The sequence below is a fragment of the Anas platyrhynchos genome, chromosome Z (genome assembly GCF_047663525.1).
Source record: "Anas platyrhynchos isolate ZD024472 breed Pekin duck chromosome Z, IASCAAS_PekinDuck_T2T, whole genome shotgun sequence".
In the NCBI taxonomy this organism is placed as follows: domain Eukaryota; kingdom Metazoa; phylum Chordata; class Aves; order Anseriformes; family Anatidae; genus Anas; species Anas platyrhynchos.
This window is the reverse complement of record NC_092621.1, coordinates 75,176,589-75,247,831: the sequence shown is the minus strand read 5'-3', so window position 1 is coordinate 75,247,831 and position 71,243 is coordinate 75,176,589. Positions and strand designations below refer to the sequence as shown.

At 46.3% G+C, this 71,243-nt stretch overlaps 1 protein-coding gene and 2 long non-coding RNA genes across 3 annotated transcripts; all 3 read right to left on the bottom strand.

Annotated features, from left to right (window-relative positions):
* Positions 1 to 10,325: 10,325 nt before the first annotated feature.
* On the bottom strand, positions 10,326 to 18,334 carry LOC106015683 (uncharacterized). The gene is made up of 3 exons (XR_001187885.5): positions 18,202 to 18,334; positions 11,529 to 11,596; positions 10,326 to 11,403 (listed from the first exon to the last, which is right to left on the bottom strand). It is a non-coding gene; the product is annotated as an uncharacterized lncRNA (long non-coding RNA).
* Positions 18,335 to 34,984: 16,650 nt separating this feature from the next.
* LOC110351236 (uncharacterized) lies at positions 34,985 to 36,556 on the bottom strand. The gene is made up of 2 exons (XR_002398405.4): positions 35,900 to 36,556; positions 34,985 to 35,795 (listed from the first exon to the last, which is right to left on the bottom strand). It is a non-coding gene; the product is annotated as an uncharacterized lncRNA (long non-coding RNA).
* Positions 36,557 to 45,159: 8,603 nt separating this feature from the next.
* Positions 45,160 to 69,964, bottom strand: UGCG (UDP-glucose ceramide glucosyltransferase). Its single transcript, XM_038170717.2, has 9 exons — positions 69,734 to 69,964; positions 56,795 to 56,936; positions 53,585 to 53,687; positions 52,558 to 52,659; positions 52,076 to 52,188; positions 50,114 to 50,292; positions 49,631 to 49,717; positions 48,980 to 49,169; positions 45,160 to 47,599 (listed from the first exon to the last, which is right to left on the bottom strand). The coding sequence occupies exons 1-9, from the start codon at positions 69,829 to 69,831 to the stop codon at positions 47,429 to 47,431; spliced, it is 1,185 nt and encodes a 394-aa protein (XP_038026645.1). The 5' UTR covers positions 69,832 to 69,964; the 3' UTR covers positions 45,160 to 47,428.
* Between the last annotated feature and the right edge of the window lie 1,279 nt (positions 69,965 to 71,243).

Genomic DNA, 71,243 nt, shown 5'->3' with positions numbered 1-71,243 from the left:
AAAAAGTATTTGAGTTTATTGCAGAAATTATCCATGCTGATAACAGAAAAATGTTTCTGCATGACAGGATACTATAATCGCTGCCTGTACTAATGAGAACATCTAAAGGAGCTTTGATCCCGTGGAAATCATCTTCTAGGCTTTCTCACCCAATGTGAGACAGACAGCTTTTAAAGTCTAAACCTTTGTTAAACACGCTCTCACTAGTCAGAAATTCTATACTTCTTTGAAGTCCTCAAAAATATAAAATTAAAATAAAAGGGGGGGGGGGGGCGGGGGAGAGAAGAAAACATAAAACTGAGGATATTTGTCATGAGCAGAAATAAATATTCCAGCTACATTCCAGCCAAATGATGGATCAATTCAGGCACAGGACAGGAATATAAAGTGTAAAGGTGGGATATTAATTATTAGCTAATATAATGCTATGTGTGCTCCTCTTCCCAGATGGATTTATAAAGTAGATCATTAGAGACTTAAAAAGAGAAAGGCAATAATTGTACGTTACTCTCCAGGAAAATGCTACCAGTGAATTGTTGTGGTGGATTAACACCAGTGGGCAGCCGAGCAAATAAAAAGATGCTGGGAAAAGTCCTGGGCTGAACCAGAACTCTTTCTGGTGTTTCAGACTAAGAGTGCCCATATCATGTAAAACGGGAAAACATAAAGTTCCTGATCAGCAAGGAGGTACTAACAAAGTATCAGTTCTCATAGTTTTCAGGTACAGGAATATTAGTGCAAGAAATAAGTTTCTGTATTTGATATCTAAGTATTTGTTAAATAATGTAACAATAACCAGCATAAAATAAGTCAGTGGCTTGATTTTCTGTCTCTGGAGGTAAATTCTAGGGAACACGTTGCTGCATCTGCTCAGTTTCATGTTAGGGAGCAGCCTCTGCCCAAACACAGCTGACATCCAGAGACAGAGGCTCCAGGAGGTCGGCTGGAGCTGGGGCTGGAGTCAGGGACTGCAGCACTAACACATTTGTCAGCCGCGTGAGCTGCCGGCTGCCGAGGAGGCAGAAGCCCTTGCTCTGAAGTTAGCCTTTCTTTGCTGGGTATTTCCCACCAGAAGACCCCAAGGCAGCAGTCTGCTGGCGCTAGCAGTTCCCTTGCCATTCGTGGAGTCAAGTGACTCTGTTGTGAGTTCTCTGAGGATGATGAGAGAAACACACCCCAGAAAAGAGAAAATCTCTTGTGCTCCTGACAGCTTGAAATGTGTGGTTGCTAACCAGAAAGTGGCTCCTTACGCTAGAACAAGCTGTGAAGAATCCCAGAATGAATTTGTGCCAAGAAGCCCAGAAAAAAAAAAAAAAAAAAAAAAAAAAAAAAAAAAAAAAAAAAAAAAGGAGCTGCTCCCAGGCTGAGAGCTGCTATACTTAGATGCAGAACAGCAAAATCTAATAAGCAGGAAAAAAATATCCTCTCTTCTAAGAACTGGGCTTGTTACAGAGGAGATTAGGCAAAGCTCAAGGCACCCAGCAAGTAACTGAGATACAACTTTTAATTCCCCCTTTGCAGCAAGAGTGGAGATGTAAGGCATTTTGATGCTGTGTGTGGTGGCTTTGTGGTGCTGCTCATGGGAGAAGGCCAGCAGACCGGGCACCTGCAGCAGGCCAGGTGTTGGTGTAAAACACATGAAGCTCCTCACCTACCTTGCAGAGGATCTGTGAGAGCATTGGGGGCTCCTATTTCACTACAATTTTACTTCAACTTTTCTGCAGGGAAGAGTTGTGTGTGTAGGAGTGGATTGACAGCTAGATGGATTTTCTGCATGTGATCCTTAGGGAGACGAGGCAAAGGAAGTTTTAATTTCAGAACCAAAGGTGAAGGTGACATTATTATCTTGAAGAGAAGAACTAGTCGTAAAAGTTACAGAAGTCCAGATGCAGCTTTTGAAGACTTCCTCCAGGAAGAAGCACTTGGATCTTTATTTCTTTCGTGGGTAACTTTCTGCACACTTCTGGTTGTGGTGGTGGTAGGGGATGTGAGTTTGTGTTTCCCTTTGCTTCCAGCAGCTTCTGGACATCCGGAGAACCAGGAGCATTGGAATACTGTGGTGACAGTCAAAAGTAAAATCAGGCTTGAATGGTGACAGACATTGCATTGTGGAGGCGTTTTTCTCAGTTTATTGTTCGTTGCAAGCATCTGGCAAAGCACTAGGAAGAACAAGGTCTTTGAAAAAGATAAGGGTCCATGCCAGCCTCGAGATAAGGCTGGCATACCTTCCCTATGTACTTAATGATCCTCTCCAGGGACAGGCAGCTAAAACAAACAAAGTAAAACAAAACCAACAGGGAGGGGAATGGGCACTGGGAGGTCTTCAGATCACCTCCTGCTCAGAGAAGGGTGGGACAAGAGATAGATGAGGTTGCTCAGGGATTACCTGGATGGCAATTGGAAATCTCCAAACGTGGGGACACTACCATCCTCATGGGTGATCTTCAGCCTCCAGCTGACCTTCGTCCAGCCGCCCCAGCCCTGCTCACTCACTGCACAGCATACAGGGCCTTCTTCCCAGGGATGCCCCATTGGCATTACAGGTGGAGGTCTGCCTGCCCACTGCCACTGCAGGGGATCCCAATGGACCCTTCTTCCCCGTCCCATCACCCTGCAGTTATCCTGTATTTTCAAGGAGATGTTCTTTTTTTTTTTCTTTTTTTTTTTTTTTTTAAGTTTTCGTTGAAATATAAACAGTTGAGAAGACTAAGAAACTTCTTCTGAAATCTGAAAAAAAAAAAAGAAAAAAAAAAGAAAAAAAAAGGTAAAGCCTATCACTTCTTTAAATATCTTATTCAGAACCAGTTTCCTGACTTGTTGTAGGACCATTTGCAACTTGTGTGTTTCAGACAGAAACTTGACAGGCGACCTTGCAAAAAACATCACCACCACCACCAAAAAAAAACCAAAAAAAAACAAAAAAAACACAAACAAACAAACAAAAAAGTCCACTGGAGTATGCTGAGTCTGCAGATATTATGGAAAAGGACCTGAGAGCATTGTGAAATTTGGGGAAATCTCTTCAGTCTCATAAACAAGCAAATCTGCTGCAAACCAACATTTCCAGTTTAAAATCAACATTCTTAACTAGTCACCCTCCCAGTCCGAGAGATCTTCTGAGAGGAATTATTTCAGCTATTCAGAATTTTAGGTTAAAAAACAAAACAAAACAAAACAAAACAAAACAAAAAAAACCAACAACAACAAGCAGTCCTGAGGACTGGTCTGGGTGGAAAAGAAATGCTAGAAATGCCCAGGCCAGTTTTCTGTGCAAAGCTGGAGTATCTTCAGTGCTAGGTCAAGCTGCTCAGGGCTTTATTCATTCAGTTTTGAAAGCTCCCAAGGAGAGAAATTGCGCTCCTCTCTTGGCATTGTGCTCCACCACATGGGCCTCCTCACAGTGAATGGTTTTGCCTTTGTGTGTAGCCAGGATTTCATTTACTGTGACTTCTTACAGTTGCTTTTGTCCTTTTGCTGTGCGCTGTCTCTTTCTTCTCTGCAATCCTCCTCTTGGTCTCGGGGAGAAGGCAGTAATTGCTGCTCTTGACCTCCTGGCTGCATTGCTGCCTGCACTACCCTGCTTGTGGCCATAAAACTGTTGAAGGTGTTCAAGGGAAAACTCATTTGAAAGTGCAGATAACAGATAACAATTTTACACAATCTTGACTAGAAGTACCTATCTGTGCTACAATTTAGTAGTGTCCTTTCAGAGAGCTAAAGAAAGTGCCTGCAAGCCTAAGCAAAGCTGTTCCTCGCTGTGGACAAGGGCAGGTCACCTCTCCTTGATCTTTGTCAGTGCCATGTTGCCTAGGACATGCAAGAGTCTTTGAGTTTTCCAAAAGTTTCTCAAAGCCAAAGACAGAGACAACATTGAGGGGTAACATCTTCCGTCTGCCTCCCTGTGTCATCCTCTAATTGTGGCAAGCTGTCAAGCCCATAGCTACATGGTGGGATTGAGCATCCAAGATCTAGTATGTCTCCAGATCCCTCTCTGCGGGACTGCTCTCCAGTGTCTCATCACCCAGTCTGTATGTGTAGCCAGGGTTGCCCCATCCCAGGTGCAGGACCTGGCTCTTGCTCTTGTTAAACTTCATGCAGTTGGTGATCGCCCAGCTCTCCAATCTGCCCAGGTCTCTCTGCAAGGCCTTTCCACCCTCATCCGAGTCCACAGCTCCTCCAGGTTTGGTGTCGTCGGTAAATTTGCTCAAAACACCCTCTAGTCCTACATCCAAATCATTTATAAAAACATTGAAGAGGAATGGCCCTAAAATGGAGCCTTGAAGGACCCCACTAGTGACCATCGGCCAGCCAGATGTGGCCCCATTTACCACAACCCTTTGAGCACTGTCCGTCAGCCAATTGCTCACCCATCGTGTGATGTTTTTGTTAAGTTGTATGCTGGACATTTTGTCCAGTAGAATCCTATTGGAAACCGTGTCAGAAGCTTTTCTGAAGTCCAAAAAGATCAAATAGCTTGTCTTATAGCTTTGACCTTCCAGGCCTGCACATCCACTTGGCCACTGGGTTGACAGTCACAGGTGATGATTTTCCATAACCTTCCTGTGGTGATCACTGGTGTCTCACAGGCAGCATGGTTTCTGGATCACTTGGCAATATGGGTGGGAGAATGCAGGCTGTTGTGGAGAAACCCCTAATCACGGGCTTGTGACTGTGTGTGACCATGCAGTTAGGGAACCACATTCATTTGGGTTGGCACCAGGGCAGACCCACAGGGACCCTGAGACCAGGAGACATCTTCAGCTCTGCAGCGAGAAATGTCCCTCAGCCCAAGGCTTTTGTTTTGAAGGAGAAAGCCCCAAACTCAGATTTTGAGGTTTGTGGTTAGTGCTTCCAGCCTGCAGTGTGAGTCAGGGCATTTTTTTCTGCATGGCTGGGGCTCAGCGCCTCTGCAGAAGGACTTGGGCATGGATTTTGTGTCCTTTGCTGGTGAGTGGCCTCATATGTGCTCCATGGATAAGAGTTATGGCTTGGGCCTGGTCATGTTAAGAGAAAGATTTCAGCTCCCTGGGCATGACCCCATGTGATATTGCCACAGGAAATTGCAGAGATTTCCAGATTGCAGGTAACTTTAGACACAAGGCTGTCTTTCTTTGTGCTGACACATCAGGAGGAGAAGCAGGACCCATGGGGCCTGCACGAATTTTACAAGCACACACAGCAGCCTGTTAAGAGCTGAGCTCCTGGCCTCACACTTACTGCCAGCCTAGCATGTTAACTGTGCCCCTGGTATAAATATAATTCCTCAGGTCCTGCAGGCTGGCTCCTTCAGCTCCTCTACTTAGGCTCCTCATTATCGAATCCTCCATAGGGTTGCAAACATTTCTGCACCTCATTATTTGCTGCTTCTGGATAGAAGCCTGCTTGGAGCTTCATTAACAAAGATTATCATTGTGAACCATGACTAATTCCTCCCAAAGCACTTCCTTCTCTCATGATCATTTTTAAGTTTAAAAATAAATCCCAGCTGCCCCTCTTCGCTGGAGCTTGTGCAAAGTACAATGGCAGCCTGATAAGATTATTACTGCACTGATCACATGCTGGTCTCTATCAGAGGCTCCAGAAGAAGCTTATTTTGCTTTAAGGATCAGGGAAGAATTTCTCTAAGCTTTACAGGAAATAAAAAATAATAAGAAAAAAAAAAAAGTAAGGAAAAAAAAAAAAAAGCTTGTCCTTATGCTACCATACTGACTTGCTTACAGGAATGAACCTCATAAACTTGTAAAAATCGAGGGACCAAAATTTAAACAAATATTTACTTGAAACAAGGCAGAAGGAGCCGTGACTGGGACAACTGGCACTGCTCCTTCTGAAACTTCACTTTGCAGCTACCATTATCCAAACCAATCTTAACACAGATGGGAAAAGGGAGCCCTTTCACCTCTCCACCAGAAAACCCCCCACCGCTGGGCTGTTATCGCTAAGCTTTGTTTTAGGCTACCATTATTTCATACTGCCACCCACCCAGACAGTGCTGCTCACACAGGGATAAGCCAAGCAGACCTTAGAGTCCCATTTTATCCCCAGTTCTCCACGGGCTGTAATTAAGGGGTGCTCAGGCCAGGCAGATGGGGAGCCCTGCACTGCCTGCAGCAACAGCTCGGGTAGGATCAATTGCGATCATTTACAGCCACAGAGACCACACTGACAGACACCAAACAAGGGCAGCCAACATTTTCAGCTGCCCTTGAGGACACACTCCCAACAAGCCTTGTGGAAAGCTGTTGTTGCTCTAGGAGGTCTTTACTTTCAGCTCATGACTTTGAAAAGAAGCACCAAGTGATTCCTTGTTGGTGCCATGGGAAGGGATACTTCCCCTCCTGAAGCAGCTGGCATAATGCCTGAAATCAAGCCAGATATCTCCTCGGACCGTAATTTCACAGGGCAATGACATGGTAGCAACAGATCTGCAGAAGGAGTTTGAAGGAAGAAACAACAACAACAACAAAACAGGCTTGTGCTCTTCTCTTCAGAGCACAGATAACCTCTGCGCATGTTTGGTCATGCTGGGAGAACATGGAGGTATTGGGCACCGTTGTTATCGATCGTCCTCCTAAGTCTGAGATAAAAACTTGATGTAATAGAGGTCTCCTTCCATGCCGAGGCCAACGGAGTGTTTGCGCCTTTCAGCCGCGGAGGTAGGGGAACGAGACTCCTGGAGACATATTACATACAATCGATTCTTTCGAGGTATTTCAAAGCTTTCAGCAATTTCAGAGCACTATAAATAAACAAACACATAAATAAATAAATAAATAGTATATTTACCTATCCTATACCTAAGCAGCATATTTACCTATTTACCTTAAATAGTGTATTTACCTATCTTTACCTGTCTTTGCTGCTGATAGCCCTCCGGTTTCAGGAGGCTCTCAGACATCTTCTGCTCTCACGTACCTTGCAAAAAGCTCTTCACCAAGCTTTCCTGCCTTTATTTCAGCTTTCTTTCAGTGGGTTCATTTGCCCGGTTTTTCTGGCCTTTCTGCTGCAGTGTGGGAGGATGTCGCTGGAGGTTAACGAGATGCGCAGACACATTTGAAATGTTTGCTGGCTTGGACTTCTGCACCTGCTACCACTGCAAACTGTTCTCCGCTCTACAACATGATTCCCTTTTGACAAAAATAACCAAAAGAGAATTGTTTTCAACACAGCTCTTTCTGTTTATCTCCCCTTCTCTCTGCCAGATCCACCTCTTTTTGCACTTCTTTCCTGAAGAAGTTTTCTGAAATGTTTTCTCTCCTGGGAGGGCAGCTGGGAGGAAATGCCCTTTCAGCCCTTGGCCATCAGACTTGCATTTCTGTCTTGGTGTACTTAGAGATGGTCAGGGACTTCAGGAGAAATGCACCAAGTGGCTTTGCTTCTCTGCCTGACACTTGAGGCTGTGCCCTTGGCACCTCCCAGCCTGTCCAGTGCAGCAGACCCTCCGCACATACGCCACAGGAGGACCACACTTGTGGTGGGCAGATATCCAGCCCACTGGGGCTGCTGGGTGGGCGTGGAGATCTCCTCCAGCAGCAGGAGCAGAGCTGGGGAACCCATTTCCATCCCACGGCAGGGTGTGAGGAGTCCTTCACCAGGGCAGTGCCCCTGCTTCACCAAGCTGGCTGCTGACGGCCTGGCATGGAGGTGACACACTCCTCAGGCACCACGATGCACACATTAGGAGGGTCTTGAGGACTTTTGGTTTTGTGCAGCAGACTTGCAATACGCTGTTTTGTTGTGCTGCCTTGGAAATCGATCCTCGTGCTGCTTGTGCTCAGTGCAGGCAGCAGGGCACCCTGTGCTCCTGGCAGCTTTTGCTGCTCCTGTTTTGCTGTTTTAGCTATTTCTGTGGTCTGGGGAGTGAAAGGAAGACCCCGCTTCCTGAAGGGCATGGGAGGAGCCCTGGACAACCTCTGTGTGTCTGAACCCGAACAGGACGAGGAAACAGAGGCTTTTTCACCCGCTCACCCGAGCAGGAACAGCACGAGCACTGGCTTAGCTGGCTCCTTTTTAGCTTGCTTCCCACAGGAAAGCTCCACCACTCTGAAATGCCTGCTTTAGGGGAGACTCTCCCCCTCTCACGTGGAAACTCTTGGCACGTAGGGAAGTTGCTGTGCCTGTGCTCTTGCTGAGAGATACCGAAAGAGCTCCTGACACAGGGCTTTAGGATCAAACACCAGGAAGCTGTTCTTTGCTCTGCATCTGGCTGACTCATCCCTCACACGAGCAAAGAGCTCTGCAGCAGGTTCGGGCACGCAGAGCCATCCGTCTCTGTCTTCTGCATCAGTCAGCAGCCGAGAGGCAATAAATTCCCTCTCATGATAACACCTGGTGATAGTGGGCTTGAGGCTGGGCCCTTGGTGCCCCTGTACCCGCAGCAGCAGCATGGGCCACGCATCCCAGAAGTGCGGTATCCTGCCTCTGTCTGGCCCCGTAAATGGATGCTTATGGGGCCGTAAGTGGGTGTCTAGGAACCAGCATCATCTCTGCAAGAAGTTGTTTGGCATTTCCCCTCAGCTTTCTCCCAGTTTCAAACACTTCAGTCTCTGGCATTTCCTGTCATGGATGCAACTTCTGTCTCTTTCGTAACCTCCAAAGAATTTATTTCCCAGTCTGGACCGGTCTCCTCCTGTCACAGCAGGATTTTGGGTGGGTTTTTGAAGAATTGTGACTGTGGCAGCTACCCTGGCTCGCTGAAAGGGCATGAAGAACAAGTGACAGGCAGGCACGGCATGCTTTCATGGAATTGTCAAGATCATCAAGTGCAACCATCAGCCTGACCTGCTGCATCCCATCACCAACCCATGTCCCTCACTGCTATTCACTCACTGCAAAAATATCCCTATTTTTGTTTTATATTTTATTTACCCGTGTCCTTCACTGCAAAAATATCCCTATTTTTGTCTTTACGGGTAAGTGTGTGTGCTATAAAAATTGCTTCTTTCCCAAAAGTGCTTACTAGTGCTTGTAAATAAGCCAACCCCTCCCACAGGCTATTTTTTTTTTTTTGTCTTTTCTCCCTTAAAACACTCTGTGAAGGCCTGGGGCAGGGGCATCTCCCTGTTGCACCACACAACTTGGCTACTGACTGGGTAGGAGCTGCGAAGTGCTCACGTACCAGCGTGCTGCTGAGCCTCAGTTTTTTGTTCCAGTGGCACTGCTGGCTGTGGTTTTCCTTTACGTGTGCTGACGCTTTGCCTGCACACACAGATTCACAACAGGTCTCAGAAATCCTCTTCAGCATCTGTGCTAGCCGCCAGCTCCAGCTCTCTGTGCTGCTTTTCCTGCTCCACTGCTTGCCCTGCTATTGCTCGTGCCACAGATAACAGTTCCGCCTTTTATCTCCTGCTGCCATACTACCTTTGGCACTATCCACCCTCTTTTTTCTCCATTCTTTTTTTTTTTTTTCTATTCTTTTTTTTTTTTCTGCTCTGTGTCAGCTCCAGGTCAGGTATTCTGTAGGTTTCCCTCACCATGGGTTTCTCTGGTTGGGTCGTGGTTGTTCCCCATGCAACTGTGCTACATGTGCCATGCCTTTCTTTGCCTGCTGCCATGGCACAGTTATTCTATTAATGCTATAATTTTGAGCCTGATGAGGAGTAGCAGAGCAACCCGGAGGGGCACCAAGGTCCACAAGCTCCTTTTAGACCCAACGAGAATACTGATGGGCCTCCAAGGGCACATATAGCAATTACACATGTAACAGCAACCCTCCCAGCGTGTCCTGCAATTCAGAAGATGAGGAGGAACGTGGGCTTTTTTTTTCACTTGTCCCTTCATCTTTCTCTTTTCTTCTGCCAATCTTGCTTGCCAAAGGTTTGCCTGCTGACCTACAGTGCTTTCTGTCTGTAAAGAGCACAGATGCTTGTGCAAACAACCCAAGGGCTTTTTGCACCAGAGACTTCAGGAAATCATTCCCAAGTCCTATCCCCACCTTGTTTTCCAAACAGACCAGTGAATTTGTGTTTTGCATATGGTCACGTCAGCCCTTGGTGTCTGGACCTAACCAACAGAAACAAATGTGCTGCTTACATTGACAGTGCTCATCTTTAATGGGCAAGGGTTTCATATTGGATGCTAATTCCCCAGGAAAAAAATAGAATATTTGTTTGCAGATGGGCATTGCTCATGCTTGGTGCAAGAAGTGATGGTTGGTACTGATCAGGCAATCACAGGATGTGAACAGCTTAAATATTTACCAGGTTTGATCAATGTTACCTCTATGCTAGACATATGATTTATTTTTTTTCAGGGCTGTATGAGCTGTTTTTATGGAGAATTAAACTACCTTAGGTAAAAAAATATGAACACAGAGCAATATTCGAGTCCTACTTTGTGTCTATTTTTAATATGCTAAATAATACATGCTGTTTATTTCTTTCTGTTACTCAAGACATCTCAAACACGCAACTATCTCCTAGCAGAAGGTCCAGATGCAGAAAACTGCAGTAGAAATGCTTCTGGCTGTTTGAGAGTTTTGCCCTGTGAACAAATTTTGCCCAAGACACTATCCCCCCCCCCCCGAACCAGCAGCTTGATCTGTCTGACTGGCGATTCTGTAACAAGCTGCTCTGTGTGGGGGTCATTACAGGTGTGTTTAACAGTGGGGTGCTCAAGGTCCCACCCAAAGACACCCCACATCCCTGCCTCCACCCCAAGAACGTTGCTATACGTGTGGGTCCAGCTTCGAAGAGCCGGGAGGATGGAGAAAAGGGAGCAAAGTGACATGTCCAGGGACACCTGAGCCCGTGTGTCATGGCCACGTTCCCGTGGGGTGGAAATGAGACGGAGTGGGGCACCACATACAGGCACCATTTGTTGTAGTCAGGTCTGGTCTTAATAAATAGATGGTAGTACTGAAAGAGGTAATATGGGGCAATCAGAACCAGCCACAAAAATCATCTCATCTCAGCGGCAGCATTGAGCCTGCTCTCGGTTTCAATGTAAACAAGATCACTGGTGCTTCCAGTGAGCCACGTGAGGCCCAAAGTCATACCTGCAGTTCTTTCTGCTTTCACTGTCATGCCAGGACCAAAACGTCTCTTGGACAAGAGGGAAAGCAGTTACACTTGTGGTGTTTTGCAGCCTCAGTGCCCGATCCAGTCTCACCCCGTAAACAGCAAGGCTTTCACTCACTCCCATGTTGCTCCTGCTAAGCGGGTCAGAAGTGCTCGATTCATTCTCAGAAGAAGTAAGTCCATGCTCAGAGGGAAACTCTGACTCATGACCTTTCTGTTTCAATTGAAGTGTCAGTGCATTTTCAGATTAAATACCAGGCACTGGCATTTTCCTAGCAGGAGAGAGATGGGCTCACAGCTCCCACTTCCCTGAGCGCAGCCAGCACCTGGGCTCCACCGTCCCTGACGCAGGTCAAGACCTCCTCCTTTGCTCAGGAAAGTTATTCTGAAACAGCAAAAGACATTTGATGACTAGATTTCCATGGTTTAATCAGCCTCAGCTCCTTAGACTGGAGCTGAGATGTTCATTTTCCCTTGCTCAGAGTACCAGGGTATTCCTGTACCACTGACCTGCAGAGGTGGCATCAACACCGGTTTAGGGCTGCAGCAAAGTCCTGGTGGGAATTAGAAGGAGGCATCTGTGCAGTAAAAAAAAAAGGATGCCATAGGTGGGAAAGGTTCAAAGCCATGCTGATGCTTCTGGAAGGAGATTTATTACCCAGGTATAGTCCTGAGTATCAAGCTCCAGTTGCACAATGCCCATGGTCAGTCCCAGGCTGCAGTGGACAGCAGGGAAGGGGCTTTGGGCAGGTACCTCCTGCCCCCACCTCCAGCCTAAGGGGCTGGCTCCTGTGGGCAGAGCCTCTGTGCTTTGATACGGAGCTTTCAGGGTGGCGGGATGGCCTGGGGATGACCCACTGCCCTACCAGGTGTGCTCACTGGTGTAGGCTGCCAGCAGCCCCACCACCACCAGGCCATGCAGTGGAGCTGTCTGCACGTCTCTCTCCTCTCAGCAAACCCACGGGGGAACCTCATCTAGAGGGTGGCTGGCACGGGGGTGCCAGGGCAATGTGCTTGCAAATGGCTGTTCTGCAGCCATCAGGAAGTTGGGAGATCCTTTTTTTTATTTTATTTTATTTCCTTTTTTTTTTTCAGGTTTCCCAATATGAAGACATGTGGGCTGTCCAGGGTTCTGTTGGTTATTGGGCTTTCCTAGAAAAATGTGGTGTGCAGAGACCCTGGGGTGTAGCTTTTCTCCCTTTTGGTGGGGTTTTGAAGTATGAAGGAAAAAAAAAAAAAAAAGGCAGACTGGGATAAGATAAGCCCTGGGGTTTCTGGGGTTTGAGATCCTGCTGGGGCAGCAGACAAAGAAGCTCCTTCAGAGGAGAGCAAACAGGCTGACATCACGGAGGAGTGGCGACCTTGCAGTCATGGTCTGAAAGCTCTTGCTGTGCAGCCCCTCCTGCTCCTGGCACCTCCAACAAAGCAACGGGGTTTTCAGCAGTGAGCCTCTCTTGCCCCGTGAGCACTGTCACACGAAAGCATCCAACAGGAGCCTGTCTGATCTCTGTCACCTGCTCCCTAACCTCTGAAGTCAGGAGGAGAGCCAAGCAGAAAGCTGTGTCCCTCAGACCATCCCAGCCTTACTGGGGGCACCAGCTGTCGGTTTAAAGGGGATGAGAAGGAAAAAATGAAGGGGTTTGGAGAAAAAAAAATAACGCACCAAACATTATGATTGAGCTGCAGCTGCAGCCGGCATCAGCAGCAGAAAGAGAAGCAAAAGTGCCAGGTGTCAGGATGAGAGAGTGAGCAGAGGATTCGGATAGCAGCACAGCACCAATGGGCAGAAGGCAAGCGTCAGGTGCAGGGTGATGCTTCTGCAGGAAGGAATAAGTGTTGTGGGGTGGGTGACAGCAGGCAGGTCCCACTCAAGGAAGGTCATTTCCACGGTAGCACTGGGCAGGTGCCAGCTGCAGTGACATGCAAATGGGAAAGGCACAGGGCTTGGAGAGAGACCAAGCAGGAAGCAATGGACACTATACAGAAGCTTTAGGATTATACATGTAGCTGGGAGAAGGCCAAAAGAAGTCCTAACTTACAGCCTCATTAGGAAGCCTGGTCATTAACTGCACAGATTTTGCTTGGGCAGGAAAGGGAGGTGTCTTTCAGCGTCCATGAAAGGCATCCTCAGGTGACTGTGCCAGCGAGGATGTCAGGGAAAGCCAGCAGAAAAATAATTACCCCAAGCCTGCAATCCCCCAGAGATCCTTCCCTCCCAATTTAATGAGTCGCTGCTTTCTAAGGCCGGATCCCACTGCTCTCCTCAGCAGCAGGCAGAAAGGGAGGACGTGCTGCTCCCGAAGGGATGGCGCATAAATGTAATAAATATAAATTTATAAAAATATATTTATATATAAATAAAACCAGCATGCTGCAGAGAGCTAACCTCTGCAGGTCTGGGAGGAAAGCAGGTCCTATAACACGGTAACAGAGCTTCTCGAGCCCCCTTTATTGACCAGTTCTTGTCCTCCCTGCTGCCAAGCCACACCTCAGCTTACTCCTTACAACCTGTTAGGGCATCTCAAGAGCAATCCCATTTCTGCTGGCAGCACTGCTCTGGAGGTCAGACAGGTCTAAATGACAAATGGTCACCTTGCGTTGCTTGCTGTTAAACTAAGCTGCTAGTTTGGCTTTAATGTGCTGGATTATGGACTGTCCTCCAGTTATTTACTTATTCCTCAAGCCAGTAGCTAGACCTGTCTCTGATTTTGCATGCAGAAAACAGCAATGGGAAACATCGTCTTGAAATTCCCTCGCTCTTTTTGGGCCTGGATAATTATTTATTTTGATAATTATTTATTTTGTTCCAGACAATGCCATAAAAGAAGAGCGGGATTTAAAATATCACCCAAATGCATGTAGAAGGAGGCAAACCGGGATAGTGCAGGGGTCTGAGAGGCACACCAGAAGGTCTGGGAGGATGCAACCACCAAACCAGGGCAGGAGCCCGGAAAATCAAGTTGCAAATATCCCTTGGAGGTCAGGAGGAAGCCTCCAGGCCCCTGGTGGGGAGCAGGTGGGTGAGCAAATGTGAGTATCTTGGAGGAGGCTGCTGGACCCTGCTTCCACATGCGGTCCAGAAAGCCTCTGCTCGTCCTGGCCTGGCACCCAGTGCCCATCTGTGCCCACACATCCCACATGTATCTACACACTGCTGTATTTAGGTCACCATTTGCTGGTGAAATCCTTGCTTTTGCTTGCCTTCTGCTGTAGATACAAGCACTGGAAGCTGCAGCATCGGGTGTGCAGTGGACCAGGGTAGAACAAGCTCTGCATAAAGTGAAAAGGAGCCAAAATGCAAATTACCTTAAGGCAAAGAGCTAAATAAAAATAAAAAGAAAAGAAAAAAAAGGGGAGGGGTGCAGAGAGAATTGCATGTGTTCAGATCAGTGAGTTTCACATTCATAATGATCGATGCAGGTTGAGATCCATTTACATCTTAGCAAATTCTGCTTTGCTTAACCCCGGCTGTAATTACACATGATGTGTGATGATGCCTTCCTGCAGGGCTGTGCTAGTCTGCGCAAGGAAGCTGGTACACGCCTGCTTGAATCCTTCCTTTAGGCTTCCTAGCCTGAATTCCCAGACTTCGGATCTTCGGCAGAAGAAGACTCCCAGTTTTTGGCTTGTGATGGAGGTCGTCAAGAAATGTTGTAATCCTCAGGGGGAGAGGACAGGGCTGGGACATGGGCAATCCTGCCTGCTCACTGCAGATGCAGCCCAAGAGATTGACGTTGTCCCAGTTTTCCTCCTGATTGCTAATCACTTTCATGTACCGCTGAGCCGCGAGCTGGAAACTGCTTCTTGTGAAACCATTGATCCAGCTGTTGGGGTCGTTCTAACATTCGTTGGGAACGGAAAGTGCCAGCACCAGAAGCTGGCAGGAATTAATTCCTTAAACCATCAAGCTTTATCTTTGGCTAAAAAAATGTTGCAGTTTGTGGTGTAGCAGTTGGGGAACTGCTTGGGTTGTGTTGTCTGGACACAGTGCCGTTCCAAGGGGCTACTAGCTGAAGCCATTTCTGAGGACAGATTTATGAAGATGGGTGAAAAAAAAGAAAGTGTAGTCTGTGCTCTTTACAGAGGGGTAGTCAGGACTGTGTTTTTTCATTTGCTTCCTTTCTCGGCTCTGGTGCAATGATACCAGGTGAGGGTGTAAGAGGTCATTTCAGCAAAAAATAACGGAGCGGTGATAGCTCTGCAGAACACCTCCTGGACATCATTGTGACCCAGTCTGTATAATAATGTGGAAACAGGGCTCAGGGCACAACCAAACACCGGCTGAGGTCATCCGGGACACGGAGTGTTCAATGCAGCAGGAAGAAAAACACTCCCTGCACAGCTCTTGGGCCTTCCACTCTTCCTGCCCTGGGGCAAGCAGTCCTCTGGGGCTCTGGTGGGGCCAAGGCCAGCAGGGAAGCCCCGGCAGATCAAGGGGAACCAACCTGGAGGGAATTCATGCCACTGTTTCCAAGCTGTGTTTTCAAGGTGAGAAGGAGAGGAGGCTTGGGAAAGAGAAAAGCCAGCCCCACAAGGGCCCTGCAGGGCAAGATGACCTCTCATCTCGGCCCTGTGGGGACACAGCACGGGTGGGTGGCTGCCCGTGGTCTGCACAGGGAAGGTAAATTAGGGAAACCTCGAGGGGCTGGAAGCATTTCCAGTTTGCTGCTGTCACTACAAACCCAGTTACCGGCCTGCTGGCTGCGTGACCTTGCAGGAGGAGAGCCCAGATGGTGTGAGAGCAGCACGCCTGGGAAGCTGGTCAGCATCCAAGGCAGCAAAACCTGCTGGCAGAGCGAGGGGAAACCAGGTCTTCCTGAAGCTGTGGTTGAAGCTGTGAAGCCTTCTCCACCTGCTAGTCACACAGAGCCTGAACTTTTCGTGTCAGAGTAGAGCAATGAGTCCCAGGCACTCACAGATTTGCACAAGAGGTCCAAGGAGTGCTGATAGCAGAGAAATTTTAAAATTATGGTTAAAAATAGCAGCTTCAGCTGAGCTTCCAGTTAAAAAAGTAACGCTTAAGAAGCAGCCAAGTCCCTCTGGAGTTAGACATGGGAAACATCCCAGTGCCAGGACAAGAGGCAACAGGCAGCAAGTGGAGCACAGGAGGTGCCCTCTGAACATCAGGAGACAACTCTTCACTGTTTCAGTGATGGAGCACTGGCAGAGGTTGCCCAGAGGGGTGGTGGAGTCTCCTCCTTGGAGATCTTCAAAAGCCACCTGGAGGTGGTCCTGGCAGCCTGCTCTGTGTGGCCCTGCTTGAGCAGGGGTTGGACCAGGTGACCTCCAGAGGTGCCTTCCAGCCTCAGCCGTTTTGTGAGAAATAGGAACATAGGAAAAAAAAATCCTGCTAGGATTTGCTGAATGTTATCTGCTGAGGCTGATGGGATCAGCTGGAGGTCTTTGGCCATCACTGGTGCCCACCAGTACCCGATGCCAGCCACCACATCTGGCCACACCGTGACCCGATGGCAGTCAGTGCTGCTCCATTACCTCAGTGGGGATGAACAGCCTTGGCCAGCAGGGCTGGAACCGAGCAGTTTGTGCTTTCCCTGCAAAACAAAGGCTTGTCCTGTGGCACTGGACCAGCTCCCAGAAAATAAGTGAGACAGCTGGTGCACGAGCGCTGCTCCCTTTCACCTCCCAGCCCTCACACTGATCGCTCTCCAGGCTGTACTGCACGCACCAGGAGAAGCAATAAACACGCTGTGGGCTTTCTGCAGCATGTGCCAGTGCACAGACCTCTCTGGGAGAGGCAGATCCCAGGGAAATTCATGCTGGGAGCTCCTCACAGCACAGTGGCAATGCTTCACCTCTGGCTGGCTGAGCATGAACAAATTTCAGCGTGGTTCTGGTGTGCTCTCCTGTTCCTCCTTGTACAACCTGGCGTCACACTAACACTTTTTGCATGGGCTTCATGAGTTTCATGCCATGCTTGTGCTCGTGACCTGGAAAAGGGCTGCCCGGGTCTGTGTCCTGGAGCAGCAGCCAGCAGGCACCAGGACACCGAGGGTAATTGTTGCTGCTTGCCACTTGCATGCTCTCTCCCTGCCAGAAATGTTAGGAGCAGATAGACGATCTGGGCAGGCTTCCAGACCTCTGCCCGTATTCTGACCTCTTGCAAGCGTCACTGGAAATGCAACGTTCACCCCAAAACTGCTTGAAAGAAAAGCAGGATCTGTTCCTGGGCCTCTGAGCTGTTCATTTCCCTCTGATCCCAGCATCTCAGTGCAAACCTCCTCCATGAAGTGCAGCCCCCTGGGAGCCATGGGCATACGCTCCTGAATCACTTTGCTTTTGCTTTCCTCCATTGCTGTTCTTCAGCATTCGGACACCTCCCCGCCAGGCTCACCCTGCAGAAAGCCTTGGGATGATCAGGAAGGTTGAGCCGGACAGGATGTGGCTTTCGGAACAAAAGCACCCCCCCCTGCACCCACCACATGCCCTGCCTGCCTCCTGCCCTCTCCTTTCTGCAGGAGGGGCAGCAGGGCTCGGACACCTCGCTCTCACTGCTTCCACAGCAGGGTACGGACACACATCTTCCCAGGGCAAACCGAAGCATTTTGGGGCATCAGATCCCTCCTCGCAGAGGACAGATTGCCTGGTCTCCCCCAGCTCGTCTCGTCCTGTTACCCTTCCTCCCTCTCTGGGATGAATCGTGTGCTTCACGTTTTTATTTATGAAGAAAAAGACCGATCTCTCGTTCCCAGCCCAGCTTTCAAATGCAACATAACAAGAAACCTCCTGGGCTTATTCTGGGGCACATGCTTGCCAAAGGAGGTGTGTGGGGGGAGAAAAGGAAAGCAAATAAGTCCAGACAGAGAAAGATGAGAAGGAGGGGAAACGTCGTGCAAACCACTTCCTCTTGGTTGCCCCACAGCCAGTTTCTTTTTTCTTTTTCTGTCCCTGACAATCTGAAAACATCATTACTGCAAGAGGCCAGGGCTCAGCCAAGAAAAGGGGCATTGGATAAGAACAATTAAGCACTTTGGAAAGATCAGGTCTTTCCTGTTAACAAAATAATACACATTTCCTGGGCTAGTGAAATCCTAACCCTTTGGCCTTAAAATCTCTTTGGTTCTCGGCGCCTTATAAAGAGGAAGTTAAAATTTGGCATGTAGAGATACTGAGAGATAGGTACACATAAGAAAATCAGAAATGGAGTGATTGTGACGAAACTCACCTGTGTTAGGGAGCAGGAGGATGTTCACCACCCCACAGGCTTCCCGGTGAAATCAGGAACCCGGAGCGAGCTAACCCCTGACCGAGTGCCCAGAGGAAATCAGCCTGCCAGGCGCTTCCTCCCTCCCTCACCAGCGCTTGGGTTTCCCTTTGAGTCACCCCACTGCCAGAAGCAGTGCACAGCTGAGGACAAATTTGTTTGGTTTCCCCCCCACTCGTGCCTTACCCGCTTCTTTAACACACGCTTTACAGGAGGAAATAGACCTGCAGGATCTTGGTGCTTCGCAGCGGGAGGTGAAAGCTGGTGCCTCTGTGAAATGCTGAGGAAGATTTGGGGCATTCGAGGACTTTGTGCATTTTTTAAAAATTCATCAAACAGTATGGGGGAGGGGAGCACAACACCTGTGAAAGTAACTGCTTTCTGAACAGCTCCCATGAGGTTTCTCAGAAGGTGACAGGTAGGATGCCAACCCCTTCCTGCATCTAACACTCAGCTTACTGCCCACATCTGAGGAGGAGGTAGGTGCAGCGCTATGGAGTGTAGGTTTTAGGAATGACAACGTTTATTACCAAGCTCTTCTCCTTCCTCTGCCTCTCCCTCCTGCCATTTTTCTCAACCTGCAGGAGTCATCTAGGTGAGAATAATCACGATGTGAAGCATTGATGACAGAGAAACTCCTCAGGGTCTCTCTCACTGGTGCTGCAGGCACCAAAGAGGTGTAAAGCATCCTCAGAGACCTATCACAAGACTGACAGAAGAAGCCATTACAAGTGGGAAGATCAGACACCAGGCTGGGATGGTCCCTCTGGCCCAGTAAATCTCAAGAAATACCAGGGAGTAGCCTACTTGCAGTTTTCCTTTCCCTTCCCTTCCCTTCCCTTCCCTTCCCTTCCCTTCCCTTCCCTTCCCTTCCCTTCCCTTCCCTTCCCTTCCCTTCCCTTCCCTTCCCTTCCCTTCCCTTCCCTTCCCTTCCCTTCCCTTCCCTTCCCTTCCCTTCCCTTCCCTTCCCTTCCCTTCCCTTCCCTTCCCTTCCCTTCCCTTCCCTTCCCTTCCCTTCCCTTCCCTTCCCTTCCCTTCCCTTCCCTTCCCTTCCCTTCCCTTCCCTTCCCTTCCCTTCCCAGCACTCTGAATCAAAGGTGGGTTGGACATTTATGGAGAAATTTTCCTGTTTCATTTCAGGCTCCTGGGTTTGCAGAAACAGTGTTCCCACCAAAAGGCTGCAGAGCCCAGTATTTGTTTTTCTCTAACTGTTAAGACCTACTATGTTCTTGGCACCGCTTGATGTGTAACGTCAACAGTGAAGTTCCTGTTGGCCAACATCCCTGTCTCAGAGCAGGCTTTTCATTCATTAATATCACAAAGCTGAGCAAGAAGCTGGGAGAAGGAGTCTGTCATGGGTTCAGAAAGACACTCTGGGGGATGAAAATGTTTTCAGATGGTATTTGAAGGAAGGCAAGTGGAGGCCACGTGGCGAGCCCCAGCTGGCTAGTGCTGGTGGGAACGGGGGATGTGAGAGGAGGACAAGGGTTGGTGTTACTTGGAAAGAGATAACCCTGCTGTGGTGCATCCTTGCTATCTAAAATGTCTTCAAAACACATGCAGGTAGGGAAGACACCTTGGGGTTACAAGGTAAGCATGCTGTGCCTCTGCTTGTGGCGTTGCTGCAGAATCAGCTGAGGCAAGGGACAAAAGAGCAGCAACGGCTCAGGCAGTGCAGCAGGAAAGAAGGACAAAAAATGTGGTGGATTTGTGGTGTTTCACCCTGGTGGCCAACTAAATTCCACCTCACTTCCTCATAGGAAGAGGGGGAGAAAATACAGTGAAGAAGGGCTGAAGGTTTGAGATAAGGATGGAGAGATCGCTCAGCAATTATCTTAACAGGCAGAACAGACTCAGCATAGGGAGATTAAAGTAATTTATTACCCATTACTAACAGACTAGAACAATGAAGAACTAAAAGCAAGCTACAAACACCTGCCCTCCATCCATCCTCGCCACCTCCTCCTCTTGACCAGCACAGAGGAACAGGGAATGGGGGCTGCAGTCAGTCCCTGACGCTTCATCTCTGCTGCTCCCTCACGGTCCCTCTCTGCCCTGCTCCACGCAGGGTGCCTCCCACAGGATGCCATCCTTTCCGAAATGATCTTGTGAGGACTCCCCACAGGCAGCAGAGCAGCTCTTCAGGAACTGCTCCCACACAGCTCCATACCATGGGGTCCATCCATCCCCCAGGAGCAAACTGCTCAGCACGGGTCCCCCACGGGTGGGGGCAGCTCCCCCCAGACCCCTGCTCCTGCAGGGGCTCTCCATAGGCCACAGCCTCCTCCAGGCCACATCCACCTGCTCCATCGGGGGCTCCTCCACCCATGGGGGGGCTGCAGCGTGGAGATCTGCTCCATGGGGGACCCATGGGCTGCAGGGGGACAGCCTGCTCCACCAGGGGCCTCTCCCTGCACAGCCCTCAGGGGAACTGCTGCTGCCTGCCTGCAGCACCTCCTGCCCTCCTGCTGCACTGCCCGTGGGGGCTGCAGGGCTGTTCCTCACTCCTCTCACTCCCAGCTGCTGTTGTGCAGCAGGGTTGTTTTTTTTTCCGTCACTTCAATCTGCTCTCCCAGAGCAGCATCTCACACTGTCTCAGCTCTGGTCAGCAGCAGGTCCCTTTTCGAGCAGCTGGAGCTGGCTCTGCTCTGGCATGGGGCAGCTGCTGGGTGCTGCTCACAGAGACCACCTCTACAACCCCCCCTGCTACCAAACCCTTACTGCATAAAGTAACCCTTTTTCTTGCAGGAGAGGTGGCAGACCTCTTGCAGCAGTGTCTCTGGAGCTGCTGGGGATGCTGCAACACCAGTAGATTTCTGCCTTGCTGCTGAAAGCTGCAGGTGACCCCTCCTGCATCACTCCTCTCCCACTCCTCCGACGCACCAGCCTGCAATGCGATAGTCCAACAAAAAGAAGAGAAGCACAATAAATCAGTGATGAGGTGTTTGAAATTTCCCAATAGATGTTGAGAAATATTTGCCCGATGAGGAGACTAAACAAAAGCATCGCCAAGGCCTTCAGGATTATATTAGAGGGCCATTTCATAGCTGCAGGATTTCACTGCATACCCGGGGCTGTAGCCCCCATGCAAACCTGGGATGGTGACGCTTTTCACAAGAGCTGTCTGCAAGCCACCATCCTGGGATGCAGCTTCACCCTCATCTCAGAGCACCCAAAGTAAAGGAGGAGGCACCATCTTCATGCCCCAAACCCCAGACATTGTAAAGATGGTTGCTGAAGCACTGGGAAAGGGAAAAGGTGCTGATGTGTGGCAAAGCCTTGTGCCATCTGCCTTCAACACATGCTGCAGACGCTCTGATAACACTTCAGTATGGCCTTCTGCAGCATGATACCCAAAAGAAACCACCTGAGCACCATAAATGAGACAGAAAGTGACCTGGGACCCCAGCACTGCAGATCAACAAGGCTGTATGAGCTCTGCCAGCAGCAGTCCTGGATTCTCAGTGCCTCGCTCTCTTCTTGCGAGAGGGGTGTCCAGAGGCACACACAAAATGCTGAGGCTGAAGAAAACAGTGAAATGAGGAGGAAGGGAGATTGCCAAAGTGCAGCAATTCCTGTTTCCATGAAGCCAACTATGATTCAGGTGAGCCTTTTCTCCAGGCAGGGCTCTCCTGCACTGTGCCAAGGAGGAATTGCACGACTGCAGGGTTGCATCAGATCCAGCCCTGGGGACACGTGTCCACAAAGGGCACTGTGGTAGTAATGAAAGGAAAGGCTTAGTTATCCAGGTTTGTACACAAACCCATTGTCTCTAGTTATTCCCTTCTCAGGGGAACAGAGGGACCTATTTGTCAGCCTGACTCTACCCATATAGAAGTCAGCTGCCTCCCTGGGGCCAGGGTCAGGGACATTGCCAAAAAGCTTCCCAACCTGGTTCGCCCCTCTGACTATTATCCTCTTTTAACAGTCCAGGCTGGCAGCAATGAAAGAGAGGGACAGAGAGGACTTGGAAAGCCCACTTGATAAACACAATGCTCAGAAGCTGATGCCAACACAGAAATTTTGTCGTTGTTTTTGTTTTTTACCACCTGGGACCCGGCCTGATGGCTGCAGATGGGTCCCACCTATCTCTAAGGGGAAAATGGATCCTAGCCCAGGAGCTGGCAGGGCTCACTGAGCGGGCTTTAAACTAATTAAGAAGGGGGATGGGGCTGAAATAACGCTTGTTGGAGATGTGCCAAGGGTAACAATGGCTAGGCCGGGGGATAAGGCAATGGCCCAACTGAAGTGCATCTACACTAAGGCACGCAGCATGGGTAACAAACAGGAGGAGCTGGAAGCCATCATGCAGCAGGCAGGCTATGACTTGGTTGCCATCACGGAAACGTGGTGGGACCACTCTCATGACTAGAGTGCTGCAATGCCTGGCTACAGAAGGGACAGGCAGCACGGGAGGGGTGGTGGTGTGGCTCTCTGTATCAGAGAGAGTTTTGATGTCATGGAATTTGAGGCTGGGAATGATAAGGTTGAGTCCCTATGGGTTAAGGTTGAGTCCCTTTGGGTTAGGATCAGCGGGAAGGCCAACAAGGCAAGCATCCTGGTGGGGGTCTGTTATAGACCGCCGAACCAGGATGAGGAGACGGATGAGGAGTTCTACAGGCAGCTGACAGAAGTTGCAAAATCTTCAGTGCTTGTACTCTTGGGGGACTTCAACTTCCCTGACATATCCTGGAAGCACAACACAGCCCAGAGAAAGCAGTCTAGGAGGTTTCTGGAGAGAGTGGAAGACAGCTTCCTGACACAGCTGGTTAGTGAGCCTGCCAGGGGTGGCGCCCCGCTAGACCTTCTCTTCACAAACAGAGAAGGACTGGTGGAGGATGTGGTTGTCAGAAGCTGTCTTGGGCAGAGTGACCATGAAATGGTGCAGTCCACTATTCTTGGGGAAGCCAGGAGGGAGACCACTAACACTGCTGTCTTGGACTTCTGGAGGGCCGACTTTGTGCTGCTGAGGACATTGGTTGGCAGAGTCCATTGGGAGGCAGTTCCAAAGGGCAGAGGAGTCCAGGAAGGCTGGGCACTCCTCAAGAAGGAAATCTTAATGGCTCAGGAGCGGTCTGTCCCCACGTGCCCAAAGACGAGCTGGCGTAGAAGACTGGCCTGGCTGAACAGAGAGTTGTGGCTTAAGCTTAGGAGAAAAAAAGAGGGTTTATGACCTTTGGAAAAGAGGGCAGGCCACTCAGGAGGACTATAAGGATGTTTTAAGGATGTGCAGGGACAAAATTAGAAAGGCCAAAGCTCATCTGGAGCTCAATCTGGCTACTACTGTTAAAGAAAACAGAAAATGTTTTTATAAATACATCAACATGAAAAGAAGGACTAAGGAGAATCTCCTTCCTTTTTACTGGATGTGGAGGGAAACTTTGTTGCAATAGATGAGGAAAAAGATGAGGTGCTTAATGCCTTCTTTGCCTCAGTCTTTAGCGGCAATACCAGTTGTTCTCTGGATAGCCAGTACCCTGAGCTGGCGGAAGGGGATGGCGAGCAGGATGTGGCCCTCACCATCCACAAAGAAATGGTTGGCAACCTGCTACAGCACTTGGATGTGCGCAAGTCGATGGGGACGGATGGGATCCACCCGAGGGTACTGAGAGAACCGGCGGAGGAGCCATGAGCAGCCAGTTTTGTGAGGAGAAAACTGGCAATTTGGGCAAAAAGTGGCAGAATTTGCGCAATGTCCCTGCCACTGGAAAAATGGAAACATCATGCCCCTACCCTTCAACGATTAAAACAAAGAATTGAACAAAGAGCACTACTCTTCAACAATTAAAACAATTAGGAGACATTTCTTCTCAGCAAGAGCAGACAAGCAGTGGGACGGGCTGCCCAGGGAAGCGCTCGAGTCACTGTCGCTGAGGGTGTTCAAGGAAAAGTTGGACCTGGTGCATAGGGACATGCTTTATTGGGTGACATTTGTGGTGGGGTGATGGTTGGACCAGACGATCTTGGAGGTCTTTTCCAACCCTACTGTCTCTATGATTCCGTGTTACACTGATGAGAGGCTGGAGAACAGACCTGTTCTCCCTGTTGGCCTGGTGACAGGATGAAGGGGAATGGGCTGAAGTTGTGCCAGGGGAGATTTAGGTTGGATGTTAGGAAGAACTTCTTTACCGAGAGGGTTGTGAGGCATTGGAACGGGCTGCCCAGGGAAGTGGTGGAGTCACCATCCCTGGAGGTCTTTAACCTGGAGGTTCAGATGTAGAGCTTAGTCACACAGAATTACAGAATTTCTAGGTTGGAAGAGACCTCAAGATCATCGAGTCCAACCTCTGACCAAACACTAACAGGTCAACCATTAAACCATATCGCTAAGTTCAACATCTAAACGTCTTTTAAAGACCTCCAGGGATGGTGACTCCACCACTTCCCTGGGCAGCCCGTTCCAATGCCTCACAACCCTCTCGGTAAAGAAGTTCTTCCTAACATCCAACATAAAACTCCCCTGGCACAACTTCAGCCCATTCCCCCTCGTCCTGTCACCAGGCACGTGGGAGAACAGACCAACCCCTGCCTTGCTACAGCCTCCTTTAAGGTACCTGTAGAGAGCGATAAGGTTGCCCCTGAGCCTCCTCTTCTCCAGGCTGAACAAGCCCAGCTCCCTCAGCCGCTCCTCGTAGGACTTGTTCTCCAGGCCCCTCACCAGCTTCGTCGCCCTTCTCTGGACTTGCTTGAGCACCTCCATGTCCTTCTTGTAGCGAGGGACCCAAAACTGAACACAGTACTCGAGGCGTGGCCTCACCAGAGCCGAGTACAGGGGGACGATCACCTCCCTAGCCCTGCTGGTCACACTGTTTCTGATACAAGCCAGGATGCTGTTGGCCTTCTTGGCCACCTGAGCACACTGCTGGCTCATATTCAGCCGACTATCCACCAATACTCCCAGGTCCTTCTCTGCCTGGCAGCTCTCCAACCACTCCTCTCCCAGCCTGTAGCTCTGCTTGGTGTTATTGCGGCCCAGGTGCAGGACCCGGCACTTGGTCTTGTTGAACTTCATGCAGTTGACCTCAGCCCGTCGCTCCAGCCTATCCAGATCCTCCTGCAGAGCCTTCCTACCCTCTAGCAAATCGACACACGCACCTAACTTGGTGTCATCTGCAAACTTACTGAGGGTGCACTCAATGCCCTCACCCAGATCATCGATAAAGATATTAAAGAGGACCGGCCCCAGCACCGAGCCCTGGGGGACGCCACTAGTGACCGACCTCCAACTGGATTTGTCTACATTCACCACAACTCTTTGGGCCCAGCTATCCAGCCAGTTTCTAACCTAACGAAGCGTGCGCCAGTCCAAGCCACGAGCAGCCAGTTTCTTGAGGAGAATGCTATGGGAGACGGTGTCAAAAGCCTTGTTGAAGTCAAGGCAGACCACATCCACAGCCTCTCCCTCATCCACCAAGCACTTCACTTGGTCATAGAAGGAGATCATGTTCGTCAGGCAGGACTTGCCTTTCATAAACCCATGTTGACTGGGCCTGACCGCCTGCTTGCCCTGCAAGTGCCGTGTGATGACACTCAAGACAATGTGCTCCATGAGCTTCCCCAGCACTGAGGTCAAACCGCCAGTCGACTGGGACCTCCCCCAAAAGGCAGGACTGTGGATAAATGGTGCTAAGCGGCTTGGCCAGCTCCTCCACCTGTTCTCTCAGTACCCTCGGGTGGATCCCATCTGGCCCCATCGACTTGCGCACATCCAAGTGCCGTAGCAGGTCGCCAACGATTTCTTTGTGGATAGTGAGGGCCACATCCTGCTGCCCATCCCCTTCTGCCAGCTCAGGATACTGGGTATCCAGAGAACAACCGGTATTACCGCTAAAGACTGAGACAAAGAAGGCATTAAGCACCTCCCCTTTTCCTCATTTCTCATCACAAAACTTCCCCCTGCATCCAGTAAAGGATGGAGATTCTCCTTAGTCCTCCGTTTGGCGTTGATGTATTTGTATCAACAATATTAGTGATATGGTTTAGTGGAGGACTTGTTAGGGTTAGGTCAGAGGTTGGACTTGATGATCTAGAGGTCTCTTCCAACCTAGAAATTCTGTGATGCTGTGAAATGCCAGGACTTTTCAACTAGGATGGAGAGAGGTTTGACAACTCCATCAGCCAGTTCCCTCAGGACCCTGGGATTCATGTCATCAGGTCCCATAGACCTGTCCCTGCTGAGATCCATCAGGTGGTCTCGAACCTGCTCTTCACTTACAGTGGGTGGGACTTTGATCTCCCAGCCTCCGCCTGTGGGTTCAGGGCCATGAAAGGCTTGGGAAGCCCGTCTACCAGTGCAGATGGAGGCAAAGAAATTGCTGAGTACCTCAGCCTTCTCCACGACTGTTGTTACCAATCACTCAGCTAGAGAAACCCGTTCCTAGGAGAAGAACTTAGCCACCTCTAATCGCTTACACACTCCTATTTTCAGCCCTCCCTCGGTCTATTTTCACAAATGTTAGAGGTGCACGGTGGCCCTCGGGGACTCCTCCTGTCACCCCAGCGCAGCAGATCGAAGGCAGCTGGGTCCTCTCTTGTGCTCTTCCTCGAGGCTCTGTGCAGAAGGGATGGCGCCTGTGGCACAAGGGCTGGGGGATGGGAAAGAAACACACACACACAACCCCTGAGAATTAGCAACAGAGTGGTTTATTGGTGGGACGTCTTGCAGGTAGGCATGTCCATGGTGCTTGGGGGCTCCGTCGCAAGCTAATGCTTGCGACGGGGCTGGCGCGACGACGAGTAGGGCACTAGGCGGGCACTCTTGCAACGCTCCTTGTGCGCTTGGAGAGTGGAGAGCAAGGACGCGCCGCGGGGGTCCCAGCTCAGTTCTGGTGGAGGTGGATCCACCTCCATCGGCTCCTCCTCGTCTCTTGGGGGATCCGTCTCCATCGGCTCCACAGTGTTGGGCAGAAGGCAAAGCCAGTCCTTGGCTGGGACTGCCCAAACGGGCTGTCGTCCACTTGGCATGTTTTCAGGCCAGGGAGCAGATGCAGGGGCTCGTCCGCTTGCACTCCTTGGTGCAGTGCTTCCGTTGGCTTGATCTTCCTGCGTGCGACCACTGCTGGCATCTGATCTGTGGCCGTGGCTGGGTCCTGCACTGGTTTCCCTGGGGTAGGAATGCCTGTGCTCCCCGTGTCTGTCTGCCCGATGATAGTCCTCCGTTTGCCCCATGCCACTGTGGCGGCTGTGGGAAGGCGCAGGGCCCCCGTCGCTGCGTGGTGGAGGGGATGACCTGTTCCTCGCATCGCTGCGGTGCCAGTGGTACCGCCGGTAGGTGTCTGGGCTTGCTTGATGGACGCGTCTCTGCTCCGTGTGGCTGGCTGGCTGATGTTCCTGCCTTCGCCTTGTGCCATCGTGGCGTGAGCTGGAAGACCCATTCCCCGAGTCGCTGTCTCGTCTAGGGGAAGGGCGACTCACGGCTTGGACTTGCTGGTGTTGGAGCCCGTCCTTGCTTGTTCCTGGCTGCACGCGATGCCTTCCATCAGGAGACCTTTCAGGCTGGGGTGCCGAGCCACGGGGTCGTTCACTTGCACGCCGAGGTGCCATGCCACTGGGAGGTGGATTTGCATTTGCGGCTCCAATGCTGCCGTCAGGTTTCTGGCCATGCCTGGATCCTGCACTGTGCTGGGGACTCTGGGCACGCCTCTGCTGCATGTGGCTGTCTGCCCAATGGACGTACCTTTGCCACTTGCCACTGTGGCGGCTCTGGGAAGGCCCAGGCCCCCCGTCGCTGCATGGTGGAGGGGATGGCCTCTTCCACGCATCGCTGCGGTGCCCATCGTGATGCTGATAGGAGTCTCTGCTTGCTCCATGGGCGCGCCTCTGCTCCGTGTGGCTGCCTGCCCGATGTTCCTGCCTTCGCCCCATCCCGTTGCTCTGTGAATTGGAAGGCCCATGGCCTGAGTCGCTGTCTCGATAAGGGGAGGGACGGCGCACGGCTTGGCCTTGCTGTTTGAGCCTGTCCTTGACGAGTGCTGGCTCTATGTGATGCCTTTTTTCCGTGCACTTTCTCGGCTGGGGTGCTGAGCCATGGCGTTGTTCATTTTCACGCCCAGGTCCCGTCCCACTCTGCGCCTCATTTCCATTTCTGGGCCCCACACTGCCATCTTCTTTCTGGCCGTGCTTGGGCCCTACGCTGTGTTGCGCGTTGTTGTTGCTCGCGCGTTCCTGGCGGCGGTCTGGCCGCTGGTCCTGCCGGTTCCTCATGCCGCCATTTGGACTGGAAGAAGGCCCAGGCCCCCTGTCACTGTGTGGCTGGGGGGCCGGCCTGTTCCTCGCATCCTTGTGGTACCCATGGTACCACTTGGGGGTGTCGCTGGGCTGGGTGCCAGAGCTGCCTTGGGCACTGGTGTCTGTTGTGCCGCTGGCTCTCTGCCTCCGCCCATAACTCTCCTCCATCTCCTTCTCCTTCCTAACAGCTGCCTTTGTTGCTGGTGCTCGCTGGGCCTGCAACGCTGCCCACTCACACCAACGAGGGCCGCCTCTCGCCTTGCTGCTTTGGCTCTTCCTCCTGCCGCCAATGCCGGCTCTCAGAGGGCCTCGAAGCTCAGCGAGTGCCGGGCCAGCGGCGGGGGTCCGCTTTTATAGGGCCCGCAGCAAGGGCAGGGCAGTGGTGGCCACTGTGACCTCAGGAAGCCTCTGTGATGCGGGGGCCTGTGCCAATTTGGGGTAGCTGAGGGCCCCTTGTGTGGGGCTGGCTCCCCCGGGCCATTTGTGGCCATTATATATATGGCCATTATATATTATATATTATATATATAATGAGGGCCATTAGCCTCTCATCAGTGTAACACGGAATCATAGAGACAGTAGGGTTGGAAAAGACCTCCAAGATCGTCTGGTCCAACCATCACCCCACCACAAATGTCACCCAATAAAGCATGTCCCTATGCACCAGGTCCAACTTTTCCTTGAACACCCTCAGCGACAGTGACTCGAGCGCTTCCCTGGGCAGCCCGTCCCACTGCTTGTCTGCTCTTGCTGAGAAGAAATGTCTCCTAATTGTTTTAATTGTTGAAGAGTAGTGCTCTTTGTTCAATTCTTTGTTTTAATCGTTGAAGGGTAGGGGCATGATGTTTCCATTTTTCCAGTGGCAGGGACATTGCGCAAATTCTGCCACTTTTTGCCCAAATTGCCAGTTTTCTCCTCACAAAACTGGCTGCTCATGGCTCCTCCGCCGGTTCTCTCAGTACCCTCGGGTGGATCCCATCCGTCCCCATCGACTTGCGCACATCCAAGTGCTGTAGCAGGTTGCCAACCATTTCTTTGATTTCTCTTTTCACTGCATGTTGGCTAGTTACAAAGAAGCAGCACAGAAAAAAATATATATATATATATGTTTATTATTTTTATTTTTGCTTTACTACTTGTCTTCCGTAACACACATCTTGGTTCCCAGGGATACAGGGATGGCACCTGAGGTTTACTCACAAAAACTGAGACTGGTCCATCTGACTAAGAGGGAGGCAAGGGGAAATCTGTGGATGTTGCTCAAGCACCTTGGTGCCCAGGGCTCTTGCAGAGCCATGTGCTCATGTGCCACCAGGAGCCCCTTACTGCTCAGCACACATCTTCTGCGTGCCCCATGGCAAGAGTATTGCTCTTACAGTCCCCCCCTGCCAAGACCCAGCCCTATTTCCTGATCAAGAAAGAAAAGAGGGAGTGAGGCAGCTCCAAAGGTTAAATAAATAAATAGTTCACAACTTCCTTCCCTGGTCAATCACTGGTGCTTGCTGCACTGCTGGGTGAATGTTTCTTGCCCTGTGACCCCAATGCTCTGTCACCAGTGCCCAGGGAAGGAGGCCAACCCCCTGAGAGGTGGTCTGGGTAAGGAATTCTCCTCTTTTTGTCTTGGAAATGAAGACAAAAGGCAGTTCTCCAGCTCATCTGAGACCTTTTCCCTGATTTACAGACACCCTGGCATGGGGAGGTGTCAGGTCAGTAAAGTGAATTTAAGGTATCAAAGAGCAGAGAAATAGCACTGCAGGATGTCCTGCTGCCTGTCGGGCAGGGACATCCTCTGCAATACAGCAGCAGCAACTGATCTGAAGCCACATTTAATGTTAGACTACAAATACTCCTAACTGCAAAGCTGCTTGTAAGTAATGCCAGTGTGACCAGGATAAGCGCAAAGCTTTCCCTTCATCCTTATTCTTGGTAATTCCTACTGCAGCCCCAAGCAAAAGGCAGGTAGATCCTGTGCTGCAGCTCTCTAGAGAGCAGTGGTTTAGACTGAAAGCCAGGTGGGACTGTGCTGCAGCACAGTAGCTGACTGTGTGCACCGATTTATTTGATGTAAAAGTGAGATAACGTGTTATTAGCTTGGTCTGTAGTAAAAGGACATTGCACAGCATTGTTCTTATCATGGGCTGAGAGTGTGTACTCTGGTATTTATGGCAGCTGGGCCTGTGCTCAGCAATTTCCCATAAAAGCTGTCAATTAACTTACTTCGTTCTTGTATGCAGTCTCAGAAACAGCAGGGAGTGTGATCTGTTGTCGACAGCTTGTGCAGGGTCCAGGGCCATGCTATGCTCCTAGCATGGCCATTCTTATTAGTGAAAGTATTACCATGGCAATGAAAGTACCTTTAAGTTGAGAACCAAGCACAATAACAAAGCCTTGGAATGCTGTGAAGGAAAGACGTACCGGGCCTCCAAAACTCATCATGTTAAAAGGATACTGTGGAAAAGCAGCAGTGGAAGAGGAGATTGGCAGAATGAAGTATGCTTTGGTTGGTCCAAAAATGGGAAAAATTAAAACAACAGGATCTAGGGACTGGAGAAACAGAGGAGAATGAGAAGAAATCTTTCTCCAGAGGAGTGCAAGGTTATGCCTGCTGCAGATGCAGTAAGGTCTGCCCACCAGTGATTCTCCAAGCTCATGGGGCATCCTGGAAAAAGCAGACATTACTGTGCAGGGAAGATGAGTGTTGGACAACAACTGCAGGAGATGCCCGAGGTCCAGAACAGCCCAACAGGAAAATCTTACAACTCGCATAGCCGCCACAGCTGTCAGAGTCTTTCTTTCCCTTTTAGGTTTGGTCTAGCAGCTCTCTTCCAGAGATCCAAAGCTGAAGATTCCGGTGCATTTTCAAAACCCTGGTAGTATTTCATTTTGTAGTGGTCCCTGTCCATCTCTGGGACAGTTCAGGTCCATCTGGAGGCAGATGAGAGGAAGAAGAGTTGGGAAGAAATGCTGTCTGAGCAGAAGGTGGGCTTGGAGCAGGTCACCTGCAGGCCCAAAAGAAGGTTTAAGATATCCCAGGCTCAGGAAAAACAGAATTTCTCTTCCTGCTGGTTTGGTGTCACAAGAGGTGAGGTAAAATTCTGCCAGGTTCAGGCTGCTGATTGTCTCTTATTATCCTTTTCATCAAATCATTCTTGAGAGCTCTCTGAAGCTTAGATGCTTTTATCTTACAGCACCTCAGAAGACATTGCTTCAGCTTTATAGCCTGGATTCATGACCCAAATGATGCATGAGATCCCTATTCATGATGCAGAAGGCTATTTTGGTTTTGCATTTTGATTTCCACTAAGCAGCCTCCCTCCGGAGACTCCAGCAAACATCTTCATGCAATATTTACTGCAATCGTATCACTTACAGCATGGCATGCTCTCATGGTTTTGCTTATCAACTATAAGGGGACACTGCTATCCCTCCACATGCAGGCCACAACCCGTGGGATGCTCATGGAATTGCCACACCACCTGAAATGCAAGGACCCTCACATTTCCCAGGCCAGAGCTAGGTAATTAACAAATGCAGGTGCCCGTTCCTGCAAGGGCAGAGGATCTTCCTTGCTGACAGCCTTTGCTTCTGGGCTCCTGGAGGCCTCTGTCCAGGCTGGTGGTGGGGCAGATGCTGGCAGCTGGCAAGGTGTGGGTGACAGCCCCTTGTCACCCATCAGAGGCTGGTCCTGTCACCTGAGAAGCTCTCTCTATGGGACCAGCCTCTGATGGATGTGATCTCCAGTGCTGGTTGTTGTCCTGTGTGGTGTCTTGTCTCCTTCTCTTTCTGCTCCCCACGGTGCTCACCTCCCACATGCACTGCACAGGGCTGAGGGTCCTCTCCCACAACAGCAGTGGCTTGGTTGCCTCAGCAGGCTAGGCCAGCGTGCTCAGGTTTCCATTAATTGCCCATCATTTGTCACTCCTTGCAGCACAGCCCTTATGGGGCTGTGGCAAGGGTTTGAAAGTCCATGATTTAGCTGATCAGTTGTTATGGAAAGGCTGAGATTGCCTGGTGGAAATTAGACTCAGACTTTCCACCAGCTGAAAGTAAAATAAAAAGTGATTTTCCTCTGAACTGCAATAGGTGTGGGCAGATAAAACCTAAACCTTGCCCCTTTGTGTGAACGAGAATGACCTTTCCCAGCTGTACCAAATGCAGCCACACATGTGGCAGTGAGATGTGCTGATGCCACTGTCGCATAAAGGAGAAGAAGGGGCTTTTAATGAGGAGTGTCTCATTGACAGAAAAATGTATTTCAGAACCAGAGACATGTACTGCTTTCTGTACACTTTTTTTTTCATTGAAAACATTAAAACAAACAAACCAAATCAGTTTAGAGTGTTGGGGATGAAAAAATCTCTGATTCCCGACATAGCTTTCCTGTATGAAAGTTTTCTAATGGCTAAAACTTATCTCTCTATTGTCTTCTTCCTTCTTCCTTATTGTTTTCACTAGTCTTTTTTTTTTTTTTTTTTTTTTTTTTTTTAGATGATTGTAAATGGAGATATCTTTTGCTCTGTCCTACAATGGCTAGGGAAAGAAGCTAGAGGACAGAAACAAATTGATAAATGGAATAGATATATAAATAGATAGACAGATGGATAGATAACATAGATCTCAGAGCTTTTACTCTGACACAGGCTGGAGTCATAAGAGACACCAGAAAACATGCAGAAGAAATAGTCAGTTGAAGAGAATTACACCCAAAGTAATGGCTAAGTTAAGAAGATTTTGTGTAAACTGCATTGATTAAATTATGTACATAGTGTCATAAAACGGATATTGTTGAGAGAACTGCCGGAGAGAAACAGATTTCTCACTGTGGCTACGTACGATCTGAAACAGGCTTTATTTTAAATGGGGCTCCTGAACCAAACACACCTCTAAATGGACCTGATTTCCAGAACCACACAGACCTGCTATGCCATGGACTTTGGCTTATGCTACCCAGTGTTACTGTCAAATCGTGTGGGTAAACCACACCACAGTGCAGCCCAAGTGTCCAAAGGCTACAAAGGATTAAAGTAGAGGCTGCAGAAACCTCAGGTTGTCCTGGGAGGCATGACTTTTCCTTGATAGATGGGCAGAAGGAGTATGGCACACCCAGAGGCAGACATGGTCCTGGTCCAGTCCTCTCTACCCTGAAGAGGGAAAATGTCACCAGGGACCTTAGCTTGCCTTCGGGGTGTGGAAGGATGTGGTGGCACCATAGCAGAGAAACTTCTCTCTGGCCAGGAAGAGTTACAGCAGCTGATACCTTGAGTGGACTCGATGATCTTGAGGTCTCTTCAAACCTAGAAATTCTGTGATTCTGTGTGAGTGCCCTCTGTGGGGGTCTGCCAAAATTTGTTATGAGATGAATGGTGGAGGTGCACCTCAGGGAGCAGAGGAAAACCGAAGCACAGAAAAGACAAATGCCCCTGCCAGCCCAGAAGCAAAGCCTGTGGTGATACGAGCACCCCCAGTGCTGGAAAAGGCTCTGGTGACAGTCTCTGCTGGAGTCTCACCAGAGGTTGGAGGAGGCAGCTCCAGGAATAAAAATTGCCAGGAGGCAGCTGCTGTCCTTGCTCAGTCACGTCAGAGCTCAGGACTTTAAGGTAAAGATAGAGATTAATTGAACCACAAAGTGCATGAATCTCTATGGTTGTGCAATCTAATCGTGGTAATAAGGAAAGCCTGTGCAAACATGATATGACAATTCTGTCATCCCTCCTGTCGCAAGCACACGATGAATCAACACCCACTTTGAGTTTTAAGGTCATCAAGCCTATGTATCCAGAGCAATGGATCTCAAGGGTAAATCCTCCTTCTTGTACCAAAACACAACACCCAGCAAGTCCTTGGCTGCTCAGCTAATGAAGTTCAGCTACACTGAGCATCCCATTGCCGATTCTGTTTGCTGCAAATTTCCTATCCACCCCATCTAGTTCAACCTTTTTTTTTTTCCCCTTTTCCCCCTTTATGCACCAACTTTCTCCCTTTCAGATCCTCTTTGCAGACCCCAAACCAGCTGTCTAGTGCTAATTCTTTTTGTATAGTACCAGACCCAGCTGTCATGTTTCCTTGTTACCACAGATACACCCTGGAAGTCTAAAATAGAGAAGAAATAAAGGAAAGCAGGATATTAAGGATCCATAAAATCCACAGGAATACAACTCCACAATCTGGAGTATTGGTGGGCTGGATCCTACTAGCATCACAGGTGTTTTGTGCAGCAAGGCTAAACCCAGTAATATGAAAGCGTCAGAGAAATGGAGTGAATAAAAACAAAACCAGACGTGCCTTTATGCTCTTTTATGTTCTTGCTTTTATGTTCTGCAAGTGCTCATTTCCCACTCTGCAAGTGCTCATTTCCCATCCTTTAAGCTACCTCCCACCCCAATTTCCACCATGCAAGCCAAAGAAAGGAGCAGGTTGAGTGTTTCTGCCTTTCTCTGGCCAAGACACAAGCAAGCCCTCTAAATCAGATATTTCAGCCGAGAGGAAGACTTGGAGGAAGTACTATGCCCCCTGAACTAAACTGCACATATACAGGCGTACATAGAGGCATGTATGTATGCATGCCTCCCCACGCCACTGCAGGTCAAAGATCTGAAGATGCCTTCTCCAGGTGCTTGCTGTGAACCACCAAACCCACATTGACGCTATTCTTCTAACTATGAAGCTCAAAACAACTTCTATGGTTGGTGTGGTGTGGTGTGAACCCCACAGAAGCGTTGCCACCCAGAGCTACACCAGGGCACGCTCCTATGCCACGGCTCACACCCTCGGCCAGGGTCCTGCCCATGCCAGCCCACCGCTGAGGGCTGACACCCACCAACCCCACTGGCAGAGCCCAGCCTTGGCCCGGAGGCTCTGCTGTTCCTGCCCTTGGTGGTGGCCTCCTGCCAGCACAATGAGACAGGCAAGATGGGGCTCAGCAGGCAGCCCACACAGGATTCACTGTGAGACTCTTCTTTATTCTTATCCTTATCCTTATTAATATCGTTTTTTTCTGGTGCAAGCTCATCCAGCACAAGTGTGAGGGACTGTGAAGGATCACAGTGAAAACGGGTTCATTTTGCTTACACAAAGCAGTTGTTCTTGAATCAGAGAAAGCAGTCGTTCAAACCATGGTCATGGGGGCAGAACTGCAAATAGAGGCCATTTTAGCCATAAAATACGGAATTTATGTTGGCTTTTCCTTCCAGGGGGATTGCACTGCCCACAGCCTTGTGTGCACCACGTTGACAGATTTCACAGGCACTGTTTTGCCCTTTGGCTTCTCTTCACAGAAGATCTCAGCCCTGCTCTTTTTCCAGGTCTCCGTAGATTAAGAAATGGCGTAACTGAAAAAAACACGCAATGAAACCAGGGCAAAACTCCTGAACTGACATTGTGAAACAGACTTAAAGCTTCCCTAAATCCACATGGATTCAACACAAGTACAGACCTTGGTTTACGCTGAATTTGGAGCAGTCAGCTTGTTGGCGCCTCCCAAGAAACATCAGAGCTGGTTTCGGCAGAGAAGGCCCAGACCTGAAGGCATCTCCACAGGATGACTCCTGCATGCTCAGGATGCCAGCTGCTGTAGGGACGGCTAACTTTCCCTGAAAGCCCCATCCTGAAGGACATGGGACTGGTGTCCATAAAGTGAATTGAAGCCAGCTGGGTTGGTGCAAACTGATTAGGCCTGAGCAGGTGAGGCCTGCACCTGCTGCCGCTGCATCAGAGCAGCTGCTCACCATGGAAATAACATCTCCCTCAGCTGCAGGACCTCTTCAAGAGCTGGGGGCTGCATTTGTGGAGCACCTGTAAAGTGTACGGAAGGAAGAACAAGCCTGCTTTTCCTTTCAGATACTCTCTGGCTCAGAGTGTGCTCTGTGCTGGCCACTGGAAAGGCCTGGCACTACGCCACTTCCCTGGGCAGCATCTTCCAATGCTTGACCACCCTCTCCATGAAGAAATTCTTCCTAAATCCCAGTCTAAAGCTCCCCTGTTTTAACTTGAGTCCATTTCCTCACATCCCTTGCCACCTGAGAAAAGGCCTACACCTCCTTCTGCAACCTCCTTTCAGGAAGCTGTAGAGACCAGTGAGGTCCCCCCTCAGCCTCCTGTAAGCCAAGCTGCTCCTCTTGTGTAATGGGCTACAATTTCCTCCATCCCACAAAAATTCTCCATTTCAGGTGTATTTTAGGATATCAGACAAGCAAATACACCGTGAATATGTATCTGTTCTTCAGCCTTACTCCAATTGCTATGGAAGGAAGACCACGACACAGTCCCAGTGGAGGGGAAGTGCATGCCAGGAGAAAAAAACACTGCTGGTGTCCCCCTTCATGTTCTTCCCAGGATGAAATTCCTCACACCAGGAGGAACCTTTGCCAATGTGTTTGTCAAACCTGTGCCAAAGTTTGTCAAAATGCAAAAACTCCCTTACCTTCACCAAGGAGCATAATTATCCCTTTATGCCTCTGAGCATGTGACCATATGAAAATGATCAATTTTCACCCTTCCAAACTCTTTTTTTTTATATATTTTTATTTTTTAATACCCTGTTAAAAGACAGGTATGTGAGCAGTCAACATGGAGACAAACCTGAAAGGGGTACAAATGCTGAAGGGGACGCAAATGGCAGTCCAAAGGTGACAAGCAGCTCAGGGACCCTGGGAGCTGGGCAGCCACCATCCACTGGGCCTGGCATGGTGGTGCAGCAGGATTCACACAGCATGCATGGCATGGGGGAAAAATAAGCAGAGAACATGTCTCTTCTTCAGGTAGGTGGGAGGATAACTGCTGTGCACTGCCCTGCCTTGGGGCAGTCTCCCCAGGCTGGGGTTGTCCATGGTAAGACAATGGGTAGGCACCATCACTCAGCTAGCTCTGCTCCTCAAGCCCTTGCAAACAAGAAAAGAAAATACAACTGAAACTTCTACCCCTTCCTCTGCTGAGGTTACGGGACCATCGGGGGACAGCACCTCTGTGGTTGCTTTGCACAGGAGCTTGTTGTCCCACACCAGATGTTTGCCTGCACAGCCCTGTGGGCTCCTGCACCCTTCACACTGGTGCAGGGGAACATACACCTCCAGGTGCTCTGAAGCACTGAGAAGAGACGAAGCTCTTTTTAGAGACACATTTGATGTGAAGAGTGCTTTATCTGTGCTAAAAGTACCTAATAATAAAATACCTGAAGAGAGGTGTTTATATAAATAGACAGGCTCAGCTTTGCACAGGGAGCATATTCCCTCCAGAATTTTAAGTTGTTAACCTGCTGGATGGCCTGAAATGGTCTTACAGTTCAGAATAAACATTACGACACAGAAAGCAGAGAGAAAGCCAAAATCCAGAGAAAAGCAGTCAGCCCAGTAGGCAGCTCCTGCAGAACACACTTCTCAGCCTGCCAAGCTGGGTCCTGCTCCCAGGCTGGTGATGGGCACCCTAAAATCTAGGTGCACATCTGAGCACACCAGGCAGATGCAAGAAGCAGGCCGGGTGACCACCAGCTTGCACTGACTGCATTTACCAAACACTGCCTAATCTGTATGCTTCCCCAAACCCTGGCATTTTATACGCAACCAAAACCACGAAAGAGCAGCAAAGGCTCTCAGTAGCTCCAAAAGGTGGTTGAGTTTCTGGAGATGCAATTTTCTCCACTTTTTTTTTTAGGTCAAAGTTTTGACTATGTGTATTATCCTAAGTCCTGCCCATACACTTGGACCTTAGGAGGGAGGGGAGGGAAATAGGGGATTTCCAGACTTCTGGAGAACAGCAGCCTTACCAACTCCTTGCCAAAATAAGCATGCTTTTGTTTCTCTTCTTAAGTGAAACCATTTGTTAGATTACTCGCCGCAGTGGATTTTAGGGGTACTCACTACTTCATAGGAAGAAATCCTGGGAAGAAAAACCACAAGGAGGCTGAGGTATTTCCTCTCTCAGGAACCAGCAAACCCCCCTCTGCACTTCAACATGCAGATAAAAACACAAACACCATATTTGTGCACTAAGCCCTCTCGAGGCACCAACATTATTACGGTTGCACCACCAGGAAATTTCACTACCTACAAAAGCATGGCAAGGTTTTCCATGGCCATAATGCACAGGCAGACATCAATGCATGGAAGGGATAGGAATATGTCCGAGCACCTGGCAAGGGGATGCCACCAGCATCCCTACCAGGGTGGTGTTGACAGGAGCATCAGGCTGGGATGGTGTGAGCATCCTCCCCAGCAGAGGTGTGGAAGGCTCCTGGCATGTCTCTGGGGACATGCAGACCCTGGAGGAAGGGGGCACCAAGGAGGCAGCTGTGTGGCCTCCATGGGGGTTGGGTTAATGCTGCTGAGCACCGCTGTTTCCAGCACAGACTGCAAGGAGGAGGTGAGCAGCATGCACGCCAGAGCAGCTGAGCAGGGGCTGCAGGGTGCTGTCAGTGGACTTCCCCCTAAATGGCACGTTGTTAGGTCTCGCGTCGCTGCCACAAACCTCAGTCCCTGCAAAAAAGTTTCCAAAAACCCCATTTTCTGGTGGTGGTATTACCTTCTTCCCCTTTCAAAAATAAAATAGCAAAACAGATCTCTGTGGCATCCAGCCTGTGGGACTGAGCATCCAGCGCTGCTGCGACTTCTCTGAAATGAACCAGACGTGGCAAAGGCTGCACACACCACAGCTTCGCTTGCTGAGAGGCGAGGACATGCCTCTCCCCTGCCTGGCCTCACGGGACAGCCCTCCAAGAGAAGGAAGGTGACAAAAGAAGGGCCATGAGCAGGCAGACTTGCTCCTCCAGCCTCCTCCTGTCGCTGAGATACTTGGAGAGCAGGCAGCTGATTTTGGGTGCACCCTGCCACAGGCATTGCCTTGGGGAATTGCCACAGGTTGGTGTCAAGAGCCCAAAAAAACAAAACAAAACAAACAAACAAACAAACAACAACAACAACAAAAAAGAAAACAAAAAACAAACTAAAGAAAAAAAAAACGGAACAAAGAGGTGAAGGGGACACCAGACTGCGAACAATCACCATGTTACAGGTTTCTCCTCTCTTTTGCACAGGAACAAGGAAAGCAGCAGAGGAATCCAGGCTAAGGAAGGAATCAAGGCTAAGACCTCAGCGTGCCTCTATTCCTGTGATGTCTGGTGCAGCACCGCAAGAACACGGTGTTTGAACAATCGGTCTTTCTGGCAAGTGGGAATGTAAATAGCCCCAGACAGCAGGCAGGCAAGCACACAAATCAAAAACATTCTTCATTTACTTAAGTAGCCACATTATATATTTATTAGAAAATAAAGGGGAGAAGGTTTATTAACGCCACATTTTCTGTTGTTCCTAGTTATATTCACAAACATATGCACCAACAAGCATGTAATTTAAAATTGCATACAAAAAAAATGAGGGGAAAAAAAGGAGTTGAAAGTCAAAAATATGAAAGTCAATACATTTAGCTTGAAAGTGAATATATTGCATACAGGTACAATATTCTAGTGGTTAATGCTGCTTAGGTGGCTGAAACCTAAACCTAATCCAATGCACAGCTTGAATTCCCGGAGGCCAGAGGAGGAAGGTGGTGGCAGGGGGAAGGTTGGAGAGGCAAAGGGAGGGAGAGGGGCAAAGAGAGGCGTGCTCAGTGCTGAGGGCAGCGCCTCAGTTCCCTCACCCCCCAAAACAGTGACTCTTGCCCAAAATGCAATAAATTGACGCAGAACCTGTGCCTGGGTGGGTACGCTGGGGTTGCACAAAACACACTCTGTTTCTTTTTTCACCCAGTTATTTCAGGAGTGGCTCATGGCTGATGAGTGCAACCATCACCTCATTTGCATTGTTTCCTTCTCAGACCAAGAAGGAGACAATTTTTGGTTCGGGGTGGTGGGAAGCTTTCCCCCACTTGTGCTGAAGTGAAATTATTTCAGACCCGTGATTTGAATACCCAGAGAGAGCCCCAGGTGCTGTCCTACAGCTGAATGCAACTCTGCTCTGTAACAGGCAGCACAGACCCGGCTGTCTGTGTGGCACTCCTGAAACGAACGTGGTTTTATTTGAAGTCTGGGTGTCACGGGTGTCCTTTCAGTCCCAGTTCTCAACAGCAGAAGCTGGAAAAGCAAGAGCCCAAGCCCTCAGATTCCTTAAACAGCTGCCTGGGAGAGCTTGCGCAGGTCAGCAGGTTAAAGGAACACCACTGGTAGACAAACTATGCAACCAACCTGTACAAATGAGAACCACAGAGCTTTAGAAGAGAGGTTGAAGGCCTCTGAAGGTCTGTTCAGCCTGAAGGTTGAAGAGGATCGTATCCATGTACATAAAGACCTGAGGGGATGGAGCCAGGGATGCTCATCACGGGCTATTTGGTGTTGTTTGCAGAAGCAGGGATTATCCTCCATTAAAGAGCCTGAGTCTCAACGATTTTAAGAGGATTTAGTCAACCTGACCAAACTCAGGTGTGTAGTGATGCACTTTTTTTTTTTTTTTTTCCCTCAAAATACTGGGTTTCAGCCAAGTATGGAGAAAATAGTCCAGGAGCATGATTCAGGAGATGGGTGGCAAGGACTGCTGTCTGCAGTGAGACTTTCCAAACAACCTTCTTATCTCAGAACAAATGCTAAAAACAAAGGCTTTATACATATACATATATATATATATATATATATATATATATATTTTTTTTTTTTTTTTTTTTTTTTCTTTTTAAACACTTCCCCTCTGTTGCTGCCTTGGCAGGAGCCAGAGCCCAGCAAGGGACTGCCAAGCCTGTGCCAGGCTCGCACCTCCTGCACCCCGTGGCACATGGAGATAACATTCACCAGCCACAAGTCGAGCATGTCCTTGGGTGCCCTGGTTTTCCCCCACTGCTAACAGCAGGGAGGAAGTGGACATTTTCTCTTGCCGAGACGAAGCTCATTAATCCACTGATTGCAGAGCTACAGCGGGAACAAACGACTGCCACAGATGCAGCGGAAAAGGCCACAGCACAGACCGGGTGAAAGCAGGGAAGTTCTGGTGCACGCTGACAAAACAACAGCACTTCAGTCCCTTCAGACACTTCATTACCTAGAACAGCCCCCAAAATTTAGGAAAAAATGCATCCAGCCTGTTTGAGATGACAGCACCAACTTCCTGGGGAGCGAGAAGCTTGAAACAATTTGCAGCCAAGAGGGTTTGGGCTGCATGGCAGAGATTCTGCTAAGATCAGCCTCGATCCTGTGCACGACTGGAATTTTTCATGTTCTACGGACACGGCTTCGTTGTTTTGTACATTAATACAGAACGGGCCCTGCTGTTCAGTAGCAACAAACCCCCTGAGGCAGAAACACACCAGCTTCTCTCAACAGAGGGCTGGAAATGCCCAATCTCACTTCTGGCCGTCCCTTCAGCTACGGTTCCAAGCGGAGTGAAATCATCTCTCTGGCCATCACCTGCTGCACACAAACACCGTCTGTTTGGGGGGCAAAGCAGGGGGATATCCTGCAGTTGCATTCGGGCTGCCCAGGGGCTGTCTGCCTTTACAAAAGTGCCACTGAATGTCAAACACGAGTGCTTGCTGCTGGTGGCAGTCTGCGGGCAGACCAGGCTCCTTGCATCCAGAGGCAGTCGTCCTCGGCCATGTGCTACACAGCCCTGCCTGAATATCGTGATGAGGATGCCGCAACGAGAGGGTCTCGGAGTGGTCTGCAAGCTGCAGATAAAAACTGGAAGCTCTCACGGCTCGGAGCTCTCAGCCCCACCAGCTGGCTTTCCTCCTTTGCCAGCTGTAGACCTCCAGACGCACCATGCAGCCATAAAGCAGCTCTTGCCAAAAGCCCCGTATAATTCAAGGGGAACGGGCTTGTTCTAGACAGCTAGCCTTGAACCCTCCAGAGGTCTGAGCCTGTCTTTAAACAAGAAACCTGAAGAACATCCCTAAGATTTCACCTCTGGTATTCTTCCTCATTACCCAGCATGTTGCAAAAGCACCCAGATTTGTCTATAATTTGTCACTCTTAATTATTAGCCATAGGCAAACTTAACAATACATTCACTTCAGCTCTCTCTTTCTGTTCTTTTTTCCCTTTCCCTCACATTTTCATCCTAGGGCAAAGCTCCTTTACAAAGATCTTCAGGGACAAGACAGTTGTCCCATGGGGGAAAAGCAGAAGTCACCAAAAATGAACAGAAGGAAGGCAATAGGCAAAGTATGTTGCTCAGGTTTTGTGGGACTGCCAGCTAAGAAAGCAGTCTGAATTCTGCCTCAGTTATTGACCTCACACAAAAAGCTTGAAGAATTGTTCAAAATTATGAGAAAAGAGTCCAGAAAAAAAAATAAAATGGCATTATCCTTAAGGCTTTCCTTACTTAAAGACCAAATGAAACTGACTACAAGGCCCAGTGGCTCAGGATTACTTGGTTATAATCTGCTGACGCTTAAATTAGAAAAATAATTTACCTGTCTGGTCCACCCCCAGAAAAGAACAGATTTTTTTTGTTTGTTTTTTTATTTTTTCCTTTGGAGCATCTTCAAGACATCTTAATTTTCTTTTCTTTTGAGTGCTAATTATATACTTATATATAGCTATATATAATTGCATATATATGTATAATCATAGTTGAATATATATGTACATATATATGTATATATGTGCATATATATGTACATATATATGTATAATCATAAGTGAATGAATACAAAAATAAACTGTTAGCTCTGCTGACTAAAATCACTAAAAGCCTTCATAGTTCCCCTGTATTTCCTTATTCCAAAAGGGTTTGTGGCCATTTCTGAGAGTATTGCTGCGTTTTATACAGGTCCTGTTTGAAGCCTTGTGTTGCTTCAGCATTCAGGTATCAGAGGAAGGAAGCAACCACTGCCACCAGAAGCAATTTGCTGCTGAATAAGTAAAAACAAACACTTCCAGGCGACAGGCAAGCCTTGGAAGAGGAGGAGCTTCTCATGGCACAGTAGGGTAGGGGGAAGGGAAGAGCTCTGCAGTCACTGAGCTCGCGGCAGTCCTGTCAGCAGACCCAAGTTTAGCAGGCCCGGAGGACTTAGACCCAAGTCACGAACAATAACTCTCTTCATGTCAAAGCCGAGTGACCGGACCTCTTCTGACAGCTCCTGTCTCATGCTTCCAGTGGGCTCGCTGGCTTCCTGCACAGCCAGACGAGCACTGGAGCCTGACCTCTTCCACTCGCCCACAGGCTGGCCCTGTGCAGGCAGCATTAACTCCAGCTGGCACCAGGCTGGGATTGGGCCACGAAACCAGTCTGGGCGTGGTTTTGTTATTTTTTCCTTAGGAGCACATCCCCGATCACCGATTTGAGCCACCGCAGAGTTAAAACACCAAGCGAGGAACCATACATACCTCCTCCAAGGCCAACACACACGTACAGTCAGTGTGGAGATTACTTTCCTAGGGGAAGCTCCCCACCCACCCAGATATGCAACAACATTTGGCATTGTGAAACAATTCCAACATGGGATTTAGTTTATTCCAAATGAGCATGTTTTCTCATCATTTAAACTTATACTCTGAATGTCCAAGTTGTAGACTCACGTGACAAACTTCATTTTATGCATTTTCAGACCCAAAATCTGGATTGAGTTCGAAATTATTGCTATTCTACACATTGCTATCCTCTCTTTCAAGTTTTTATTTTTCAGACATGCTTAAAAGTCACTCTTACATACTCTGTAAGAGCATTCGAGTCACTTTGTAGCACTATGGAAGTTTTTTTGTTACTATGTGACACTGTTGTTGTCCACTTTTTAAGCTCTTGAGAGACAAGATTACCCAGACAACGCCTGGAGCTCAGACCTACCCTAAAATGAGGTAAGAAAATAATTGTGTGAGGAGTAAGAGGCCTTTAAAATGAATGAAATAGCTTTCAGAAGCGATATGAAAGCAGATGGATATAAGCAGGCATCAACTGTTCAAGCCCTGAAAACAGGAAATGAAGGTAGTCAGCACTATCAGGAGACAGAAGAGTGGCAATGAAAGGAATTCAAGTGGGAAATATTTCATTTGAAAGCACAGAATAAAAGCCAAAACATTGCTTAATAGGGAGGAAATTAATAAAAGGACTCGAAAGAGGGATTTAAGTATTGTGCTGTGTGCTGTGCAGCTGCACTGAGCACGAAATGCATTCAGGAATATTTATGTTTCTATAAGCAGTTATCAAACGATTCCAGGGGTGTTTGTTTCCACCATCCCTCCCAGACTCCAGCAGCTCTGTTGTGCTCAGTCTCTTATTAAGATTTGCATGAAAACTGGTATTAGAGGATGTATTAAGGAAAAGAAATACCAGTCCGATGACAGCGCAAGCACAGAATGCTTTCTCAGCAGTAGTGCCTCAAAGCGAAGTATGAATGCTACTCCTCAATTTCTACAAATTTTATAGCAAAGACATCTATCTATAAAGCCTTAATCTAGGCTGATTAGTTACAGTAGTTTTCTATCTGATCAGTTATGATGTTTCCATACACTGAAGTTATTCTATAAAAACCTAAGGATAGCTCAAAAGATTTAGGCACATGAAAGGTAATTTCAGCAAAATGTAAAATCCAAAACAGATGGCATAGGTGTTAAAAAAAAAAAAAAAAAAAAAAAAAAAAGAAAAGAAACACCACAGCACTCTCATTTATTGCGGTGAAGATGAATTAGAAAAGAAACCCATTAAAACTGTCATAAACGCTTTAAATCAAAGCTGCCTTGTTACAATGCCATTGAACAAAATGCAAAAAAAAAAAAAAATGTATTCCAAACATTGTATTCAAAATTTATTTTTAAATAAAAGAAAAACAAGACAATGATTTTAAATAAACATGGTACATTCTACATATCTGTATATCAACACAACTTTACATTAGCCATTTTTAACTTTTAAAAGATCTGTTGCAGCATCTTCTACAGCATCTGACAGTGTTGGTTTCCATTCCATAATCAACCAGACAATACTCAAATTAAACTATTTGCTTAAGCTTCAGTTTTTTTGACCAAAGATGGCTCTACTAATACAAAAGCACCCGTTAAACAGTTATCCCCACTTACATTTTTAAAATGAAGCCTGTTCAGCCTTTTTTGGTTTTCTGTTCCATTGCCTGCATAGAAATCAGCATAATGCTACGTTGCAAGCTATGCTTCACTTCAACAGCGCAATGAACTGCATCGAACTTCATGAAACAAAGATACAAACAAAGATACAAACATTATCAGCAAAATTCAACTATGTAGAAACTCTTAAAAACAATGTTTTCGTGGGTCACAACTAGACTAGCTTTCAGTGTGCAACTTTCCTCAGGAAAAGTTTCTTCCTGATTCACATGAAAAGAATGAAGCATGCATCAAAAGCCTTTGTTCATACAGAAATGCCCATTAAAAGAAGTTCCATTGTATCATAAGGCAAAAGAAATATTAAGGTGGATAAAGCATTTTGGCCCAGAGTATGTTTAACACATACATATACATTATGCTAGTGTGTAGCATATGACAATTAAGGGATTGGCTCAGTAAGGTAAAAGTATCCATTTTTATAAATACACATCATTATTGCTAATATGCTACACGTTATAATCCAACTTTTAAAGCTGCTTTGTTGGCTTCAGCCTTATAATTAACAGCTCACATTCATGGTGGCAATATTCAATCCCATCTGAAGTAAAGTAGCATAAATACAATTATGAAAACAAAAGGCTTATGCAACATCCCTCTCTAGCTTTGCTGTGTTTTTTTGTTTTGCTTTTAATTTAAAAGGTTCAAAGAAAACAAGTCCAGTTCACCACAAATTAGGAAGTCTCACAATGAGGTTGGAAACCAAGCTATAGGGAAGGGGTCAGGAAACACGGCATGCATTATAATCTAGTCTTTTTAGTCATACCACTGGAATACAAAAGTCCAATTTAAAGGCTAGACTAACAGTAGTAGGCAAAAAGCCAAGAGTAGACTTAGTTTGATATTTAAATTAAGATTACAACTTTAATCAGTAACAGCAAACTCACTCAGCCCTTTAATATATTCACAATATCTACTGCAATTGAATACTTAATTATGATACTAGTGTAGGTATGTATGTTCACTTTAAAAAGTTATTAAATACCTGCATCATGAAATTACATTCTTAAGACATTGTGTGTGTAAGAAAATAGCTCATGTGAAATGTTTCTGAAATGTATTTCTGCTCCTTTCCACCCCCTAGTGACCCCCCCGCCCCCCTAAAAGCATCCACTCACACAAAACACCCCTTATAAAAGGATGGAAATAGTGAAGGGGACTAACTAGGCTAGTTACAGCACAGTGCTTAACAAGGTTCAAGACCGAACCAGATCAGAGTTGGCCAAAATGTGCTCACAATACATGACTGTCTAATAATTCCTTTCAATGCATTCTATCAAACTCAGTCCACTTTTGGTTCATTGCAATGACAAGTATTTCATATATACATATAAACACGAGACTCCAGCTTTACTTTAGCTTGTTTTTGCAAAGCGTTTTTACCTTTCCATTTGTTTTGTTCTGCAGCAACTACAAGAGGTAGGCATAAAGCATTTGAGAGCTTCTTTCCCGAGGTCCTATTACTGGTTCAATTTAGTGGGATATGACAGAGATCAGACATACTTTTTCTGTGATTTTACTGGGTGTAGCCTTGTGCAATCCAGCTGGACAATAGCTATGTGACCCCTGGCTTTGCTAGGCCAGCACACCATGGAGTAAGAAGCTGTTCATATCCAGGAGGATATATGTATAATTTTTAATTAGTTTACTGCAGAGCATTCACATAGCAAGTAGATGTCAGGACCAATTCTCACCATTTCTATTTGTACATAGGAGCAAGGTACCATTTGGCCAAAACTACAGATGTATTTTCACAGATGCAAGTGCCATGCAAAAATAAATTAAGGAACAGATACCAAAACATACAAGTAATAAAACTACTGAAGGTAGATTTTCTTAAAAGTACTTATATAAACAATTTATAATACTTTTGATCCCCTTTCTCTTTTGACATTCACAGTTACAAAGCTGTGGCTATACATCAAGGATTTCTTCTGCAGTGCCTCCGCAACGTAATCTGTAGCGTCCTGTCCTCCAGCTAATAGTGGGGTCCCACAAAGCAGATAGGAAGATATAAATTGTCATGGATTCTCTGATGAACCAAGCTACTGCATAATCAAGTTTTGAAAAGCACAAAGCACCACCCTGGGAACATAAGAACAAGTATTTTAACATGCTATTCCAAAGGAATTTTGGAGTAATCTGTAACACAAGTGTTTTAACAAGTCTATACTAAAGCTTACTGAACAGATTTACATTATCAATAAACTTCTTTGAATCCAAGAAAGTTTTCCTATTCAAAATATTACCCATATTAAACATCCAAACCTTGACAGAATGATCCACAAGGTTCAAAGAATGACTTCTACGTCAAGCAAAAGGCAAGGAAAAGTGTAAATATTTTTTCCTTTTGACACTCTGTAAAATTGCATTCAAGCAGGCACTAGGTTCTTGCCACAGACCGTAGAACAGCAGCATCTAGATGGGAGAAGTACACTGCTCTTTCCCAGGAGAGTGAAATTCAAAAAAATCCAAGCTTTTAGCCTTGGAAAAAAGTGGGATTAAAAAGAGCTTAGAGCCTCTGCCTTTTCTGTTCCTTTGAGGATTTCCAGCCACATGCAGAGCTAGAAACTGAGGAGGCTTCAGAAAGGGGAAGAAGAGGCACAAAGCTCTTCCCCTATTCCATGTACATATCACTCATGGTGAGATGAGGACTCAGAAAGGTGACTGTGAAACCTGCCTGTTGGTGTTCTACACAATCAACAGCAGAACCAATTTATCTTTCTAGTAACTGTTAAGGCTACAAAAAGAATATTTTTCATAACAAGAGCTATTTGATAAATTTGTATACACAAGCAATCGTGGATCAGATTTAGACGGAATATGGTCACAGAAAAACTAGTGTAAGGAATTGCAGCATTAAAACAGCAAATGCTGTACTGACTTGTGACATCCTTCTGTATTCAAAGTTTTGCTGAGGTTTCACTTCTTCCAGCGATGGAAAAGAATTATTTTTAGAAGACTACATCTGTACAATAAATCCATTATTCAATATCAAAATAGAGTAAGGCTAAGTAATTGTATACTTAAAATGTACATATAAGCCTCAAGTCATACAAGACAAAAGAACAACTAAGAAAGGAAGAAAACTAAAATCCCACAAAGCTGCTGTTCTTGGACTCAAAAAAAAAAAAAAAAGCTTAAAAATTCTGGACATGCTGAGGTAGAGCAGACTAGAAACAAATGCAGAAGAGGTAAAGTCAACAGAGGAACCAACTTTCAGAGCCTATGTAGAGGTAGGTGCACTTAGAAAACAAGATTACGAAGAAGCACACTTACACCCTCCTTTCATGCTTCTATAACTGAAGCTGGAAGGTGGGTAGGGGTAGCAGTATTTGACCTGGTATTTCCTTGACAATGTCAAGAGAAGTATTTTGTCCCTACAACCACATTAATCTTTTTGCTGAAGTAGTTGGCACTAAACACTTTCATAACCTTTGGAAAAAAAAAAAAAAGGCTACATACCTGAACACCTCTTAGTTGAATGTAGTCAAATATAAACCATGCCAAGCAGTGACACATGAAAAATACCATTATATCCCATCTGAACACATGATGAGCTGCCCAGCCAATAACTAGACTGGCAACAAAGCACTCTGAGATTGGCTCACAGATTATTGTGGCAGGCAACATGTTAATTCGCAGTTTGGCCCACCTAGGAAAAACAAATAAATAAGTTCCAACTATAGACAATTCTTTATGTCTCTTCTACAGACTCATCAGGTGAAGAGCCAACAGGGTCATTCTCAATGCTAGTTTAATCTCATCTAAATGCACACCTCCAAATTAAGCATGGCAAAAAATCTCCCTTTCAAACATACTGTGCATAGTATTTAAAAGGTATAAAGTTGTGGGGTTTTTTGTTGTTAAGGTTGTTAGTTTTTTGTTTGTTTGTTTGTTTTTTAAGATGTTAATATCCTAGTCCTACTTCTGTGGAAAGCTAGCACCCCTCTTCCAGCACCAACAAGAAAAGTGCTTCAAGACATGCACTGGAACTTCATCATTCTGCGTATTACATTAAATGATGAGAGCAAAACTTCTATCAAAATAATTTAAGTTTTCCCCATCAGAAGCAAGTAAGAGGTGAGAGGGAGAAGTAAAAAATTGAGATTTTACCTGATCATTCTGGACTGAAACTGAGAAATAGAATATGAACCAGAGTTTTGCATTGCAACTTGCGTGGCCATTGCAAATTTCCAGCCCCTGAAATATAAATGTGTATTAAAAAAGAGCAAATAAGAAATGCAATGACCCATTCTAGAACAAACATCTAAGAATTTTATTAGAGTTGGAAAGTTTCTTTGGTATATATGCCACATTTTTATGTATAAACAAAAAAATTGAGCAGATTTTATCAAGTCTCTTGCTTGGAAGGTAGAAAATACCACTTGAATAATATTTACTCCAAGTTCTCTGAAACTTTTTTCCTAAAGGAATAGACTGCACTGTGACTTAGTTATTTCTCCAAGAATACATTGACAGGACAAAGCACATGTAAAATCTGTTTGCTGTATACATGTGAAACTGACCCAACCGCCTATACGTAAAATAAGAACTAAAACTGTACTTAAAGCAATAAGCAATGTCCAGTCATCTTACCGGTCAGCTATAGCTTTGGCCATAAAATAATCTTCCGCAATGTATTGTGCAAAAGCTATCAGTCCTCCAGCTTGATCCAAGACATCCTTCCTCATCAAGCACGACATTCCTGTCACACACTTAAAGCCAGTTAAATTGGCTGAAATATATGACCTTGGATGTGAAGTTCCAAAATAAACCTGCAAAAAAGACAAATAAGACTTTTAAAGATCTACCTGTATTTATGCAAGTACTACCCACAGCTTTCTCCTGTAAGTGTTTGGAAAAAAAAATAATCTAGACATGGCCAATTATGATGATATATTTGGAAAGATCTTTACCACCCACATAAGAAATCTAACGCATCACCAAAACTGATAAATCTAATAGTGATATGTGCTGTTTTTATAAATTTAAGCTGTTCATTAAATCCATGTATTGAACTATCATATTTAATTTGGTATTTAATTTCTAATTAATAGAGGTTGTTCTCAGGAAGTACATACTAAAATCATACTACCAATCATTAATAGATTTGGTTATAGAAAAAAAGATATGCTGCTTCCTTGTAACCATCAAGTAAATTTCTGCATACATTCTCAAAGAAGCTTACTATATGGTGGTATAGAACCAGTGGAATTTTCTTCTTGCTTGTACATTAAATAAACAAATAGGCAAAATAAAAAATTCAGATTGTAAGCAAGTTTTGGTTTTGTAAGATCTAATATAGAACCAGCAATTTTCTACAGAAAGACAGTTGGTACTGAGCATTAGCACCTCTCATTACTTCTTCCCATTGATGGTCTTACTAATACACAAACTCATTCAAGAGCCATGCTGATCTTACAGCATACTGGATATGGGAAAAAAAAGCTCTTCCAGGAATACAGTAGCAAGAGATGAAATACTGTACTAAGGAGATTAACAGCAATACTAAGAGTTTTGTGCTACTGCTTCTTGCTCCCTTAAAAAAAATAAAATTCAGACTTTCTGCTGCAGAAAACTCACACGAGCTGCTCTCTCTCCGCTGAATTTCCCTGCACTTTTGTCTCTCATATTTTGCCTTTGACTAACATCAGACTCAGGGCCAAAACGCCTCATTCATGCCAGCTTAGAATAAAAGATAATTGATTAAACTACTTGCCTTGAGACAAAAGGAATAAACAAGAAAACTCAACCTCTTCATTCTACAAAAGAGAACTTACTGAGAATAGAGAGAGGGAAGAATAGGACAGATAAACATAAGTGATATAAAGATGATAGACAGAAATCAGCTGTTTACTTTCTCTTCCAAATGAAGCATTAGGAGACATGAAATACACTACAGAAGAACAAAGTTCAGAGTGAACAAGGTGGTGGCGGCTGTAACTGTGGAACTTCCTGCTACATACAGCTGTAGATGTTGAAAGTCTAAATGGACTGTCTAAATAGAATGGAAATGGAATGGAAACGTTCTTCTAAGAAAACCATTCCTACTAGTATATTGAGTAAACAAACAAGACTACTTTCTGTTCAGGATCTCTCCCAGCTTTCTGGTATCTTCAGCTGAGCGACTACTATCTGAAAACAGCATATATGCCTTGCTTAGGTTCTGTTCTCAAAGGTGCTGCTTGTAAGCTGAGTTGTAAATAAGACACTGTATGAAAAGGACTATTCTGGCATACAGCCATTTTTGTATTCCTATTCAAAAGGAAACATGGAATGAATAGCCTTTTCTGAATAAGTAGTGAAGAAGTTTCCAGTTTTAATTAACTTTAAAATAAAATCCTGCACTCTTTCCTGGAATTGCAAACTTAAATATTCAATCAATGTTTAGTGGACTGTGGTTGAATTTTCAAACATTTAAGCATTATCCTAGATAGTCTGAAGTGTAACTGCAGCTAAAATAAATGAAACATCCCTTCACTTAAAAGCTGCAGAAGGCACTATACAACTTTTAATCAGCCAGCAGTGTATTAGGGAAATAAAAAGTATTGCACTGACCTGTTCCAGGGTAGCAGCAAATCCCTGTCTGTCTGCAACATAGGGAAGCCCATGGACCAGGCCTACCTTCTCAGTCATTTGATTGGCCATATCCGTCAATGTGTCTGGTGTGACTAAGTGACAAATGAGAGAACAATTCATTGAACAGTTCTGTCATTAGCAAGAGGCTACTCTATAGAAAATGCAGTGACTCATTTTATTACGAAGAGCAGGTACACTTCAGTGTGCAGTACTTTCAGGCAACAGTGTCAGTAAAACAGTAATTATGATTAGCATTATTATGATCAACAGCAATTAGAATGAAATCAGTTAGATTTTTTTTTAATGGTATTTATACCTTTTAGATATGAAGCATCTTTATTCTGTGAAAATATCTTTCCAGAATTTCTATTTCTATTCTCATTTAAAACAATCCCCCACAACCGCTTACTTGCAGCGAGTAAGAGCAATAAAATTGTCATCACATTTCAACACCCACCTACCTCGGATTCCACTATCACAGATCCATATCAGATCATATTTGGCAACTTCATAGCCAGGCATTAAGTTGTTAATTTTGGGGTTGATGCCAACCTTCTTGCCACCTAAAGAAAAGTGTACACAAAATGCATGCTTTTTTACAATCTAGGCTCAATATTCCAAATACTTAGATGTGTTAACTGAAACAGAATAACCTTTCAATTCTTTAAGTCCAACTTAATAGGAAGATTAAAATTTTAAGTGTTCCTTCACTTCCATATTTTAGCTCTTACCACAGTTATGCAGAGGGTTAAAAAGGAAAAGGATTCAAGTGCTTCCTCATAATGCCAGGGTAATAAGGTTAATGACATTGAAAGGACAGTAGAACTAAAAAGCTTGTTACTACATTCTGTAGGGTCAATGCTGATTGCTACTACTGATCATGATCATTACGCTCTAGGGCAATTTTATAAAAAAAAAAAAAAAAAAAAAAAAAAAAACACAGAACAGAAGCAAAAAAAGTGAGACAGTTTGCTCCTAACAGATACGATTCAGTTTATTTCATGTCAGACAATCATTATAGCTTTCTAGTTAAAACTAGTATTTAGTTCTAATATGCCTTATTCCTTTCCTCTAATGTAATCAGAAAGAGAAGAAATAGACTCTCAGTCTCCAAGTTGATGAACAAGGATTATTGTAACACCTCAAGCTCAAATACACCCACAACATGAAGTAACTTCCTGCATGTTTAGTTCAGCACAGAGATGGGATTTAAACTGATGAATTCCAGAGTTAGTAGAAAAAAGCTGGGGGGTGAGGAGGGGCTTGCACAAATGCTTCTTCCTACAGTTTGGTTTTGTTTGTTTTTAAAACAAGGTCTCAAATTATGAATACAAAATTAATTCTATACTTCTCTCAAACAGATGACTAAGCTACAGAACCAACGCTGTCAGAACAAGACAACTATTTATTGCAGAATACTGTACAAGGAGTTGAAGGCCTAAAAAGATTTTTCAAGCTAGAGTCCCACCCCAGAGCTGCATTGCTTACCTATGAACAGCCTAGCATCAACATTTGGGTATTTGCCAAGGAGCTTTTTGCAAACATCAATAGCTGGATCATCATGATCTTGTACACAGAGTAGTACTTCATACTAGTAAAAAAAAAAAAAAAAAGAAAAACAGAAGTGTACACAAATGCACAGATGTTTTTCTGTTTTGTTTTTACACACACACAATATCAGTATAGCTGAGGGAATAAGGCTTAATGGTACACCAAACTGAAAAAATAAAGAGCACTGCGATAGAATTGGAAAAAAAAAACTAATAGGGTTGTTCTACAGCTAAATAAGACTTTATAAATGTGCAACCACATACTTGTGAGAAGAACCTAAACCTGCTTCTTTATAAACTGTTGTCATTAAGAACATTCATTTTCCTGTTATTGGAAACGTTTTTACTGGGCACAAAACAAGATATTCTGGTACACACAAAAGGCAACATTTTTGCTCACATACGAATCTTAAAACCATGTTTACACTCTATGAAATTACAGTACACAAAATAATTAAAGAAATGATGATACAAGCCATGAAAGCGTTAGCTTTCACAGTAGACCAAGCAATCTGTATCTTGACTTTCAGTCAACATGCATTAATTTCCAAACTGCAGTATGTGAGAACTGTGATTGAATTTTATCTTTATCAACAGAGCCTGTAATGCTCTGAATGCTTGCATGGCAAAACAAGGAAGACACTTAAAAATGGAATTCAGACAGTCAGGTTTCCTTTTATACCCCTAACAGAACTCCCTAAGATATTAACACAAGCTTTATTGTACATCAAACTGCATCTTCCTTTTCTTTACTTTGTAGTAGATGTAGATGCACAGAAGATAATCCTTTGAGACCAGTAAGTGTGTACCTAAGCACATAAAAAAGCTAAGCTCAGGGACATGCATCTTGCCATTGTAATGTGTATACATTTTCCTCATCAAGAGAAAAACAGTTAGAAAAACTATCAAAAGGTAAACTGTAGCAGTTTCAGCAATCTACATGCTTATTACATGAACTACAGACACTAGAGTGAAAAAATGGCATTTTAAGAATCACTCAACATAATGTTTTGAAACAACTTTACAAGCTTGGAAGGAAACATTTGTTTCTGCATTTGCAAGAGATTCCCTGAATGCTCCTTACTTGACATAACCTTCCCTTCTCCCTGGTCAAATTGCTGAAGTATTACAAGAAGATAATAGAGTTCCATACAAAGAACATTCAGAAAATTTAGATCTCTGATCAAGATACCTAGTGGCCATTTTTACAGACCAAAAATTAAAAATTCAGCTTAAGAACAGTATTGTTGTTGAATCTTATTTACAATTGCTATGCCAAATGAGAAGTTCCAACTAATGATCAAGACAGCTACTTCAATCTCCCTCACACTGCTTTAACACCTACCTGAACTTTATTTTACATAATCAAAAATAAACCTGAATCTCAAGAGCTGAGTTCACTGACAACCATTTCTGATGTTTTCAATCAGTAAGAAGTAATGTTTTTACAGTATTGAATAAAATAAATGGAATAAATACATTCAAGAAAAAAAAAAGATAGAGGCAAAAATACAGCAATCAAAAGTTAGGTTGTGGAAATTTAAAATCATTAACCACTAAATGGTAACTTGGTCTAGCGCTACACACTACCCGATAGGCACATTTATGTCTCAGAGTGCTAGCCTAAACCCTGCTAACCTAAAGAGTCAGTAATACTTGCTTCACATTATTTTTTACCAGCATAAGAAGTTGAATTTAAAAGGCAAAAGACCTGCCTCATTAAGCAGGCAGGTCCTTCCACTATTATAGAATGGTCCTGACATCTTGAACATCAGGAAAATTACCAACTGAAGAAATTAGTGCTTTACTGCTGATTCAATTAAATATGCAAAAGAACAATTATTTTTGCTGGTAACTTGTAAAATTAATCTTCCATCCACAGTTGCATTGACATTTCTATATTCACAGTCTGAAAGAAATTCAACGAGAAAGAACAAAAAGCTTTGACATGCCAACATTTGTACAGAGAAAAATTCTTTTACACAGTAAATAGTCTTTGTGTACAGTAACAGACTAAAGAGCTACAAAGTATATGACTAAAGCAGAAGAAATACAAAGATGCTTATCTACATAAACATTAGAATCAGGTTCATTTGGATATAACAGGAATGGGGAGATTTCTGCCAAAATTTCAATATGCATAGAAGGTTAAAAAAAAAAAAACGTATTTGTAGTCAAGTGTTGAGATGCTCATTAAAGTCATAGAATGTCTTAAGGTCGTGTTGCAAGCTTTTTGCATTGTTTGCAATATTAGCATATAAAGAATGCCTCAAGTGTGCTTTAATTTATTTTGGCTACACTTAACCTTTATTTCACTTTTCAGTGAGTCAAAGGATTCAAACCTGCCTGCCTCAAGCTTTTCAAAGGCCATGGATGTCATTACAAAAGAACAATCCAATTTTTAGTAAGTTCCAAGTGTTTTGTTGTTGTTTTCTTTTCTGTTTGTTTGTTGTTTTTTTTTAAAACCCTACCAGACAGTTTTGAACTCACTCCTAAATAGCACACACAACAAAAACCTGCTGTACAGCTTACACATACCCTTGGCCTTCTACAGCTGAAGGAACATTACCAGAAATGGTTTTGAGAAAAACTGAGAAAAAAGTCTTTATATCTCCTGGGTTCAAAATCTTGGCCTGGAATAGCGTAGGAATAGCGTGTTTTCCACACACGGTAGCATAAACCAGGTACCCAAGGATGCAGTGAGCATTTCTACTTTATGCTGTACAGTCCTTAAAGCAAGGACAGACTCTGGCACTTATCACTTGTATTACTTATCACTAATAATTACAAAGTCAAACAGTGTTCAAGAGCAAATGGGAGCTTTTATTAACTATTTATTTTCCTGCAGTGGCTAAGTGGCTTGGAGACTCTGCACCTCAACAGTTTTTTATAGGATAATCTCATCATTGAGCAATTCTTTGTTATTAATGTCTAGAGTATGTTTTATTCCCAAGTCTTAGTCATGTTTCTTCATAAGCAGCTTTTTTAAGAGCAATATTTATTGTCTGGAACACATAAAACATGTAATTACGCATTAGCTGTGGAAGGAAGAACAACTCACTATACAATCAAGTTGAATAGCTCTAGCACAAACACTTGATATCAGTTTAGAAGGCATAAGAGGAAAGACTGTAAATAATATACATACTTTGGGATAATCCAGTTCAAAGAAGGTTTCTAAATTGTTGATCAGATTAGGATCCACACCTTTCAACGGCTTGAGAAGTGAAACACCAGGAAGCTTGCTATACGGCTGTTTATCTGTAGCTTTCTTATTTAGGTGAAGACGCCTGTAAGAGAAATAACACACCACCATAAAAGAATGAAGATATGCTAGAGAACTCTATTCAAAATACTGTAAACACTAAGGAACTCGGAAATTAAAAACTGCTACAAAACTTGGTTTGTTCAGCATTTTTAGACCTGGTGACAGTTAACATGTCAGAGGCAATGCCCAAAGAACTTCAGCGCTCAATAGGTTAAATTCAACCTCGTTCAACTTTCTATATATTTCAGATAAACTTCCAAACAGTACACATTTTGAACAGTAAAAGTATCACTTTCTGCAGTCTAATCGGGAGATGAGATTTTCCTGCCTTCCTACAAAGTATTTAGAATTATTGGTATTACAATGGGATAACCAGAAGAACAACTTACTGTAAACAATAGAAAAAAAAAAAAAAAAGAGTCATGTTATTTTTCCTATACTAAATTATGCAAAACTTAAATCAAGCTAAAAGTACAGGGGAAAACTGATCGGCAGAATCAACAGTTAAACATCTCCGAGAAAAGTACAACTATCAACTATAGTGTAAATATCCTAAAAATTAGATACCAGACCTGGTCAGAATCACAGATAAAGTGAGAAAAAATCTAGACTATCACTAATATTTCAGCAATAAATATACAAAGTAAAATTTAAAATGCGCCACAACTCACTAACATGAATGTTTAATTCTATGCTCCTGTGTGAATTAATGCAAAATTAAATTCTCAGTGGGCCAGAACACAATAAAATTTTAATGAAGTAAATATGTAATCTAAGTAACTGCAGAAAAAAAGTAGTTGCTGAAACGTAACATTTGCAAATTACTACAATATCCATCTTTGCAAAATGAATTCTCATCTACTGTGTGCTTCAGTAGTATGAAAACATGCGCAGTACTCAGACTGAAATAATATTTTATATTAAAATTTTGTACAATTCACAAGATGCTGCCTAAAAAAGAGAATAAGGCGGTTGTCCGCTGTGTGGAATTCATCCTAGTTAAATGGCAAAACACGAGGTCATGTTCCTACAGCTTGTTCCTGAAGAATGTGCCTGATGAAGGGAAGCTATTGATCTACTAAGAGATTCCAGTAGTTCTTTACAGTTTTCCCTGAAACGGGACAGCAACATCCTCACGTGTTACTTCCTCTGCTTCCCCAGAATGCTCCTTTGAACGAGTTTTGCAGCTGGACACCAGAAGCTCAGCACAGAGAGTACCAGCAATGGTTGGTCCAAAAGACAGAAAGACAGAGATGACTGCCCTCACGCTGTCACCAAGCCTGAGCCCGGGCACTGCAGAGGTGAACCAAAATTGTCTTGCAGAACAATTAACAGAGAAGGGACAGTCAGAGCGAAACAAGGAAAGTAATAGTTTTAACAGTTCAGAAAGCTACCACAATGATTTCCTTGCCAATGTTCACATAAACATAATGCCCTTGTTTCCTGTTAAGTATGAAGGGAGAGCAAATAATGTAACTTTGAAAAGGAGGAATAAGAGGCATGTAAGGCAAAAAATTAAAAAAAATCCATTTTAGCAATGCATACATAAGGATTTTGCCTTGGTATGCAAAGCTTAAGAACAGGGTAACAGGGTGGGAAGAGAAGAGTGAATGGAGAGAGGAGAGGAGAAGAAAAAAGGGAAGGTTTGTGACAGAGAACACGCAGCAAGTGACAGGACTGCAGAGCCTCGCCAGGCATTATAGCACAAGCCCTGCTGACGTGCAGCACTACGGAGGTGACTGAATTACATAAAGGAGAGCCTACACACGCTGCGAGTGAGGAAAGCCCTAGAAAACCTGCAAATGGGGCACGTGGCATGACCAGGATCCACCCAGCTACACAGCACCACAGACTGGGAATTTTAACAGAGCATAGTTCAGTGGGATAGCCTGCTACCCTACAGGCAAGCCATCAGATGACCTGCTACTTGTCACGCCGCACTGAAGCAGCATCATTTTACACCGATACGGACGACTTGTGCACTGACATAACCTGAAGAAGAGTGGAAATGCTACAGCTGAACACCTATCATCACCAGAGAAACTGACCAGCCATCACGGGAAATAAATTAAAATACTCAGGGCTAGCAGCTCAAGGCCAGGCTGGATGGGGCTTTGGGCAGACTCAGGGCTAGCAGCTCAAGGCCAGGCTGGATGGGGCTTTGGGCAGCCTGGTCTGGAGGGAGGGGTCCCTGCCCGTGGCACTGGGTGGTCCTTAAGGTCCCTTCCAACCCAAAGCAGCCTCGGAGGCTGTGGCTGCACAGGTAGTTGAAATAGCCCAGGAGATCTTTGCTTTGGGAAGAGGCTGCTTTCCCTGCTTGTCATTCTGAACCCACACAAACACACACACCCTCTGGTCAGCTCCCATCTTAGTCAGCGGAATCATTTCACACGGGGATTTGTGGAGAGCAGCATCTGTGATGGAATACCAGATCTGGGCTCGGAGCATGAGAAACAAGAGGGAGATGGTTTCTTCTTCTGGAAGCAGAAAAGTAAAAAGCAGGAGTTCACCAGATTCAAGGGACATCCTACTGAGCACTTGGAGGTCTACGACACTATTCTTTTTTAGGGTCCTTCCTCAACTTCAGAAGGATTTGAAAACTGCAAAACAGATCTGTAAGCAGAACACATCACCTGTTACTCCATTCATCATGTCAGCATTTTCTCAATGCAGTTTAGCAAGCACATACTCTGGAAGGATGGCCAGGATGATCAAGCAGCTTCACTAACAGCGAAGAGAAGGTTCCCCTGGCGTTCCTCCTCTCCCTTGCCTGTTTGGTGTCAATACACTTGCAGTGGGATGAGGGTCAGTCCCCTGAAAACCCCTCCACAGCTGGCTGTCACAGAAGTTGTCCTTCGCAGCATCCTCTCCCTTCCAGCTTGCTCCCTGTCCTCACCAGAAGGGCTAACCAGTATCAGCTGCTGGTAGAAAACACTGCTGCCACTTACAAGACATGCCACTCTCCCTGGCATGGCTGCATGGAAGAGGCTTTCCACACACACTCACAGAAAAACGCAGAATTAAAGTCTCAAGGAGGGGTAGAATGAGGCATAACCTGGGCTGTGGTGATTACACTTTTTCAGGAGGGAAATGCTTTCAGAACACAAACATCAATTTGCTCTTCCAGTTCTGGGAATCAGGAGCTCAATTAGCGGGTGGTAAAGACAAGTACAACCATACAATGCAGAACAATAAAAATCTTATCTCGTGCAATTTAACATTTTTAACTTCAAGCCTTCATACAGAGCTGAAACTCCCTGCGACGTGCTTTCTGAACAGCTTAACATGTTATCACAGAAGTCACATTCAGCACAGGCAAAGGTGGTGCAGCCTTTTCAAAGGTGGGGTTTTAGATTTTGATTTATTTTTTAACTCCGTGTTTGAAAAAAGCTGAGGCAGGAAAAAAGAACAAAAAACTTATCTTTTGGAAATAAGTAAGAGCAAACAGTTTAGACCTCAACTGAAAACCTCTAGCAAACACCCCCCTTTTTTTAATCTAGAAATTCCTTCCCTACTCCCCTCTCTTATCCCCACACCCACAAGATAAAAGGGAAACAATCGGGCTCCCATACAATAGGCTGCAGTTAAACATAAAGGGAACCCTTTTACCATCCAAATCCTAGGTCCTGCACAGTTTGCGTGTGCTTAACAAAAGCTCTGCGTTGCCTGCGCCGCAGCCATTACTGGATCACGGCAAGCACTGAAACAAACCTGGTCCTGCTCGAAGCCTACCTGCAGGCTGCCATCAAAACAGCAGCTCACGCCTGGCTTCTGCTTCCCCACACCCTATAAAGGGCCACGGGATAGATTGGATCAGCTGGCTGATCAAACCGAGAGCTATCCCACGGAAAGAGCTCGCTACTGCTCTGAGTCACCACGTTGCCACACGCTCGCTACAGACAGATTAGAGCGGCAGAAACGTTTAGGAAGGTGTAGGGGTGGGAGGGGATTTAGATTATCCATTTGGGCAGCAAATGAAGAGCCAGCGAGGCACAGAAGTAGAAGTGCTTTTTGATACAGACTCCTTGCAACGAGTGTCAGGCAGCTTCAGAGGACTGCACTCTGTGTTTTATTTATGAGGGCACCTCCAGCGGATGGCCACAGCTCTGCGCCAGGTAAACCACTCGCAGCAGTGAGGGCTTAGCACAGAAGCAAGTCCCCCCAAAAAAGCATGAAATGTTTAAATAAAGCTTTGTAAGATTTGCACTGTGAGATAATGCAGTTCAAATCTGAATCAAAAAAGTTTTCTGACTTATTTTGCAATTCTGTAGGGAGAAAATAGCACATCATTATTAATTTCATAAGGGACAAGTTTAAATGACAACATCGTTTTCTCAACTTTAAATAACGTGCTTCCTACAGACCCATTGCTGCTCTTTACTGCTCCCACCATGCCACTCATCAACATTTTCCATTTTCTTCCCCCTGAAAGCTTCCAAAACAGTTAACTGCAAGTAAGAGAATTGTAGTAATGACTGGCCAGAGATGGAATGAACAAATCAGACATAGTGTCAATACTTTTCTCCTTATTTTAGTGGCTGACAGTCCCCTTTTTAAAAAAAAAAAAAAAAAATAACTCATTTACATGTTTACAATGTTTCCAGAGTACAAAATAGCAGCAGAAACCTCACCCAAACACCAATGTACTCAAGACTGAACACACAGTCCCAGTCCCTCCTTGTATCAACTGAGATAATAAGAAAGCTACACACCTTGTCTGGCCTACAGGGCTGTCAGTGCTCTCTGCAACTGTCTTAAGGGACCTTCAAGACTTCCCAATAAAGAAAGCAATTATGAAAACCTTCCAAAGAAAACATTAGACTAATTTCTATACTCAACACAATATTAAAGGCTTCAGAGAAGTAATCCCCCCACTCCCTCAGCAGATGGGAACCAGAAAAACCACCTTTGCAAATTTCATCTGTCTTAGGTACCAAAAAGCCACAAAAATATACACACAACACTTTGGTCACAGGCCCTAAAAGAAAAAAAAAATCCTTCCTTCCTATGTGATCTACGTAAAACAATCTGCCTGGAAATGCTGTTGTGAAACCTGTGCGTTTCACCTCCCCGTTACAGATGTTTGAAAGGGAACACGGAGCCTCTCCATTTTGAAACACCTCGCTGGTATTTCAAAAGGCTGGTGGGTACAGCCCTCGCCGCAGCATCTCCACCACCGGCTGTACCACCTCCTTCTCTGGAGCCAGGCAGGCGAGAGGCCAGCAGAAGACTCCTGCAGCCTGAAAACCCTGCCTGCTTCCTCCGCTCCCCCAGCCCAACACATGTCTGCGAGGATGATCACGGGAAGAAGAATTTCTCACTTCACCATGCGTGCTCTCACGATGGAGACAAGTCTGAAAGCTTTCTGCTTTAACTCTTACTCCAGCAGAGTCTGCAAGGAAAACATGTTTAGGATTAAAAAAATACTATTTTGGCAGAAAGCGTTTAAGACACCTCCTCAAAAATAGCTCTGCATGTTGACCGAAGTCTAATTTTCAGCATCTTGATTTTGCTTCCAGCAAGGTATGCATACAGCCAGAGAAATACTTCTTCAAAATGAAGGGCAGCACGCTATCATTATCAAACCATAGCAACAATCACCTGAGAATTTGTTATTACACAGACAGAATGAAACAACATCCCAGAACAAGCACTTACAAATAGGACACTTGCAAAGACGAAAATTGATGTTTCTTCACCTAAGCAGCTTCCTTCTCCATGGACTACACTGCTGACAGAAGCCTTACCAAGGGGTTAAAAACAACAACTAACAAAACAGACAGACTTTGGTTTTCAAAGAGGTATTTCTGAAGAGGGTTCTGAAGAGGGGGAAAATCAATGGTCTAAAATAGACCAAAGCGACTACCAGCAACAGAGATGTGTTGTTAGTTATCCAGCTGTTTTAATTAATTAAAAAAAAAAAAAAAAAGGTTAGTCCATAGGAGCACCTGTGAGGTCAAACTGCTTCAAGAAATACAGTTTCAAAGCAAAAAAAAAGTTCCAAGCAGCTCTGCCAAGACAGTCTTTTACTTGGTACTATGCTTCACTGCGGCTTTCTGCATTTGCCTACGCTTGTAAACATGTTTTACCTTACTTGCCCAGAAGACAACATAAGACTTGTTTTATGCATGCTACAACCTCAGTAATTTGACTCAAGGTATGAATTAGCCCAAGCCAAGAACAAGAAGGTATAATCTAGCCTCGATCTTTATCAACTATAAGTAACGTATTTAAGAAAATGCAAACTATTCACCTTGCAATAAGCAAAAATTAAAGGCTTTTTTGATCTATTGCGAAATATTTGAAGTACATTAATTATTTTTCTACACCATAGTCTCCAGTAAAATACAAGACCCATGTAAGGGGCATCAAACTTGCAGAACTTCTTTCAGTTATAAGAAAAAAATTACAATCCTGATGAATTTGACTACTTTTAACACTACTTTTTTTTTTTTTTCTGACTTCAGGAGTACTCTAGCAAACCAGAAAAACTAGTTACATACTTTGCATGCCACACAGGAGTTCTGATGAATTCCACAAATTCACTCTTAAAGTCACTTGTCATGGCCATCTACCACCTTCTGCCTACACAACTTAACCAAGTTGCACGCACCTTTACGGCAACCTTTGCTTTACAGACAGCCTCAGCTTCTTTCCCCTTTTCTGACATCTTGATTAAGGTTATGGTAGCCAGCACGCAAGATATCTTCTTCCTCATCCCACTGCTCAGATTCTTCCTCTGCAGCCGGCAGGCAGAGCTGGATGCTGCTTTGCCTCCAAGACCCCCGCTTACACTGGTAGCACAATCCATTTCGCTCCCTTTTAACCTGGTTTTATGCCTTGTATACCCCAAATATTGCAGCCTTCCATCTTTCCCTTCCACACAAGCCATTCACCAGGCAGACATGGTTGGCCCCACAAGCACACTTGCCACATTTATTGCACCACCACCACCCCTCTTTCTCAACACACTGAGGATATCACCCGCAGGTTTGCCACACCTGCTCTCCTTTAAGCCTACCCCAGACAGTCTTTAATTTTGGCTTTGGATTCCACCAAACCATCCACTTTAAGAGCCTCCGATATTACACTGCCCCCGCACAGTTTATTACCTGTACCTTATCCTCCTGACACATAACATTAAAAAAAATCAGCTAATTGCCTACAGCATTATGGCTTTTCTCCAACATTGTTACCACTCTCAGATTCCTGGTTCTCTGCTGTTTTGCTTTCCTTCCTTCTAGTCCAGAAACACTCATTTCCTTCCTTCTAGTCCAGAGACACTCACTTAATCACAAGCTTAGTGTATATAACTCACAAATTAACGCTTGCCTTCTCCAGGTCTGTCTTTCCCTACAGATCACCTAAAATTAAGCCTGGTGACTACAAGAGTCAGGTAAATTTAAAGTTGTCTAAGAATAGCAACATGTACAGCTTACGTCCTCCACATCGCCTCCATCCCCATCAATCCCTAGCTAGTAGGGACCAGCATCACAGGAAGGTAACAGCGTCACCCAAGACCAAACAGAAGTTTCAGAGAAGTGCCCAACTTCTCATAATTCTCTAGTGTCCCTCTCTGTGGTCAAATATGCAAGCTCTGTTTTTACTTCCTTTTAACCCTCTGCATTTTTGCAGAAAGATTAGTAATGGAGATCATGAGCTCACTCCACTCTCTGTTCCACACAGATGAGACCACAGGTGACAATCTGCTGTTAAAGCTACAAAACGTTTCAGATCAGGTTTGTTTGTCATCAGCTGCATAGCTGGAAAAAACTATTCACCTGCATGGAAAATTTCAGCCTAAATGGTTCGAGTTCAATACAGATTCATCTGAGCAGCAAAGAAAAACAAGTCCAAGAACAGACAGAGCATTCTGCATGTGCTAGGAACCTTCCAGCCGCTTCCTGGAGGAGCTCCAGCACACATCTCTCAGGTTTCTGTTTGATCACCAACAAGAGGGAAGGGTACTGCTCATCTCACAAACAGGTACTTGCATTATCTCTGGGGAAGTTCATCCAAATCTTAGCTCGCTTACGCCTGGCGGTACGTGATAGCACGCGCTTCTTCCCCTCATAGCTTCTGTCTGAGGGCTGCCTCTGAAGCAGTGCCACAAACCAAAAAAAAACCACAGCCCTGTCACGGCAAAGGGAATTACTACTGCTCATCCATCTCCTTTGGTCAATCTGCTGCCAGGCACTGACAGTGACGGTGGAAAACCAAGACAGCCTGAAGGAAGGAGCCGCCGTGCCAACAAGCAGAAAGGTCAGAAGGACACGAGCAAGGATGTCAGAGCAGAGCAGGGTAGGGCTGGACACAAATCATCGACTGAGCAGCAAGGGAAGGACAAATAGAAATACAGGGGGACAAGACAATAAGATATGGACAACAGAATCGTTGTGTTAAGAAGGAAAGGTCACAGTTGCTCTACAGTAACATGTTATTAACCCAAAGATCAACATGACTTCATAAGGAGCAAAAATCAAACACCAGCTATGCTGGGGGAGAAGGGAGCTGGTGTTTGTTTAGAAGAAAACTTGGTTTTTCTGTATCTTTGTAAACCGAACTTCATCCTTAGATGCATATGACTCACACGAGGGGTATTAGATATGTTTTTAGTCAGATTTAGGAGTTTTACCACACTTACATTTCTGAAAGTCTTGGGTTTCACTCAGACAAGGCATAGTACACCTAATTATACCTGAACAGTGCATGAATACAAAATTTGTGTTTTTTTTAAATCACTGACTACTCTTTAACATATAGACATTTTAATTATAATTAGAAGGTAAAACCAGCAAGTAGTTATCAATGAAATGATATGGTACTATCCTTCCCACTGAACCCGGCGAACAGGCACAATGAACAACTTGTGTACGAACTGATCCCTTGGAAAAAATAAATAAGTAATAAAATAATTTAAATGAGGTGCTTGTAATTGGAATTGCTGCTGACAGCAGGTACAAGAACAACGGAGACTCAGGGCTGGAACAGGACTCCATGAGTCCCATTTCGAGGGCCAGGAAAACAGAGCATGAAGCTGCAAGCAGGTTGAGGTTTTGTGAGCTCGCACTGGCAGAGCTCAGTGCAGCTCTCCAGGGACAAAACATCTCCAAAGATGTCCCATCCTCTCTTTGGCCCCCAAAACACGTTAGCAACACATCTCTGCGCGGCATACAAGTTTGAATAATCAAGTCAAGTTATTCAGGGAACTGTAAAACATGAGCTTTCTTTCATTTCTAGACTAAAGGCGGAAGACATGGTAGGGAAACAGATCGGGTTATGCTTAAGTCAGGCTTTTTCTTGCTTCTACAGACTTTGTTTGCCAGTCTTATTTTAGAAGCGACACAAAGTTCAGAAAACCATCATTATTAAACTAGAACCATCTATTTTAAAACGCTGTCAAAGTAGCAAACCCGCTGCCACAGAATTTGCCAGTCAGTCATTCAGAAATACAGGATGTGTTAGTGTGCCATAAACCCCAAGAAAGCAGCTTCAGTTGTTTTATTTTTTTCCCCCCTGATTTAAGACAATTTCTGTTCCACTGTTTGCACATCGTCAGAATGATAGTAAGGCATCATTAATTCAACGTTGATATTTTAGCAGCCTTGACATAAATTACGATTTACTCCTCGGCCTCCTGAATAACACTTCAGCCGGTATCGTAAGATCCTTTTCTCTTATTGCACTCCTTTCATTCCAGATACAGCTATGGGTTTGATTTTAGTTCTGAAAGTCTGCTTTAGCTGTCCACACAGCTTCAGAAGGTTTCAGAGTTGGTACACCCAGTGACCTCCAGCAATGAACTCCTGCTGGATCGGTGTCTCAGCCCCGACCCAAGCAGCTATACGCACGCAAGGGTCTTGCCCAAGGACCCAAGCTGGGCATGAAGGATAGAGTCTGAAACAGGTCAGTCATCACTGCCTTATTACACAGAGCAAATGCATGCAAACTGCCCTTTACCTAATTACTAGCAATAAAAAGCTGCCATTTGGCCTGTGTTCATTTCATTTACTCCACTGAGTCAGCGCTACACGGCGAGCACCCAGCGTGTACTGGTTTCATAATCACATACTTGAGACAATTTACAGAGATCACCTTTTGGCTTAGCAGTGGGGCCGCCTGAATTTCACTGCTCCAGCCCACATGCTTATTTCGAAGGCACATGAAATCCACCAAACCTGCTGCACTTTTTATAAATCAAGCCCATTCGCAGCGAGGAAAGGTGGCAGGGGAAAAAGCCGTCAAGAACCAAGCTGACAATCGTGCACGACTCGTATCCCACGCAGTAAGTGCCTTGATGGGAGAACAGACAGTGGGCATTCTTCCTCCAGCCAAAACCTTGCATGCCACCCTAGATATCCAAAACCTACATCTTCTTTGAAGCAACTGCAATGCAAACCAGCACAACTGAGATGCTGTTATGACCTTAACCTTGGCAACTGCTGGAAGCAACTAAAAACAGGGAAAGATTACATTCTTAACAGATGTATAATCCCATTTATCTAATTAATTCACACATCTTCTTAGGGCATTTCCTTTTAAATCAAGCATCTAAAATGCTGAAGGGGAACCACAGGCTGAGGATTGCCTTGGCCACAAAAGCTTTGCTGAGTAGCTTTGGCATTATCATTCCAGCGGCAGAGATCAGCCCTTCCAGCCCACCAGCCAAGCACCGCTGGGCGCAGCACAGGCTGAGAACAAGCAGTCCCTACCCCTATCGCTTTAACAAGTGTTCAACCAACAGCATCATCCACGCAAAGAGAAAATGGGAAGAGTAATTACTTTTATCTTCCTCCCTTGCTTTCTGTAGCGGGTACAGTTTAATTAGTTTTCCGTGCGTGGTAAACATAATTCTGCTCTGATGCTACACCCTCTCCCTGTCATCCAGAGGAGTTCCCACGTGTAAGCAAAGACCCTGCACACCTCAGAGCTCTCAGTCGCCCACTGCTCCAGCTCTTTAATTTCCCCTCCAATGAGGGGCAGCTGAGTGGTGACACTGGGTGCAGCGGTCCCCTTTCCATACGGCCAGGGCCCTCCACCACAGCTCGCCAGCTGGTCACTTCAGCTACCAGCTGCTCCACTCTGCCCGAGGGACAACCTCCTGCACCGAACAGCCCTGTTGCTGGCCTTCCTCCAGCAGAGAGGTGCCCAGATCTGCGGGGCCAGTCCCTGCGGAGCCCTGCTGGAAGCACGCCTTTCTCCAGGGGTGTCACAGCCCCGGGGCAAGCGCTCGCCCAGCTGGCGAGTTCCCAGCCTGTTACTGCCTTGTGTACCAAGCAGGGGTGGCACACGCAGGCAACAGGAGCCCCACAAATTCCCAGTGACAAAACCCACAGCTCTGTCCAGGTTTCACAGCCACGGCGCTTACTCCAGGGCCAAGCCATGTCAGGTCTGGCCGCTGCCCTTGTTCTCCACCAGCTACTGGAGGAGGCAAAGCAACCTCAGCTTGGGGAATTCTTCTCACTTTGAGTTACTGCCAGTTAGGGGAAAATTAATCGTTGTTTTGGACGGTGAGGAAAGAAAGCAGAGCACCAAACTTCCAGAGAAGCACCTTTTGTTTCCCTTACCCAAACCCAGCTTCAGGCAAAGACCTTTCCTCCCCACCTGAGCTCCTTGTGCTTCCCTGCACCTTACGCTCAGCCCCTCCTGACCCAGGCGAGACAGGCGGCCGTGGTCAGTGCACAGCCACCTTCTGCCCCACCTCGCTGCTTGCTCATTTTCCTTCCTCCTTAACTGTTCCCTGCTCCAGCAGGTGCAGCTGCTCTGCCGTGACTCACACACAGGTTGCACTCCCTCTGGCAGCATCCCTGCCCCACTATGGGTTGTGCAGGGGCTGCAGTCCCTTGGGTGTCCCCTGCTCGCCCTGCTCTGGTGTCACCCACCAACAGCTGGGTCCTGTGGCGAGGGCTGCCAACAACATCCCCCTCCTGCACGGCCCCCTGGCTCCCCTCTCGCCACAAACCTGCTATTCACCCTCTCGCATGGCTTCTCCCGTGTCTCGGTGTGGGTCTGCGGCCCCTCACAGCTGCCTCTCTTCCTTCATTATTTATGGGCAGCGGCAGCACCGCCGCACGCTCCCACACTGAAGTTTTGGCAGGCGAGGGGCTGTTTTCACCTGGCTCAGCGCTGTCCAGAAGCCGCCGTGCCTGTGGCCGCTCAGCTCGCTGCTTGTGCTCCCACACAGGGCACCCCTGCAGCTCACCAGCACCAAAACACCGCCGATCCTAGCGCAAATTTCGATATTCTCCGATGCCTGCGGTGATGCAACAGCGGCCTTTCGTTTCAGGCAGCGGCACAAAGCGGGTGCTTTGTGTGGGGGGCGAGGAGCCCCCCCAGCCCCTTCCCCTCGGGGGGCAGCGCCCTGAATCGAGCTGAAGCCAGGGCTGGGCTCAGCCCGCTTTCTTACACAGACCCCGGGAACCCCGCGACCCAACACCGGCCTGGAGGTGGGGTGGGGTGGGGTGGGGGGGGGGGGGACACCCTGCGCACACCGCCATCATTCACCAAACCACCAAGGATAAATTAAAAATAAAATAAAATGAATTTAAAAACAGGAGGAGGGGGCCTCCCCGCGCCGTACCCCCCCCCCCTCAGCAGCACTCCAGGCGGCGGCGCAAGGTCGCCGGGCCTGAACACCGACCCTTTATCTATTTATTTATTTAAAATATGATCATTTTTATCATTTTTCAGCCCGGACGAAGGGGTGCGGGGAGCTGCGGGGTCGAACTGCGGGCCCGTCCCCGTCCCTCCCTACCCCCCCCCCCCACACACACACCCCATACCCCCCCATACCCCAATACCTCTCGCCCCTCAGCTTACGTGTAGATGATGGACATGAAGTGCATGAGCCACAGCACGACGAACAGGACGAGCCCGAAGATGGCGAGTCCCTCCAGGGCCAGCGCCAGCACCGCCATCCCCGCTCCGCCGCGGCTGCGCCTCTGCTCCCCGTCCCCACCGCGCACTGAGGAGGAGCCGCTGCCGCCAGCCCAGCCCAGCCCAGCCCCGACCCCTTCCCTTCTCTTCTCTTCCTTTCCCCGGCCCCTTTCCCGTTCCCCCTCCTCCTGCCGCCGCCTTTCTGTCAGGCGCAGGCCCGGCCCGCCGGGCAGGGGCGGGCGGTTATGGCCGGTACCGCCCCGCTACCGCCCGGCCATGGCGGCGGGGCCCGCAGTGCTGGGGCGGGCTGGGGCGTGAGGCGCGGCCGCCCCCCGGGCTGCCTCTGTGGGGCTGGTGTCGGTGAAGCGCTCCTCAGTTCCCTGCTAAGAACTCGGTCGTAGCTGTTTCAAGAGTCTGGTGGCCAAAATGTCCACGAACTGCACCAAAATCTGGCTTCGGGGTAACGCGGCTCAGTGTCGGGTCCTGGTGTATGGGCTGAAAGCAGTGCCCTCAAGTTGCACCAGGGTAGATTCAGCTTGGAAATTTGGAGACATTTCTTCGCACAAAGAGCAGTCAGGCACTGGAACGGGTTGCCCAGGGTGGTGGTGGAGTCCCCACCCTTGAGGAAATTCAAGGAAATGCTGGACGTGTTGCTCGGGGACGTGGTTTAGTGGGCGACACTGGTAACAGGGTGATCTCGGAGATCTCCTCCACCCTTAACCATTCTATGTTCACAAAGCTCACATGCTGCCGCAGAAAATGACCAGCTAAATTGAAACTGAAAGCACTGCTTAAAACTGAAACGGGAGTGAAAAGCTACTGACAAATCTCTGGTAGGAACAGGCGAGGGACTGGTGTGCCGCAGAGCCAATGCTGCGCGAGCCAACATACCTTCACGCTGTCTGGCTTCAGTCTTTTTCTCAGCAAAACTGCTATTTAATGAACTTTCCACGTAAAACACAGGGCCCCAGTCTTCAGATTCACTTATCACAGATCGTACCTCATTGCTAACTGCAGGTGGTAATCTATCAGTTTTTCATTTTTCCCTGTTAGAAGCTAAGGATCGTGCTCATATGGGCTTAGGATGGCATCATTCTTAATGAGCTTTATGTACATTTTTAAGCCGTGAGTTGAACAGTAGTGCTCAGTTTTGATAGTGTCACAAGACCAGCCAGAGAGTTCTGAGTCAGTACGTCCGAATCATGAAAAGTATGAGCTGATATATGTAATAAACCCTTACTTGGCTGGACTTAATCTCTCTTCTGAGGCAGAAACAACCTATGCAAAATAGTATCTTGCATTAAAATATTACAGTACAGTGAATTAGGAAGATTGAGGGCCAGTCTTCAATAGTAAGTTGAGCAAATAATCACAATTTATTAAACTTTTTTTTTTTTTTCTGGCTCTGAAATATCGAGCTGAATCACTAAAGCTTAATCTTTGTCCCAGAAGG

Bases quoted from the DNA above. Each gene is read 5' to 3' on its own strand.
- UGCG (XM_038170717.2), bottom strand. From the start codon at position 69,831: ATGGCGGTGCTGGCGCTGGCCCTGGAGGGACTCGCCATCTTCGGGCTC. The intron at 50,293-52,075 runs GTCAGTGCAATA...TCTTTTTTGCAG, and splicing joins TTGCTGCTACCCTGGAACAG to GTTTATTTTGGAACTTCACA. The intron at 47,600-48,979 runs GTATGTAGCCTT...TTATGTTCCCAG, and splicing joins TTCAACTAAGAGGTGTTCAG to GGTGGTGCTTTGTGCTTTTC.